The sequence below is a fragment of the Tamandua tetradactyla genome, chromosome 23 (genome assembly GCF_023851605.1).
Source record: "Tamandua tetradactyla isolate mTamTet1 chromosome 23, mTamTet1.pri, whole genome shotgun sequence".
In the NCBI taxonomy this organism is placed as follows: Eukaryota; Metazoa; Chordata; class Mammalia; order Pilosa; family Myrmecophagidae; genus Tamandua; species Tamandua tetradactyla.
In genome coordinates, this window is record NC_135349.1 from 11,795,980 (window position 1) to 11,856,927 (window position 60,948).

General features: G+C 47.7%; 2 protein-coding genes and 1 long non-coding RNA gene across 8 annotated transcripts; 2 read left to right on the forward strand and 1 right to left on the reverse strand.

Moving 5' to 3' along the window:
• The first annotated feature begins 7,630 nt into the window (after window positions 1–7,630).
• LAT2 (linker for activation of T cells family member 2) lies at window positions 7,631–22,205 on the forward strand. Of its 5 annotated transcripts, none has more exons than XM_077140972.1 (14): window positions 7,631–7,782; window positions 11,856–11,941; window positions 12,200–12,312; window positions 12,749–12,788; window positions 15,348–15,391; window positions 15,574–15,634; window positions 15,790–15,827; window positions 16,135–16,170; window positions 16,252–16,282; window positions 16,749–16,804; window positions 17,406–17,468; window positions 17,793–17,864; window positions 18,209–18,332; window positions 21,005–22,200. In XM_077140972.1, exons 3-13 carry the CDS (start codon window positions 12,219–12,221, stop codon window positions 18,316–18,318), a joined length of 645 nt encoding a protein of 214 aa, XP_076997087.1. In that variant the 5' UTR covers window positions 7,631–7,782; window positions 11,856–11,941; window positions 12,200–12,218; the 3' UTR covers window positions 18,319–18,332; window positions 21,005–22,200. The 5 variants fall into 5 exon arrangements, with proteins under 5 accessions (XP_076997087.1, XP_076997086.1, XP_076997089.1 ...); XM_077140971.1 differs by having other exon boundaries at window positions 7,632–7,782; window positions 11,859–11,941; window positions 18,209–18,328; window positions 21,005–22,205; XM_077140970.1 differs by having other exon boundaries at window positions 7,633–7,782; window positions 11,859–11,941.
• A 1,780-nt stretch (window positions 22,206–23,985) lies between these two features.
• On the reverse strand, window positions 23,986–49,561 carry RFC2 (replication factor C subunit 2). 2 transcript variants are annotated; one of them, XM_077140968.1, is made up of 11 exons: window positions 49,413–49,559; window positions 47,029–47,098; window positions 45,246–45,287; window positions 44,840–44,946; window positions 43,152–43,253; window positions 41,667–41,767; window positions 38,118–38,275; window positions 37,811–37,876; window positions 36,247–36,327; window positions 34,841–34,954; window positions 23,986–24,400 (listed from the first exon to the last, which is right to left on the reverse strand). In XM_077140968.1, the coding sequence occupies exons 1-11, from the start codon at window positions 49,517–49,519 to the stop codon at window positions 24,290–24,292; spliced, it is 1,059 nt and encodes a 352-aa protein (XP_076997083.1). In that variant the 5' UTR covers window positions 49,520–49,559; the 3' UTR covers window positions 23,986–24,289. The 2 variants fall into 2 exon arrangements, with proteins under 2 accessions (XP_076997083.1, XP_076997084.1); XM_077140969.1 differs by lacking the exon at window positions 34,841–34,954 and having other exon boundaries at window positions 49,413–49,561.
• Window positions 49,562–49,635: 74 nt separating this feature from the next.
• Window positions 49,636–51,266, forward strand: LOC143667133 (uncharacterized). Its single transcript, XR_013167865.1, has 2 exons — window positions 49,636–50,062; window positions 50,620–51,266. It is a non-coding gene; the product is annotated as an uncharacterized LOC143667133 (long non-coding RNA).
• Window positions 51,267–60,948: the final 9,682 nt, after the last annotated feature.

Below are 60,948 nucleotides of genomic sequence, written 5' to 3' on the forward strand. Positions count from 1 at the left end.
ATCAGGAGATAGAAATAGGGTAGATATTGGGTAATGGGAGCTGAAGGGATACAGATTGTGCAACAGGATTGATTGTAAAAATTCAGAAATGGATAGCACAATACTACCTAACTGTAGTACAATAATGTTAGTACACTGAATGAAGTTGAATGTGAGAATGATAGAGGGAGGAGGGCTGGGGGCACAAATGAAACCAGAAGGAAAGATAGACGATAAAGACTGAGATGGTATAATCTAGGAGTGCCTAGAGAGTACAATGATAGTGGCTAAATGTACAAATTAAAAAATGTTTTTGCATGAGGAAGAACAAAGCAATGTCAATATTGCAGGATATTGAAAATAGATGATAATACATATTTTAAAACCTAAACTTATGTGTGAGACTAAAGCAAAAAATGTTTATTTGGTACAAAATTTATATTTTGAATAGTGCATCTCCTAATATAACTTATATGGATAGTTTAATTGAACACCATAAGTGCATGGAACCTTGAGTAGGGCATGAGATTTGTAGCTTTGTCCAGAGTGATGCCCCAATAAATCCCAGAGTGATTTGAACAGTGAATGAAAAAGTATTTGCAAAGTCCCCTTGGAGGAATGGCAAGAAAGGGGGAAAATTCACCTTCCCTATTTGGAGAATTCCTTATATTCTCACAAGCATTGAGGACAACAAAATCAATAGGCTGAACCCTCAATTTTGGGATTTGTTCATATGAAACTTATCCCTGCAAAGGATAGGCTAAGCCTACTTAAAATTAGGCCTAAGAGTCACCCCCAAGAGAGCCTCTTTTGTTGCTCAGATGTGGCCTCTCTCTCAGCCAACACCACAAGCAAACTCACTGCCCTCCCCCTGTGTACGTGAGACATGACTCCCAAGGGTGTGGACCTTCCTGGCAACATGGAACAGGAATCCTAGAATGGGCTGGGACTCAGCATCAAGGGATTGAGAAAACCTCAACTGAAGGGTGTAGAGAGAAATGAGACAAAATAAAGTGTCAGTGGCTGAAGAGATTTCAGATAAAGTCAAGAGATTATCCTAGAGGTTATTCTTATGCATTGTATAAATAACCCCTTTTTAGTTTAAGGTGTATTAGAGAGGCTAGAGGGAAGTGCCTGAAAATGTGGAGCTGTGTTCCAGTAGCCATGTTTCTTGAAGATGATTGTATAATGATAGAGCTTTCGCAATGTGACTGTGTGATTGTGAAAACCTTGTGTGTGATGCTCCTTTTATCTATGGTATGGACAAATGAGTAAAAAATATGGATTAAGAGAAATAATGGGGGAACAAATGTTAAATAAATTGGGTAGAGGGAAATTCTAGTAGTCAGTGAGAGGGAGGGGTATGGAGTATGGTATGCATGAGTTTTTTCTTTTTTCTTTTTATTTCTTTTTCTGTAGTGATATAAATGTTCTGAGAAATAATCATGGTGATGAGTATACAACTATGTGATGATATTGTGAGCCATTGCTTACACACCAAGTATGGAATGTTCATACATTAGGAATGTTGTGTTGTATGTTGATTGGTTTTATTAAAATAATATTTTAAAAAAAGCAAATGAGAAAGCACACTAATACATCATACTGTTTACCAAACATAAGCAGGAAAAGATTTATATGTATTAGAGGGGGAATGTCTAATAATAAAAGACTAGAGACTGACTTAATTATTAAAAAAATAAAAAAGAATCTATGAAGAATTCCTACAAATGGGTAAAAGAATAAACAACTCAGTAGAAAAATATTAACTGATATTTCACCAAAGAGGAAATAAAGCCAAAAAATGATGTTCAGCCTCATTAATGGGTAAGAAAATTGGAAATCAAAACTTCTAAGAAATGAAATATTTGCACTCAGTAAATGTCAAAAATAAAAAAGGTCTGACAAGCCAGTTGCAAGGTTTGTGGGTCTCTTAAGTGTTAGCTAGGTAGAGGGTAAACAGGCACAGCCACCTTGGAAATTAACTTGAAATTAGCCACTGGTTCCCCTCCCAGCTGTGTACCCAAGAGAACCAAGAATATTCACAGCAGCAAAAATCTGAAACCAATCTGATGTCTGTCAATAGCAGAAAGATATTGTGGGTTCAAATAATAGAATGTTCGGCAGTCTAAAGAGACGTCTGGGCATGCAGCAATCTGGGTGGAGTGTGGCCGTGTAATAAATGGGCACCAAATCCCAAGTGCTTACAGACACCATGATACTTTCTCCTGAACTCACATTGTAGTTTAACCATATGAAAGAGATAGCAGGTCTCTAGTTCTTCAAAGATCTTTAAAGAGAGAGTGACCCTCATTGGGGAACTATATAAAGGAACTACATCCAAGGAAAACAAGCCATACCTAGTTGTTCTAGTTTGCTAGCTGCCGGAATGCAATATACCAGAAACAGAATGGCTTTTAAAAAGGGGAATTTAATAAGATGCTATTTACAGTTCTAAGGCCGAGAAACTGTCCCAGTTAAAACAAGTCTATAGAAATGTCCAATCTAAGGCATCCGAGGAAAGGTTCCTTGGTTCAAGAAGGCCAATGAAGTTCAGGGTTTCTCTCTCAAGTGAGAAGGCACATGGTGAACATAGTCAGTGCTTCTCTCTCGGCTGGAAGGGCACATGGCAAACATGGTGTCATCTGCTAGATTCTCCTCTTGGCTTCCTATTTCATGAAGCTCCCCGGGAGGCATTTTCCTTCTTCATCTCCAAAGGTCGCTGGCTGGTGGACTCTGCTTCGTGGTGCTGCAGCATTCTCTGCTTTCTCTGAATCTGTCTGAATCTCTAAAATGTTCCCTCTTTTATAGGACTTCAGAAACTAATCAAGAACCACCCAAATGGGTGGAGACATGTTGTCACCTAATCCAGTTTAACAACCACTCTTGATTAAATCACATCTCCAGGAAGATGATCTGATTACTGTTTCAAACATACAGTATTGAATAGGGATTATTCTGCCTTTACGAAATGGGATTTTGATTAAAACATGGCTTTTCTAGGGTACATACATCCTTTCAAATCAGCACACTGGTCTAGATTTAGTCTTGAGATCCTGTACTTCAAAGTGATGTTGTTATGGGATGATATCTTGGGAAAGGGATGAGAAATTTTGCACATATGAGGCCTGTGTATTGTGCCCAGAAAGCAAACTGTAACAGATTGTATTTTCTAAAGACAAATACAACAGCATATTCCACTTACGCTCTTCCTAATGTCACTTTACCACTCTACAATCAAGCTATGCAGGTGATTTCTTCACCTTCTGAATCTGGACAAGCTTATGTTTATTTTATCTAATAGAATATGGCAAAAGTGATGATAGGTGAGTTCTGGGATGGCTGCTAACTGGTCTGGTAGCTTTTGCCTACAGAGCCCTGAGCTGCCATTATAGAAATCTGAAAACTTTGTTGGAAAGGCCTCATCTGCATGTCCTTACTTGGAGAGGAAGAAAGACCCAACTGAACCCAGCCTTCTAACCAATCTTGCCGGGTCCTCAGATAATTAGCTGAATACCAGAGTAACCTTAGGTCATGCCACATGAAGCAGAATTTTTCAGTCAAGTTCTGCCGAAACTTCTAACTCAAGGAAATCTTAAGAAATAATGAAATGCTTCTCGTTTCAGCCATTAAGTTTTGGGATAGTTTATTATGCATTAATATAAAACTAAACAGGAGAAATGGGCAAACAGATTCTAAAATTATGTTAAAATGAGTCTTACTACTGCTAAAATAATGTGGAAAAGTTGTAGGATCCTTCCACAAGCTTTTAAGATTCACTATAAAGCTATTCCAAACAATATTTTGTGGTACTATTGTAAGGTTAGACAAGTAAATGAATAAGATAGAATACAGAGTCCAGAAATAGATCCAGGTAAATGTGTAATATTCAGCAAAGTTCCTAATGTGTTTAAATGAGAAAAGGGAAGCCTTCTAAAGAAGTGGTGCTGGAAGTCCCCTTTGGGAAATAGTGAGAACGGGGAGAAATTCAACTTCCCCATGTTGAATTCTTGATATTCTCACAAGCAGTGTGGACAACCAAAGCTATAGGCTGAGCCCCCAGTCTTGGGGTTTGTTCATATGAAACTTAACCCCACAAAGGATAGGTCAAGTCTACTTAAAATTTAGGCCTAAGAGTCACCCCCAAGAGAGCCTCTTTTGTTGCTCAGATGTGGCCTCTCTCTCTCCAGCCAACACAACAAGTAAACTCATCACTCTCCCCCTGTCTACGTGGGACATGACTCCCAGGGGTGTGGACCTTCCTGGCAACGTGGGACAGAAATCCTGGAATGAGCTGAGACTCAGCGCCAAGGGATTGAGAAAATCTTCTCGACCAAAAAGGGGAAGAGTGAAATGAGACAAAGTGTCAATGGCTGAGAGATTCCAAACAGAGTTGAGAGGTTATCCTGGAGGTTATTCTTATGCATTAAGTAGATATCACCTTGTTATTCAAGATGTAATGGAGAGGCTGGAGGGAACTGCCTGAAAATGTAGAGCTGTGTTCCAGTAGCCATGTTTCTTGATGATGATTGTATAATGATATAGCTTTCACAATGTGACTGTGTGATTGTGAAAACCTTGTGTCTGATGCTCCTTTTATCTACCATGTCATGTTTGTTTGTTCTTAATTTTTTTAATTAATAAATAAATAAATTTTTTAAAAAAGAAGGGGTGCTGGTAGAAATCAGTGTTCATATAGAGAAAAAAGAATCATAATCTTAAGTTCACATAACATTTACAAGAAATAATTCAAGAAAAACATGGACCTTAAAATAAAAGCAAAAAGCATGATAAAACTTTCAGAAGAAAGCAAAGAAATACATCTTTATGAACTTGGATTTGAGAAGGATTTCTTAGGAAACAAAAAGAAAGAAATGGTAAATTGGACTTCATCAAAAAAAAAAATTATGTCTCATGAAAGTTAACTGTTAATGATATGAGAAGGCAAGGCACAGCTTGCCCAGATTCAGAAGGTGAAGGCATTGACTGCATAGCTTGATTGTGGCGTGGCAATACGCAATTCATATTCCTAACAAAAGGCTTGTACCCAAAATATATAAAGAATTCTTAAAAATCAAGAGAAGCGGTAGGTTTGATTTAAATGATAAAAAAAATTAAACAGGCAAGTCAAGAATAGCCAAGAGAGTGATGAAAATGTTGTAAAAAATGATCATGGTGATGAATACACAAATATGTGATGATATTGTGAGCCATCAACTGTACACCATATATTGAATGTATGTGTGTGAAAATTTATTGATAAAAATTTTTTTTTAAAATAAGGAAATTAAACACTTCTTTTTTTAAACATGGGCGGACATCGGGAATTGAACCCGGGTCCTCTGACATAGCAGGCAAGAACTCTACATGCTGAGCCATTGTGACCCACCTGAAAATAAACACTTTTTAGGAATACATGGAAATAGCAAAACAAAGAAAGGATAGTTATTTAAGGTAGGGTGAGGAAGAGGATGGCAGCGCAGTCTAGACTGGGGAGTGGGCCCACAATCGTTGTCCTAGCTGGCTGGGGGTGCTGACAGCTCACACACTTTACGAGACTTGTTTTCTAATTCACAGCTCAGCAGTGGATGAGGTTTCTAAAAGAATTTGGGAATGAACTAGAAAGGGGGCAGAGCCATGGTCTGGTCAAGAGCTCCGGGTTTGGCAGCCCCTTTGCTTTGTAGATGAGGAAGACAGGCTCCGGGGTAGGCCGAGATGATTTCTAGGGGCCCCTACGGGGGACCCTCCCAATTTGGCAAGGGTCAAATGTCACTTCTGGGTAGCACCTGCCCCCTCCCAGAGGCCCCACCTTTCTGTCCACCTGCAGATGGGAAGCCAGGCCCACCCAGCCCAGGAGCAGATGGGAACCAGAGCCGACCTGTTCCTGTGCTGCTGGGAGGCACGCACCATCTCCCTCATTCCCGGGGCGGTAGGAGGGCAGCAGGCTATGGAGTCTGGGTTCCAATTCTGCTTAACCTTGAGCCTCCGTTTCCCTGCCTGTGTAAGAAGTTTAACATTCAGCTGGTAAGAGTGACAGTTGGAATTAAATGAAGTCGTGAACACGGCACCCCCAGCTTTGTCCCCCAGGGAGCACGGAGGGGCTGTGTGGCCAGAAGTGTGTGGCAGTTAATTGCACAGGCACAGGCTGTGGAGTCGGCTGGACCTGCTTTGGTCCTGGTCCCCCCAGGCAGGGGGACGGGCTGAGCTCCTGGCGCTGAAGCCCGGCCCGGTGCGCTACCCTTTCCCCCCACCCGGTGGCAGCCCCGGGCCCGCTGGGCCCTTGGTTTCTGTTTCGGTTGCAGTTTGGGCTGCTGGGCATCCGGCTGCGCTTCCACTGCCCTAACCTGGCCCTGCCACCCCAGAGAAGGGTCCAGAGAGAAACGCAGACCTGGCCCAGAGAAGTGGCCAGGGCTGGGAGGCCCTCAGGGCCTTTCTTGGTGCCTCCAGCAGGTGGAGCTGCCACTAACAGTCCCACAGCCTTAGTACCTAGGCAAGTTAGCTGAATGCCATAACATATGGCACTCCACATGTGCTCGTGGGATGTGCACTTATTGAGTTCTCCCTGTGTGCCAGGGACCCTTCTCAGAGCCCCCGCTGGTTATCCCACTGACCCTGGGAGGAGTCACACCCACAAGTCTCAGCTGAGAAGGAGGGGCTGGGCGGACAAGCAGCCAGCTGTCAGGATTGGGAGGGCTGTCGATAGGCTGTGCTCACCCCCCCACCCTGGCCTGCTCCCCCCAGGCTGGTGCGGGACCCAGCATCTCACCCGGCTCGTCTGCCCTGTCCATCCGTCAAATAGTCGTGGGATGGGACCGAGCTCCCGGGGCATGCGGAAGGGATGCTTGTGCTGCCTTCCCCCCGCTTTCAGCTTGTCTGAAAGTCCATCTGTCTGTCTCTCTGGCTGTTATCCCACCTGCTGTGCCCCTGCGTGCATCTGCCATGCATCTGTCTGTCCCTGTCCACTCCTGTTCTTTGAATCTGTGACTCTCTGTGTATATCCACATGAAGTTCTAGAGCTGCGCACACCCATATGTCCGCAGGCATCCGCTGCCTCTCTCTCCTCTCCGACTCTCTCTCTGGTCTCTCCCCATCTCTGTCTTGCTCTCTGTGTGTCTCTGACAGCCTGGGAGTCTCTGTCTCTTGGTCCATCTCAATCACTCTCAGTCTCTGCCTGTCCCTCTGTCCCTGTGTGTCCCTGTGTATGTCTGTGTGTGTCTGTCTCTCTGTTAGTGTCGCTGTGTCTCTCTCACTCTCATTTTCTCCCTGCCTGCGTATCTCTGCCTGTGTGTGTGTCCGTCTCTGGTTCTCTTCCTCACTGGCTGGTGCGTGTTTTCAGCACGTGTGAGAGGGTCCTCTGTCCACGCGTGTTCTCGGCACGTGTCTCTGCGTCTTCCTGCTCTCTCTGCCTGTGTGTCCCCGTGAATACCTGTTTCATTCTTTCTCCCTGTGCCTCTGTGTGTCTCTTCCTCTGTCTTTGTGTTTACGTGTGTATATTTAGTGTATGCGTGTGGGTCTCCACGTCTTTCTGCTCTCAGTCTGCCTGTGCGTTGATTCAGTGTCTCCTTCTCTCTCCTCTCCCCCCTCCTCCCCCTCCCCCTCCCTCCCCCTCCCACCCCTCCCCCTCCTCCGGCTCTCAGGGCGGCCTGTCCAGCAGCAGCGGATGTGTGAGATGAGATGATTCAGTGGCTGACAGGAAGCCCGCCGCCCTCCCTGCCGCCCGCGGGGCTCTGGGCTGTGGGCTGGGCTCAGGCAGGTGTGTGGACCCAGGACGGGGCGGCCGCAGTGAGAGCCCCCGACGCTCAGGTAGGCCTTTCCCGGGGTGCGAGGCAGGGGTCGTCCGGCTGCCCCGACTCACCCCAGGGCGAGGGGTTGGGGGGAACAGGGGCTGGCCCTGGCGGTCTGGAGAGAGAAGTCGGCGCCCTGTTGGGGGGTTGGAAGGCTGCCGGGCCTCCCCCTGGGCCGCATGCCCGCCCTGGGGTGCCCAGAAGGAGGGACTTGGTTTCTGGGGCTCTTGCCACTCCCCTGCCCTGGCCTCCCCCAGCCCGCACACCCTGGGAAGGCCCCCGCGTGGACCCCTCTCCACCAGAGATGAGAGGCCAGGCCCAGCAGCTCCTGGCAGACCTGGGCCCACCAGCCTCAGTTTCTCCATCTGTAAAATGGGGGCTGTGAGCTCGCTGCCACAGGGCTATGGCAGGCTGGGGTAGGGTCCACAGGCAGGAGTGCCGGGTCCTGCCCAGGCCGGGTCTCCCTGCTCTCCCCTCCCGGCTCCCACCCTGCCTTCAGCGCACCCTGCTGGGCACAGAGGCCCAAGGCGGGGCATCGGGCTTGGCCAGGCCCCCAGCAGCCACCTGCCCTGGGGCAAGGGCTGCCCGAGCCCCTCCCCCCACCAGGGTATCCCGGACCTCGTCTGCAGCCCCAGATCGTTTGGGAAAAAAGATCCAGACCCCAGAGCAGAGCCCCCGGCATGAAGCCTTCCCAGGGCTCAGGCCAGAGACGCCTCTCCCTCCGCCCCCACCCTCTGCCTTCACTGGGCCTCAGTCTCCCCATCTGCAGCCTGGGAAGGCTTCCGGCCTGAGGCTCGGGTGCTGCGAGGCCCACAGCAGGCCTCAGCACGGCCCCGAGGACTTCCCCGCAGCCGGCTTGGGTGGCAGCAGTGCTCATCTGAAAACTGCCCACTTCCCTTTATGCTATTTTGGCCGCAGGGCTGTGGGGCTGTGGCAACCTCCCCTGCCCTCCCCTCTGCACCCACCCCTGGGGGCCCTCTTGGGACGAGTCGGGTGTGGGGAGTGCAGCCTCCTTGCCCTGGCACCCTCCACCCAACCCACCTGCTCTGGGAACCCAGACTGGGGAGACAGGGCAGGATTTAGTCAATCTGGGGGCAGTAGGGGAAAGAGGCGGAAGAGTGTTTGTTAAATTAGTCTCTCTCGGTGAAAATAGTGCATGACTTTCCAAAAATTAATGATTAAAAAGGACCAAGGAGCATGGGGTATGGAGCCGGCCCACTTGAGGTTGGCATTCTGACTCTGGAGCTTGCTGTGTGACCTCGGGCCCAGCGCGTGACCTCTCTGAGCCTCCATCTCCTCTCTTGGCAGAGGGGTCGGGGCGGGCGCTGTATGTGTCGGTGACAGATGACGGGCCAGGGCAGACCCCCCAGCATGCACCTGCTCTCCCCTAGGCCCCAGCCACTCCTGGGGCCCTGCACCCACCGTGACCCCGAACGGGACTGTGGAGTTGGCCTCAGGCTGCCAGCCCCCCAGCCCCATTCCTCTGGGACTTAGCAGATACCAGCTGCTCACCCTGGCCACCGCCACGTCACCTGCATCATCGCGTTCCCTGGTCCAGTGACAGTCCTGGGAGATGAGTGTCAGAACTCCCCCCATTTAATGCTGGGCCCGAGGGAGGCTGACCTGTGCGGGCAGCATCTCAGAGCCGCGGTGGGGAGGAGCTGGGCCTGGGTGCTCTGCCACGGTCTCGGGGTGATGGAAGGGGCAGCAGAGGGCAGCAGACCTGGCCCCAGGGCCTCGAACGCCAGACCCAGGGCCACGAACTGACTCCTGGGGTCTCGGCAGAAGCTGAGTCGTGCTCGGTCAGGCCCTGCAGAGACCAATACTGGACACGCAGCTGGCTCTCACGGCCACCATATGGGGGGCCCACCCCTGCCGCAGCACCGGGGTGTCCTTCAAGGGCAGAAACCTCAACGTCCTGCCCGCGAGCCGGGAGGACAAGGGAGTCCCCAAACCAGCCGCCGCCAGTGACCCCCTTAGCAAGTTTCTCCTCGCGGGGCCCCGCAACAACTCTGCGGAAGGCACAAGATCGACCCCACTTTATAGATGAGAAAACTGAGGTTCGGAGACTCGGGCACAGCTGGGAGTTGAGGCCAGGAGTCCTCCCCCCGAGATTGGGGTGCTCCCAACTTCACACACCATGAGATGGACCTGGGTCACGGCTCAGGAGCTCGGGGTGGGGGTGCCGAGCAGGCAGGGGGGCCGGGGACACGTGGACCTTCCTTTTTTCTCACGTGGGTCCTGCTCATTCCCACTGACTCACTTGGGGAGAAGCGAGGGGGCACCTCCACGTGGGGCTCCTGACTGTGTCTCAGCGCTGCCCGGAGATGCGTCACTATCTGTGTCCCAGCCCGGGACCAGCACTATCTCCCCTGGAAGCCGACTCAGGAGCCTAGAGAGGTTCAGGCATTCCCCTAAGGCCACACAGCCAGCGAGTGAGACAGTGCAGGCCTGGGCCCCTTCTTCCCCTAAGTCCTGGAACTTCACCCAGCCTCGCTTTCCCCAGCTGCGAAATGAGGAGAGCCCCCTTCCCAAGAGGAGCCAGCTGAGGCAGGGGGAAAAGCAGATGCATGCACAGACAGTAGGGGGCGTAGTCCCACGAAGGCCCCAACGGGCCCAGTCCCCACTGCCCTCGACTGGGTGCCCAGCAGCTGCAAGGAGACCGGGCAGCTGCCCTTCCCTTCACCGAGCCCCCCACACACCCTGGCCTGTCTCCTGTCCAGTTGGCCCTTTGTCGTCACCCCAGCACATCTCCTCATAAGCCACCACAGGCAGTTGCTGCTCTCAGACTCCCGTGCTATCGCAGGCCGTTCAAGCTCAGAACTCACCTCCTCCTAGAAGCCTTCCCTGACCACCCGAGCCCAGCCTGATCCCCTTCCATGACAGGAGGGATCTGGTCAAGCAGGGGGTTAAGAAATAGACATTGCATTCCTGGGTTCCCCCAGGAGGCCATGAACGGAGGTAGAAAAGAACCCTTAGCCCTAGGATGGGGTAGGGGCCCCTGGGAATTTCTGTGCATGAGGCCTCAGGGAGCAGAGCTGGGTTTACAGGAGGCATTGCCCATGGTGGGTGGAGCCTCAGCCCAGATCTGGGTCCCTGAATGGTGTTTTTTTATTTTTATTGCGGTTGTTTTTTATTTTATGCTGATAAAATATATGCAACATAAGATTTTCCATTTTATCCTTTTTTTTTCTTTATTAGAGCAGATGTAGGTTTACAGAAAAATCATGCAGTGCAGAATTCACATATACACCCCTACTCCCTCACGCATGCAGTTTTCTCTCTCATGAACATCTTTTTTTTTTTTTTACATGGGCAGGCACCGGGAATCAAACCCGGGTCCTCTGGCATGGCAGGTAAGCATTCTTGCCTGCTGAGCCACCGTGGCCCACCCTATCATGAACATTTTGCATTCATCGGGCACATGTGTTACAATATTACAGAAACAATATTACTGTAATTATATTATTAACTATGACCCACGGTTTACATTACATTCATTCTCGGTGCTGTACAGCCCTACAGTTTTTTTTAATTTTTTATAATGGCAACATATATGCAACCTAAAATTTCCCACTTTACCCTCTTTCAGATGTGCAATTCAGGGTCAGTCACCTCACAGTGTTGAGCTGCCGTCACCACAGCCATCAGCAAAGCTCTTCCATCCCCCCAAACAGAAACTCGCTCCCCGTTAAGCAGTAATTCCCCCCTGTCCCCTCCTCCCCTGGTGCCCTGTACTCTACTCTCTGTGTCTCTGCACTTGCTTCTTTAGATATTTCATACACCTGGGACCACACGGTACTCATCTTTTTGTGTCTTTCACTTAGAACAATCGTTTTGAAATTCATCCACGTCGTAGCAGGTATCAGAACTTCATTTCTTTTTCCTTTTCTGGCCCAGTGAGATTCCACTGGTGGACGGACCACATTTCATTTATCCATCATCAGTAGATGGACACTTGTGTACCTTCCCCCTTTGGGCTGCTGCAAGCAGTGCTGACCAAGTTATCTGTCTGAGTCACTCTTCTCAGTTCCTCTGGGTATATAACTAGGAATGGGGATGCCTGAGTTTAAATCCTGTCTTTCCACTTAGCAGCTCTGGGATGTCCAGCCTCAGTTTCTCTGGTTGTGAAACCGGTGCGCCTCTCCCTCCAGGGTGGTCGAACGGGATAACTGTGGGTGAGTGGAGAACTGCACGCACGCCTGTGGTGCTGTCTGGTGGGAACCCAGAACCTTCCAGCACTTACTAAGCCTGGATGATGGGCCCGGGGGCTCGGGGGCTGGTTTGGGGACAGATAGGGGTGGGGAGTGGGGAGGGAAAGTGGGGCTCCCATGGGGCTTGGCCGTTGGGTTGTTAGGGGACAGTGGGCCAAACCTGAGAGCTGGTGCTGGTCCGGGGGACTGAGCCTGCTCACTGGTCTCCCCGCCTCCCTGCAGGAAGGAGCCAGGCGCAGACATGAGTCTGGACGTGGAGCTGCTGTGGGCAGGGGCGTCCCTGCTGCTGCTGCTGGGGGCCGCGGCCGGCCTCTGTGTGCGCTGCTCCCGCCCAGGTAAAGTGGGGGGGCTGGGGGAGCTGCTCGTCCAGAGCTCCCCACATGTAGGTGGCAAGGTTGGCCCTAGATAAGCCGCCTGAGCCAGGGCATGAAATCCTGGGGTTGGGGGGAGTTTTCTGAAGAGCCGCCTGGGGACAAAGGGTCTGGTTCACAGGAGTGGGGTTGGCTTTGATTTTGCTGGGTGGAGGGGACCAGAGGAATTTCTCTGGACAACAGCGGGGAGGCTGAGCTGCTGCGGTCCCCGCCTGCCTCACACTCTCCTCTCTAAATAAACGGGACGAGCAGGTACCTCTGAGCTGTCGGGTGGTCCACTGTGGCCGGGGGCTCGCCCTGCACGTCCGGCCTGAGGCTCGCAGTGGGTACAGGCGGGGCCTCGGGTCTAGGTCACTTTCCCCGCTCCGGGACACTTGGTAACCTGGGTCTGTTCTTGCAGGTGCAACAAGATCCGAGAAAATCTATGAGCAGAGAAGCCTGTAAGTTGCCCCGGCCAGTCCTGGGTGTTTATGCCCTGGGCAAGGAGGGGACTGTGGGTACTTCCTCCATCCCTTCCCGCACCCCTCCGCTGGCGCTTCCTCCATGCCAGATTCTAGCAGGTCCCACACAGTCAGGGAAACGAAGGAGGGAGCCTAGGGCCGCCAGGCTCTGCCCTAGCCTGGGTCTGGGAGGGCTTCTGGGAGGAGGTGGTGCTGGGCTGTTGGAGCAGCCACTACCCAACCTGCCTACCAGAGTGCCCAGAAATCCAGGCAGCCCAAGTCCTCGGCCTCCCCCTGCCCCCAGCCTGGGGCCACTGCCCAGAGCTGGCTCTGTGGTAGGCAGAGGGGTCCGCCCTCACAGTGCAAGGGGGACAGCCACCCGCAGGGACCCTGGGTGCAAAACAGATATGAGCTGTGTCTGGGACTCCCCTGGAAAATGCAAAGGAGCTCAGCAAAGGATGTGGGCTCGTCCCTTGGGGGACCACAGGAGGCTTTCTAGAGGAAGTGGAAGGATTTCAACAGAGAAAGAAGGTGAAGAGGGCATTCCAGGGAGAGGACAGATGGGCAGAGTCATGGACAGAGGACCGACAGGGCAGCCAGCCCCCAAAAATGAGGAGCTGGGTGTGGGCAAGTCTTGAGAGAGATGAGGCTGCTGGTGGAGGGAGAGGCTTTGCCCTCCCCAGGGGAAGGGCCCAGGGGAACCCAGAACCATGGAAGCAGGGCCTGATGTGGGCAGGAAGCAGGATGGCGGGGTGGGGGGGCAGGGGTGGAGGGAAGGCGACAAGACGGGGTCACGACCCCAGGCCAAGTGGAGGGAAGGGGGACGGATCAGGGATCCAGGTACCACTGGACGCTGCAGACCTCGGGGCTCAGGGTCAAGACCACCCAGCCACGTCGGCCCCAGCCATTGGTGCCTTTTGAGTGAGCGAGAGACTAATGGCCAGCCCAGGAGCCTCACATGCACACCCAGACCAAGCCTGCACGCTTGTGCACGCCCACACATTCACCCGCACCCTCGCCCATGCATGCGCTGCTCACACACAAAGCCGTGTGTGCACGCTCAGGCAGGCACTGGCGTACAAACACGGGCACACACGCCCTTTCTCATTTCCTTTTGCAACTGAAAAACCACCATGAGATTTGAAAATAGAATTGTCCCATCCTTACCCCCCTGGGGCCGGGGCTGGACCTTTTGAGACTTTTTTTTTTTTTTTTTGGCTGCTTTGCCCTCTGGGTTATCACCTGACCCTCCGCCAGGGGTGGGCTGGGCTCCCCTGGGTGCTGCTGGGGCTCCCCGTGCCTCTGCCCCAAGGCAGTCCCAGAGCCTGGGCATGGCCGCTCTCCCCTGCCCCTTCAGCCTCTGCCAGCCCCAGGCCCTGGTTGATTTTGAGAATTATGAACTGTCAGGGCCAGAAACTAAACCTCGTCCTGTAGGAGGTGGGATGAGGAGCCCAAGAGAGGGAGGAGTGGGGAAGGGAGCTAAGGCTGTCTCCCCTCACCCCCCACCTAATCCCCTTTTCTGTCTCTCCAACGCCTACCTCAGTTGGATTCAGTCCCACCAACTTGCATGGAGCAGCCACTTTGTATGCCAGGCCCAACTCCTGCCTCACCTCCTCCAGGAAGCCATACCTGATTTTAGGGTATCCCTCCTAAACCAGTTCATCCCCATCCCCAGTCCCCCAGGAGCTCCCTGGGGGAGCTCTGCCCATTCCACTCCAAGGGAGCTGTCCAGGGACCTGCTTTAATGATTTGCTGAATATCCTCAGTGTGTGACCTCCATTCTCAGTGTGTGGCCTCCATTCTCAAGGGTATCTCATAGTCCAAAATGGCCCATGGTGCTCCAGCCCTCATCTCTGCATCCCAGGCAGTAGGAAGAAAGAAGGGGTGGGAGAAGACAAAAAGGGTGCACCCCAGCTTACAGTGCCCCCTTTAACAACCTTGGTTTGCCTTTCGTTGACACGTGGCCACACCAGGAGCCAGGAAGGGTGGGGACTTACCTGGGTGGTAGGTAGGTACCTAGCAGCATCTGCTAAGCCTGAAGTTGTACCCCCAGTTGTGGAGTAAATGGTGTGTTTGCATATCCCGGGAAGGTGGTGCTCTCTTGGAAATGTTGAACACTCCCTGAAGGTGGAGGTGGGGACAGCCTCTCTGTCGCCCCTGGTTGAGGTTATTCTCCCCAAGCTGTGACAGTATCCCTCAGGAGCAGCTGGGCTCAGAGCCTCTTCAGCCACCCCCACCCTCACACCCCTGAATCTCAGAGCCACCTCCCCAGCCCTGCCCATGGACCCCTCCCACCTGTCCCGGGGGCCCTGGTGAGGCCATGTCAGGGGCTGGGTCCAGCCCAGGACCACGGATGAGGAGTGGGCACCCTGGGAGCAGGACAGGGGCAGCCCGAGAGGCCTTTGGTCCTGAGACCCAGAGGGGTGGCAACTCCTCCACCCTCTCGCCCCTCTCCATCCCTCTCTGTTCTTCGTCCCCATCTGTCTGTCTCTCCTGTCCTCTGTCCCTTGGGCTGTGGGCAGCCAGGCCCTGGCTTAGCACCGCCCCATGCGTTTCCAGGCATCAGAACCAACAGAGCTTTGCAGTGGCCCGGACCTACTCCAGTGAGTCTCCAGAAGCGCCAGGGCTGGGCTGGGGTTGGTGGTGCTCGTGGAAGAGAGGCTCCGGGTCAAGGTCCCCTCAGTTCCCATCCCCCCGTGGCCATGCTCCAGGCAGAGCTGGTGGGGTGCAGGGTGGCAGGGACCGCCCTGGCCAGCCCAGCCCATACGCCTCTTGCCCTTTGCAGTGGTCAGGCAGGTGTGGTCAAGGCCCTTGGCAGAACCAGCCTCTGACGTGGCACCCACAAGGTAGGAGTGGGGTCCCTGTCCTGGCCCCATGGGAGGGGAGGAGAAAGGTTGAGGGGGTCTCCCCACTGGCTGAGCTTTGTCCTCAGTTCACCCCCTCCGGAAGCCCTATCCCCCCTGGCTGAGCCTTCAGTCCCTCCTCACCCCCTCCCCTGCAGGAAGGACAAGCTCCTGCAGTTCTCACCCAGCCTCGACGGTAAGTGACCCTGGGGCACAGAGTGGGACAGGGGTGGGCCCAGCTGCCATGGGACTCGGGCAGGTGGACACCTGGGTGACAGGTATTGAGCAGAGGAGGAGGGCAGCCAGCTTTCCCAGAGGAGAGACCTGAGCTGGGGTGGGGAGGGCTGGTGGCATTGGCCTGCCTCGGGGGAGGGGACCGAGTCCACGTGCAAAGGTGTGTGACCACCTGGGCCTCCTGGGCTGTGCAGGCCCTTCCCTGGGCAGCCAGAGCCCTTGGCCACTGGGCAGGGAGAGGGGAGCACTGAGCCTGGCTTGCCTTCCAGACTCTGCAGCCCCCAGGTACCAGAACTTCAGCAAAGGTAGGTCGGCCCCAAGGGGTCGGGGCTGGGGCAGGTGTGGCCCCTCCTCCGGCTCAGCCTAACCCTCACCTCCTCCTTCAGGAAGTAGATGCGGGTCCGATTCAGCCTACATGTGAGTGGCTTTCTCACGGCCCCCATTTCCTGCCTGCCACTGCCCTGTCTCCCCATTCTAGAAGGTTCTGGGTAGCCACCGTGCCTTAGGGGGTCGAGGGATGGGGACATGGGCCGCCTGGGGGAGACTCATCCTGCAGCGTCCAGTCCCAGACGAGCCTCCTGGAGTCCCAGAGGGGAAGGGTCCTTGGGGTTGTCCCCTCATTTCACAGATGAGAAAAGTGAGGCCCGGAGCAGGCTGGGTCTTGTCTAAGGTTTCAAAGCAAAGTCAAGGTGATTAGAGCCAGGCTGCCCAGCCCCAGGGAGGCTCCGGGGACTAAGGAGGCAGGGGTGGAGGGAAGTGAGGGGCGAGCGGCGCCCGGAGAGCCGATGGCCCGAGTGGACCTTGCTTCACTGTCCCCCCAGCCCTGTGATCCCTGTACTGCCCCCACGCTTGACTAGCAACCTGTGCTCTGCTTTCTTGGCAGAGACCCCATTGCCGGGGACTTTCACCAGTGGGGAAGGTTCCAGAAGACCCTGGAAGGTGAGGGGGAGGGGACGAGGCAGGGGAAGCTGGTGGCTGGGGAGGATGAGGGGTTTGGATGCACTGGCCACAGCTGATGGCAGGAGGTTGGCCTTGCAGGCGGGACACCGCCCCACCCCCACCCCGGCAGGAACGAAGGAGCGGGGGAGGGAAGGGTAGTGGGCGTGGCCCGAGTGCCAGGCAGGGATGGGGGTGGGGAGAGAGGAGGGGCCACCGATGGGGTGGTGGCTGCAGGGAGGGGCGGGCAGGAGGCTGAGCAGGGTTGGGGGGCACATCCGGGCCATGGAGAGAGGCCCAGGCAGGGGGTCTTGGCTGATGCAGCTGCCGCAATAGGCTCTTCACGCCTCACCTCTGCTTGCCAGAGGGAGAAATTGAGGCCTGGGGGTGGGAGGTGCCTGCTGAGAGGGCACAGGCTCCCCTGTGTCCGTGTATGATCTCGGAGGACAGGGGAGTCGGGGCCCAGTCCCCGTTAGGGAACCTATCCGGGAGAGTGCTCGCCGCCCTGGGGACCCGGAGGCCGTCTGCAAAGGGAGGGAGGGGGAGGAGCGAGGCGAGAGTGACAGGCCCCCCGCGTCCCCTGCGCCCACCTCCCTCTTGTCAGATGAAGACGATGACAATTCCTACGAGAACGTGCTGATCTGCAAGCAGAGCCACCCGGAGTCCGGTGAGGCTGCCAGCCCGGGTGGGCATGCAGGGGCAGGGGCAGGAGCGGGGGCGGGGGCGGGGGCGGGCTGGGGGCACTGGGATGGGTGGGGGCGGGGAGGATGTAAAGGTCTTGCCGGCCGGAAGGATCGCCCTTGTTCTCGTGCCTTTGGGTAAAGTGCTGGCCCCCGAGTGTCCTGGGGTGTAGGCACCGTCAGCTCCCAGCACCTCCATGGGAGGAGCAGAGGGGGTCCCTTCTGCCACGCAGGGGCTGCCCAGCACTAGGCCCAGGACCCTGGGTGGAGGAGAGGCTGCCCCGCCACCCATGCGTGTGCTCCCCCTGCAGGCGATGAGGAGTCTGCGGATTATCAGAACTCGGCTTCCATCCAGCAGTGGCAGGAGTCCCAGAGGCTGGGGGGTAGGTGCCCCAGAGCCACTGGGCTGGGAGGGTAGAAGAGGGTGGCAGTGGGATGGTAGCCTGGGAGGGGCATGCTGGGGTGGGGGCTCGGGCTGATTCCGTGGCAGACCCTCCAGAGCGTCGGTGGCTGCAGAGACCTGGCACGTGTCAGTCACCTTGGGGCAGGCAGCCTTGGCAGAGACAGGTGACGGGCCCCTGTCCAGTGTCGCTTTTCCTGCAGCTCTGAGCCGGTCCTTGGGGCAGGGCTGTGGACTCAGAGCCTTGGGCCCTGGGGCATGGGCGAGGGCTGTAGTGGGTGCATTTGTGGGAAGCACCCTGACACCCATCTGCTGGCTGGTCCGCAGAGCTGGTCCCCAGGGCAGCACCTCAGTCCCCGGCGGGGAGCCCTGATGATGACGGTGGCGACCCAGATTACGTCAACGGGGCCGTGGCCGGGGCCCTGGGGGAAGCCTAGGAGCCCCAAGGCAGGTAAAGTGGCCCCTTGAGGCCATCCCAGGGGGAAGGCGAGCACCGGGCTGGAGGAGTGGGGCGGGTTTGGCAGGGGCCACGTGGGGGGAGAAAGGGGGCGCCTGTCTGCCATACACCTCCACGGGGCTCAGTCCTGCCTTCCCACCCGACCCAGGCCCCTGCGGGACCAGGTCACCCCACCATGGTGAGGACGGATGCCGGGTCCAGATCTGAGGCCACCGGGGCTGGGGGTGGCACAGGCACAGGGCCAGCCCTGGGTGGGGAGGGGGAGGCGTCAGCGCCGGGTGGGTCCCGCAGCTCCCCTTTGTCCCTGGGCCACCTTGGACCAGTGACTCAACCTCCAGGAACCCATTTCCTCACTGGCAACGTGGAACCAATGGTGCCTCCATCTTCGAGAGGCCACTGCGGGTTACTGTGGGCTGGAAACCCAGGAGGGACAGCGGCTCCAAGGCGCTGAGGGACCCCGCCCCCCCAGTTCCAAGTGCTCACTCACACATTTCGTTTTATTTTTAGCTTTTTATTTTGAAATAATTTCAAGCTTACTGGAAGTTGTAAAAATAATATAAAGCCATTACAGAGAATTCCTATCTACCCCCACCCAGATTTACCAACTTTTAACATTTTGCCACATTTGTTATATCATCCAATCTATATCATCTATCCAGTTATCTAATTTCCAAATATCTGAGAGTAGGTTGCATACTTGAGCACTCAGTACTCCCGTGTACATTTCCTGAGAACAAGGATATTCACTGTGGAACCTCATTACTTACCAAGTTCACACACCGTTGGTAGAAAGCGTGCAGCCTATTCGGGTTTTTTTCCCTTCAGTGCATCCATGCAGCCTGCCTCGGGGCCTCCCCTGGGGGGGCCCAACCTGAGAGCCAAGGTGGCTGTCCAAGGGGACCTGGCACCCCGTTTTAGGCTTTTTCTCCTCCATTATTAGACCCAGCCCAGGATCATGTGTTGCATTTGTTAGTCTTTTTCAGTCTCTTTCTCTTTTTTCTGTGCACACGCATGTATCACATAACCTTTCCCCTCTTACCCCCTCCCAAGCACAGAGAGGCTACACTGCTTGTCCCGGGGGCTCCCTTAGCGAGGAGGGAGGGACAGGGACCCTGACTGGCCCAAACTGCACACAAATAAATCCCAGACATCTGAGAGCCAACACCCCTGTGGTGGCACAGAGAATAAACACACAGAGACCAGTGCAGAGTGCTGGAAGGCAGTAAATGCTATGGAGAGAACTCAGGCAGAAGGTCACATGGGAGAGGCGGTGCTGCAATTTGAAGCCCTTTGCTGAGCTCCCTTGTGGGGAAGGTATTCTAGGCAGATCTTGCCTCCCAGGAAGCATCTTCCCTCTGCGGGGAGGCTGGGAAGGAATTGGTGGCCCCCGTTCAGGCAAAAGGCAACGTCTTGGCCCACAGTACTGGCAGTGGCGCTAGGGAGATGTGAGCAGAGCCTGTGTTTTGGAGGTCGCACCCACAGGAGGTACTGCAGCACCAGATGGATAGAGAGAGGACTTGTGGGTGGACGGCTGCATGTTTTGCCTGAGCAATGAAAGGATGTTGTTGTCAGCATCTAAGGGCGGGAGGGCTACAGGAGGAGCAGGTTTGCAGAGAAGGCCATGAGCTTATTTCTGGACGTGAGTTGGAGATGCCTCCTAGACACCCACTTGGAAGCTTGGAACGGGCAGTTGGGTGGCTGAGCCTGGATTCAAGGGAGGGCTTCCGGTCCTTAGTGCACGCTTGGGTGCTGTCACTGCATAGATGAGATGGAAAGTGAGAAATCAGTTGACTGTAGAGAGAGGAAGACCAAGCACCGAGCGCTGGGCTCCTCCCATGTCCAGAAGTTGGGGAGATGACGAGACAGAAAGAGGAACTGAGAAAAGCAGTCAGAGAGGTAGGAACAATGTAGGAAGAAAATCCAGTGTTGTGTCCTGGCAGCTCATCACAGGAGGGTGTGAGCAGCTGTCAAGTGCGGCGGGGGGAGGTGGGGGCAGCAGAGCCGAGTGGGTGGTCACGGGCGATGCAGTTGGGGTGGGAGGTGTGGCGGAAAGCCAAGGTGTCTCCCTCCCCTCCCGGAGAGGAGTTGAAGAAGGCAAGTAGCGGTAATCCCTCAAGAAGTTTCAGCATGTGGGAGGATGACAGAAATGATCCAGGAGGTGGCAGCTGGGGCGCGGGCTACAGCCAGACAGAACCACTCACCTCCTGGTGAGTGCGCAGAGAAGGGTGCGTTCTAGCGTCATGGATGCCCGAGGGCCAGGTCTTGGGGGTCAGATAACTTCCAGGGCTCTCCATCAATCACAGCTGAAGACAGCTGAGCTCCTGCTAAACAGAACTTGATAGTACTTTCTGTGTATTGGAAGGCCAGACCTCAGGAGGTGTGTGTCCTGTCCCAGGCAGCGTCCAGGTGACGGCCACCAGCCATCTCACAGAGGGAGGGAAGGGTGGAACCACCCAAAAGCCTTGGCTAAGTCCATGGTGCAGTCAGGACCTCAAACTAAAAGCAGAAGCATCTGGAATAAGAAACCTGGGTCAGCGCTGCCTGATGGACGGGCTCTCTTCTCAGCGGAGGGAGGGCAGCTGGACAATCCCGCCCCCCTGCCCCTAGGAGCATGTTAGGAAAGGTAACCTGTTCTTTGTAACAAATCCCTTTTGTCTTCATTGAAGGAGCCAAGGCAGGAGCAGAGGAACTCACCAAGCTCAGAGAACTATTTATTGCTTCCCAAGGATCACTTTTCCAAAACTGCCAACGTTTAAGCCACCGGGACACGGTGGTCGCTGGTGATGCCCACTTGGCTGTGGGGCCATGCTGGGAAGTGGACAGTTACGCGTGGAACAGCCAGCATGGAGCTCGGCCAGCTGAGCCCTGTCCCTGACCTGGGCTTCCACAGGGCCCGGCTGGCACCTGGTGCCAAGGCCGGCGAGTGCAGCTCCCACTGTGAGCTGATTCCCAGGGGATGGGGCAAGTTGCACCCCCCACCCCCCATATCTAAACATCATAAAACAGATATTCGTGTCCTTTTGCTTTGAATTTGGATCCCAAATTGCTTATTAACATTGGTAGCTGGGATTTTTCTTTTTTTGAGGCATAATGGCACGGTAGTTTAATACAACCACCAGCCTTCACAAAATAATTTTACTTTGTGCCTGGGCTCGCAGCATCTTGCACTGTGACATTCCTGTACACACATGAGCATTTCATCCAAGTGCCAATGTTAAAGAAGTAAATTAAGCAACTGACTATGCAAAAGAGACACTGTAGGTTATTTTTCTTCTTGAATGATTTTTTGTGGGATTGTTTTTATGACTGATAAGTTTGTACGGTTAATTTATGTAGGTGGAGCCATATTTAATATTCCAAACTTCAAAGTAGAGACTGTTGTATATTTTATCTCTTACTGAGCATTACACGTACTTGATTTCAGCATACCACTTAGGGGGACCCTGGCCCTCCTGTGATTTTGGTGGCAGCCTCTCCTTTCTTTGGGCCCCAGTTCACTCAGGAAGAAATGAGGCTGCTGCCACTTTTTGCAGCGTGGCAACCCTTCAGTGGAAGTGTTTGCTGTGCTATGTGCATCTGCTCTGGAGAAGTGGCAGTCAGAAAAGAGTGGCCATGGGCCTCTTGGGTCCCCTCAGGTGTCCTCAAAGCCTCCTCTGCTCTGGGACTGGCCTTGGCGGGGCTGAGCCGGCAGGGCAGTGACAAGTTGTCACGTGGGAAGGGCAGGGACCCAGAGGGACCTTCTGAGTCACAAAAGCCACTCACAGGATATGAAATACTTCCTCCAACCTAAACTTTTCAATAAACCATTTCAATTTAAAAGTTGCAATTTTCCCTGTGTCTGCTTTCCCCTGCTTCATGTAAAAAACTGGAATGAAACCCTAGAACGGTCTTTCCAGGTAACCAGGGCCAAGCCTGGAATAGAAAGTGAGAGGCCGGAAGGAGGAAGAGCTAACACAGAAGCTTGGTCCCAGGCCTTGCACTCCTTCCAGGAGGCCACATGGATTCTCTCCGAGAGAAGAAATCCACACATTTAAAAAATGGAAGGAAAAAAACAGAGAACCAACTGCTCACCACTTTTCCCTTCACATGCTGAAGTCCTGCCTCGGCTCACAGGCAACACTAACGTTGAGTACAGGCCAGTGGAGGTTAAGTGCTGGGCTGTCTGAGGACGCCAGCTCTGCAGAGAAAATACCTGGGAGGAGTCTCACCTGTGCTGTTACCAGCTGCGGAAACTGAGACACCCATCTGGACCCAGTGTCCAGTGTCCTTACCTGCAAAATGGGGGCTATGGTTCCCTTACCTCACAGGGACTGAGACACAATGATAAAAGGGTTGAGAATGTATGCAAAGGTATCCTGTAAAGCTTCACCTTGCACTGTCTAAGGCTTTAATTATTTTTTCCCCTCTTAATCAAAACCCTACCCCAAGAGCCAGTGATCCTGGAACTTCCCTGGGTCCATACGGTATCTGGTATCCCTTTTCAATGACAGGCTCTGGATAAGTGACTGGCAGGTTCCCCTCCCTGCTTCCTCCCTGCTGCAAAAGTTCAGGGCTAGAATATTTCTTGAAGATGACTGTATAGTGATAGAGCATTCACAATGTGACTGTGAGATTGTGAAAACCTTGTGTCTGATGCTCCTTTTATCTACCTTGTCAACAGACAAGTAGAACATATGGAATAGAAATAAATAATGGGGGAACAAATGTTAAAATAAATTTAGTTTGAAATGCTAGTGATCAATGAAAGGGAGGGAGGATAAGGGGTATGGTATATATAATCTTTTCTGTTTTCATTTTATTTCTTTTTCTGAATTGATGCAAATGTTCTAAGAAATGATGAATATGCAACTATGTGATGATATCGTGAATTACTGATTATATATGTAGAACGGAATGATCATGTGTTAATGTTTTAGTTCGTTTGTTGCTAAATTTTTAATTAAAAAAAAAAGTTCCGGGCTAGAACCCTAGAACCCTCTATGTACCAAACTGAAGCTAGGGGCTAATTTAAAAGACAGAAGAAAAGCATGGAGGCCAGGCTGCTGTTCCCAGCACCACAGGTGCCTGTAAGCACCACTCTGGGACCCCACAGGATGGGAGAAGCCCACATGACACACAGGTACACTCTCAACAGGAGCTTTCTGCATTATCACCTCCTTCTCCTTAACATCATTCTAACATCAGGTCTGGGATTTGCTTGAAAATAACGTAGGAATGGGGTAGAGTTGTGGGTAAGAGCACAGAGGAAAGTCTGGCTGGGTGCTGAGAAAACTGGTGAAGGTGGATGAACAAATGAAGGTTCACAGTATCAACTGCTCATCACTTAAAAAAAACAGTATTGTGCAAAAAAGGCAATACTGCAAAGTCATATTAAAGTCACTGGGGAGTTCTAAAGTTGGGGGTGCATATGGCCACATAGAAAAGTGACATATTCAAAACCTTTCCAAGGGTGTTACTCTAATCAGCCCTTCCAAAGCGCCCATCCCCAAGGCTATCCTGAGCAGTCCATATGAACAGATTACAGAGAACCCTGCCCTCGCCCCGGGCACATGGCCCCTTCGCGCTTCTGCACAGCTGATGATGGTCTTCTCTTACCCTTGTGCGTTTGTAGGATGCTTGGGGGCTGCACAGAGACAGGAAGCTGGTGTTCTTGAAGGCCTCGTGTTGTCACTTTATTGGGGACTCCAAATTGTTAGGATTATTAGCTAAAATGCCTCCCCCTATACACACACACAGAGGGGTCAGGTGCCAGTCCCCCAAGGTTCTCCGGGCACTCCCAAGTTTGAGGCTGAATGGGGACACTCGCAACGCAGTGAGCGATGTGCCAGAAGCAATGGAAAACCCATGGAAGTTCTACAGGAAGGTGTTTTCCAGCACCTGGCTGAGGCAGCGTGGTTCCCAACTGGAAGGCTGTGCTGCCCTGCCTCGCAGGAACCGACAAGGACTCCCCTCTAACTGGCCAGAGGGGCCATTGTCTTTTGACACAGCCTGGCCAGGAGTCCTGCCATCTGCAGAAGGGAGTTCACGCCTTCAGCTATCTTCATGTGAGTGTATCCAATTTCCTGAAAAACAGACCAGGGTTAAACCTGGTTAACAAGTATGGGAAGTTTGTTTTTTAAATTTGATCAACTGGTTGATTCGAGATTAAAGCAATGAACTCAAATTCCAGCTGGAAAATGAATTCTCAAATGTAATGGATTAGTTTAACCGAAGTTCAATTTATTTCCTAAAAGGATGCTCATATTGTATGACAAAGCAGGACGTTCTTAACCTCGGACCTCAGAGGGCCCAAGAATCGGCGTCAGGGAGGTTGTCGGAGAAGCCCCTGAAGAGACAGGTGAGGTTCAGTGCTCCAGCTTTCCTGGGGAAAGGCACATGGCTCGGCCAGTCTCAAAAAGGTCAGGGCCCAGAACAAAGTAAGAACTCCTCAAACCAAGGAGGCTGTGACCTTCGAAGGCAGAAGCCACACGTGGCAGGAGGAAGTTCAGGCTGAGCAAACCAAGTGAGGCCTCCTTGCTCCGAACTCCGCAGTGTCCAGGAATCACCAAGTTGGGCTACAGTGATTCTGCAACTCTCTTAGTGAGGAAAGATGAGAGAAGAGCTGTGCTGTGGTGCAGAGAGCTCTACTTCCCTGGGGAGGATGAGGCCTCGGAGTGTGTCCCTCTAACAACAAGAAAAAGCTGGACAGTCCACAAAATTTTAGCTGTTCCTGAATCATCAGAGAGCGGAATCTGAAATTCAAGACAGGCACCCCAAAAGAGCTGGGAGCCAAGCTCAGGTTCACCTGAGGCAGCGGCCACACAAGTAGAAGAATTCGGCTACAATTTTTAACAGGTTGCTGAAGGCCAAGAGTGGACAAGGGAGCCCCAGATGTAACAGGAAGCCACAGCCCCTCACACTCTTCCCTACAGACCTATCCTTAGTTCAGCACACCCAGAGGGACTGAGGCAGGGCAGGAGACGGGAGAAAGACGCCTCCAGAAGAGGAAGGGAGTGGCCGTGGCTATGGTGAAGGGGAGAAACCCTGCGGCTGTGAGAGCACAGCTGAAGACCCCCTCGAGTCCCCCACTGCTAGGCTACCAAGAGCTGGTAACAACCCACAGCAGTCTGCTGCTAGGGAAGGCACGAGGGCAGAGAGGAACTGTCTTGGAGGAATGGTGCACATTGAAGGCCTGGAGTTCAGAGTGGAACAGGGAGACTGAGGAAAGAACACAAGGCCACACTAAAGAAACCCGAAGCTGGTGGTGCAATGGAGATAACCATGGCAGCTCCAAACCCAAACCCATCCAACCTCTTCCCTAAAGTAACTCAATTCCCACTTTAGAGGCCCAGCAGAAGAGGGGGTCCAATTCCCATGTACAAATACTATTTACTGAAAAAAAAAGACAGCGTACCCCATCCTGGAATGGCTGGCTGGCTGAGAGAAGCCGCTCGGGTGAGATCGCCGAGGGGCGCGGGCTTCACCGGGCGGGGCGGCAAGCGGCCGGAGTCACTCCCTTCCCCCTTCCCGGGCCGGCTGGGAGAATTGGACAGGCGGTCCCCTCAAACTGCAGTGGCTGGCGCCCACACCACGCACAGCCCCCCGGACTAACTGAGAGAATTGGATCGGAAATCCCCAGGCCGCGGAGAACGGTGACGGGTGGGGGAGGCCCCTTCCAAACCCGTGACTCCCCGGGAAGTGCACTCTCCCGGCGGGCCGCTGCCGCTGGCGCCCTCCCGCCACGCTTGTCGCCCCAGGCCGACTAGGAAATTTGGACGGGCGCTTTCCCGGGCTGCGGCAGCCAGCGACCCTCCCCGCGTTCGGACCCCGGGCCGGCTCGCACTCTTCCAAGCCGCTTCGGCTAGCGAACCTCCCGGACGGCGAGAGTTTTCCAAAGTTAAAGGTCCCACAGCACCTTTTACTGGTGGGACCCGCAGACAAACGTGTGCCACGAGCGCCACCTACTGGGCAGGATAAGAAAAACAGAACCCAGAGATTTCACAGAAAAATCTTCCAAACTTTTGGATCCAATACCCAGGGAAATCTGTCTAAATGCGCAGACGCCAACAGAAGATAACGGATCACGCTCAAATAATTGAAAATATGGCCCAGTCAAAGGAACAAACCAATAGTTCAAATGAGATACAGGAGCTGAGACAACTAATGCTGAATATACGAACAGAAATGGAAAACCTCTTCAAAAATGAAATCGATAAATTGAGGGAGGACATGAAGAAGACATGGGCTGAACATAAAGAAGAAATAGAAAAACTGAAAAAAACAAATACTATTTACTGTCCTATATAATGTCCAGCATTTATTAAAAATTATGAAACACATGTGAAAATACCAGAAATAAAAGAATAAAATTTAACAAAAAGACACATAACCTAATTAATAAATGGGCAAAGGATTTGTGAAAAGAAGCTCAATGTCATTAGTCATTAGGGAAATGCAAGTCAAAACCATAAAGAGATGGCACATGTACATGAAAGAATCACTAAAGGTTTAACATGGCATTTCATATGACCCAGCAATACCTCTCATAGGTACATAACCAGGGAAACTGAAATATATGTTCATACCAAGACTTGTTTATGAATGCTCATAGCAGCATGGCCAAAAAATGGGAACAATCAAATACCCATCAACTTATGGATGGGTAAACAAATGTGATACATCCATATGATGGAGCATTACTTGGTCAAAAAAAGAAGTTCTTTTACATGCTACATAGATGAATCTTGAAAACATTATGCTAAGTGAAAGAAGCCAGACACAAAAGTAAATTAGTGGTTGCCAGGGATTTGAGAGGGGAACGGAAAGTGACTGCTAAAGAGTCTGAGGTTTCCCTTTGGGTTGATGAAAACATTCTAAAATTAAAGGGTGGTGATGTTGCACAATTCTATATACTTGAAAAGGATGAATTTTATGGTATGTGATTTATATCTCAATAAAGCTGTTTAAAAAAAGTAAAGATGGAGAATTATTTCAACAGGACTTATCTATAGACTTGACACAGCTGAAGAGTCAGTAAGCATGAAGGGAAGTCACCGGTAATTATCCAGATTGAAATACAAAGAGGGGAAAAAGGTGTAAAACAAGACAAAGCATTTATTTAAGAGCTGTGGGACAATATGCATGTAACTGGAATCCCAGAAGAAGAAAGAGAAAAAGGGACAGGAGAAATATTATAGAGAATAGGTGAAAGTTTTTCAATAATTAAAGACATCATACACGGATCAAGGAAGTTCAAAGAATCCCAAGGATTAAAATAATATCCCCCTAGGTTTAAATATATACACATACCCTCCTAGATACATCATATGGAATCTGCTAAAATCAAAGATTAAGAAAAACATTCTTGAAGGCAGCCACAGAAAAGAAACACTACCCTACAAAGGTAATACATACAACAGACTCCACATGCAAAACTATGCAGGCAAAAGGACAATGGAGCCACATCTTTAAAGTGCTGAAGAGGAAACTATCAATGTATAATTCTATACCCAGCAAAAATCTTTCAAAAACAAAGAGGCACACTTATCCACTGTTGGTGGGAATGGTAAATGGTATAACCACTGTGGAAGGCAGTTTGGAGGTTCCTCAAAAAGCTAAATATAGAATTGTCATATGACCCGGCAATACCATTGTTAGGTACCTACTCAGAGGACATGAGGGCAAGGACACAAACGGACATTTGCACACCAATGTTTATAGCAGCATTATTTACAATTGTGAAGAGATGGAAACACCCAAAATGTCCATCAACAGACGAGTGGCTAAACAAGCTGTGGTATATACATACGATGGAATATTATGCAGCTGTAAGACAGAATAAAGTCATGAAGCATGTAACAACATGGATAGACCTTAAGGACATTATGCTGAGTGAGATTAGACAAAAACAAAAGGACAAATACTGTGTAGTCTCACTGATATGAACTGACATTAGTGAATGAACTTGGAGAATTTTGTTGGTAACAGAGACCACCAGGAGATAGAAATAGGGTAAGATACTGGGTAACTGGAGCTGAAGGGATACAGATTGTGCAACAGGACTGAATGTAAAAACTCAGAAATGGACAGCATAATACTACCTAACTATAATACAGTTATGTTAAAACACTGAATGAAGCTGAATGTGAGAATGATAGAGGGAGGAGGGCTGGGGCACAAATGAATTCAGGAAGACAGACGATAAAGATTGAGATGGTATAATCTAGGAATGCCTAGAGTGTAGAATAATAGTGACTAAATATACAAATTTTAAAAATGTTTTTGCATGAGGAAGAACAAAGGAATGTCATTACTGCAGGGTGCTAAAAATAGATGGTAAATAATATTTTAAAATTTCACCTTATGTGTGAGACTAAAGCAAAAAATGTTTATTTGGTACAAAATTTATATTTTGACTAGTGCATTTCCTAATATAACTTATGTAGATTGCTTGACTGAACACCATAAGTACTTGGAATCTTGGGTAGGACATGAGATTTTGTTGGTTTGTCCAGAGTGATGCCCCGATGAATCCCAGAGTGATTCAATCAGTGGGTGGAAAAGTATTTGCAAAGTCCCCTTTGGGGAATGGTGAGAAAGGGGGAAAATTCAACTTCCCCATGTTGAATTCTTGATATTCTCACAAGCAGTGTGGACAACCAAAGCTATAGGCTGAGCCCCCAGTCTTGGGGTTTGTTCATATGAAACTTAACCCCACAAAGGATAGGTCAAGTCTACTTAAAATAAGGCCTAAGAGTCACCCCCAAGAGAACCTCTTTTGTTGCTCAGATGTGGCCTCTCTCACCAGCCAACACAACAAGCAAACTCACCACCTTCCCCCTGTCTACGTGGGACATGACTCCCAGGGGTGTGGACCTTCCTGGCAACGTGGGACAGAAATCCTAGAATGAGCTGAGACTCAGCATCAAGGGACTGAGAAAACCTTCTCGACCAAAAGGGGGAAGAGTGAAATGAGACAAAGTGTCAATGGCTGAGAGATTCCAAACAGAGTTGAGAGATTATCCTAGAGGTTATTCTTATGCATTAAGTAGATATCACCTTGTTGTTCAAGATGTAATGGAGAGGCTGGAGGGAACTGCCTGAAATGTAGAGCTGTGTTCCAGTAGCCATGTTTCTTGATGATGACTGAATAATGGTGTAGCTTACACAATGTGACTGTGTGATTGTGAAAACCTTGTGTCTGATGCTCCTTTTATCAACCTTGTCAACAGACAAGTAGAACATATGGAATAAAAATAAACAATAGGGGGAACAAATGTTAAAATAAATTTAGTTTGAAATGCTAGTGATCAATGAAAGGGAGGGGTAAGAGGTATGGAATGTATAATTTTTTTTTCTGTTTTCGTTTTATTTCTTTTTCTGAATAGATGCAAAAGTTCTAAGAAATGATCATGATGATGAATATGCAACTATGGGATAATATTGTGAATTACTGATTATATATGTAGAATGGAATGATCAAAATAGTAATGTTTGCATTTATTTGGTATTTAAAAAACTAAAATAAAAAATTATTTTAAAAAATCTTTCAAAAACAAAGGAGAACCTTCTAGCCTCCTATATTCTAGAGCCAGCAGAAGGAAAAATCTGTGAGGATGGTGTGGTAGCTCATGACAAACTCTGGGATCTGTCCTATAACTACTTAATGAAGAGTGCTTTGAAAACTATTGCTTTTTTATGTCTTTGCTTTGTATATTTGTTATACTATACAATAAAGAAGTTAAAAAACAAAGGAGAGCAATACATCAGCCCTTACAGGCTACAGGTGTGATGCGTCATAATAGTCTCTTTGCTGTATCTACTGTGACTGTGACCCATTTCAGCAGCCACATTGCTGACATTCTAGGAAATGTTGACATCAAGCTGATGGGACGCATTGACCATGAAGGGCCCAAGAGGAAACTGAGGAGGGACTTCAATCATGTGTACATCTCAGTCTCTTTGGGAGGAAAAAGTGGTTTTGGGTGGGGAAACAAAAACGAACTGGCTACAGTCCCGCTACTTGTCATCACATACAGGATGTGACCAGGGGTGTGACAGTGGCTCTGTTACAGGACAAGACTTATGTCTGCTCACTTCCCCACAGACATCGTTATTCAAGAGAGCAGGTCTCTTGGTGAAATTCAATATTTCTTGGGTGAAAACATATCCTGCGGGGTTCAGATGAGGCCAGGCATTGCTTGTTCAATATCTCAAGCCAAGAAAGATGAAGTAATTTTTGAAGGAAATGATATTGAACTTGTTTCAAATTCAGTTGCTTTGATTTGGCAAGGCACGACCATTAAAAACAAGGATATCAAAAAAATTTTGGATGGAATCTATGTCTCTGAAAAAGGAACAGTTCAGCAGGCTAATGAGTAAACTTTAAGAGTTGTCCAGCTGTGGAAACAACAAGATGCCAGGTGATTCCTAAGATGTACGTTTGATTTTTAAAGATGCAATAAAATTCATCTGCTAAAAAAAAGAAAAAGGAGGAGAAATAAACTCTTATCCAGAAAAACAAAACTAAGAATTCATTATCAGCAGACCTGTACTACAAGAAATATCAAAGAAAGTACTTTAGGCAGAAGGAATATGTCCAGACAGATAATTGGCTCTATGCAAAAAAATGAAGATCTCTGGAAGTTATCAAAATGAAGGCTAATACAAAACACATTTTCTCCTTATTTTAATCATTCTAAAAGGTAACTGTCTAAAGAAAAACTAGTAGCAAAGGCGTTTATAAGTATGTGTGAAAGTAAAATGTACACTAATGCCACAAAGACATTACAAAGAAAGTACAGATCAATATTCTTCATGAATACAGATACAAAAATCTTCAACAAAATATTAAATTCAGCAACATATAAAAAGATAATTTATCATGACCAAGAAGGGTTAATCCTATGAATGTAACATAAGGTTGGTTCAACAGGTGAAAATCCATGTAATTCACCAAATCAGCAGATTAAAGAAGAAAAACTTCATCACTTCAATAGGATTTTTTAAATTTCAATATCCATTCATGATAAAAATTCTCAGCAAACAGGAATAGAAGGGAACTTCCTTATCCTGACAAATATCTTTTTAAAAACCTACAGCTAACATCATACTTACTGCTGAAAGACTATTTAATGCTTTTCCTGTGAAGGAGGAAACAAAGCAAGGATGTCCGCTGAAATCAATCCTATTTAACACTGTGCTGGAGGTACTAGCCAACACAATAAGGCAAGAAAAATAAATAGAAGGCATACAGATTTGTAGGGAGAAATAAAACTGACTATATTCAATCGACATGATTGTAAAAAATCCCACAGAATTTACAAAAAAGTGCCTAGGATTAGTAAGTATGTCACAAAATCACAGAAAACAAACAAGGTCAATTTATAAAAATAAATTGTGTTTCTATGTACTAGCAATAAATAACTGAAAATAGAAATCTTAGAAACAACATCAACAATAGCACCAAAAAACATGAAACACTTAAACACTAATGAAATATTTAAGTATTAATCTGTAAGGTGGAAACCACAAAACACAGAAACCAAAGAAGACATTTATAAATGGAGAGATAACATATTCATGGCCTGGCAAACTCATTACTGTTAAGGTATTAATTATCTCAAAATTGATCTAAAAACTCAATATATCCCCAATCAAAATCCCAAAAGGATTTCTTCTAAATAGAAATCAACAAGCTGATTCAAAATTTATATGGAAAAGCAATGGAACTACAACAACCAAAACAATTCTGATAAAGAACAAAATTGGAAGACTCATACTAGCTGATTCTAAGACTTTCTATAAAGTTATAGTAAACGTAGGGTAAACAAATACGATGTTGGTGAAAGAAGAAGTACAAAAATCAGTGGAATAAAAAAGAATCCTGAAACAGATCTACAAAAATATGGTCAACTGGTTTTGGTAAACATGCAAATGCAAGTCTTTTCAGCAAATTGTGCTTGTATTAGTCAGGACTCTCCAGAAAAACAGAACTGACAGAAGAGAATCAGTGGGAGGGGCAAGGGGGAGAGATGTATATATGAGATTTATTATAGGAATCGGCTCGTATCACTGTGGGGATCAGTTAAGTCAGAACTCCGTAGGGCAGGCTGCAAATTGGGAGCCTGATGAAGACTTCAATGAACTCCCCAAGAAAGCTGGCTGGCTGAAGCCAAGATAAAATTTTTCTTTCTGACTGCTGAAATCATCAGTTTTCCTTTTAAGGACTTCAACTGATTGGATGAGACTCCTCTCATTGTTGAAGGCAAACTCATTTTTGTTGACTGTAGATGTAATCAGCCACAAATGCAATCAACTGACTGATTTAAATCCACAACATCTCCTCACAGTAACAATCAGGCCAGGGCTTGCTTGACCAAACAAGCAGATACATAGCCAAGTTGATATATGAACTTAACTGTCACCCTCACGGCAAAAAAAGGAATTTTAACCCATAAAAATTAACTCAAAATGGATCATAGCCCTAAATGTAAAACCTAAAACTATAAACCGTTTAAAGGAAAACTTAAGATAAACTCTTTGTGACGTTGGATTACACAAGAATTTATTAGATATGAACCCAAAAGCATGATCCATAAAGGAAAAAACTGATAAACTGGACTTCAAAATTAAGAACTTGTTCTTCAAAAGACAGTTAAGAAAAGAAAAAAGAAAAAAAAAGCAAAAGAAAACAGGAAAAAAAAAAAGCTAGACTGGAGGGAAATATTTACAAAATACCTTTCTGATAAAAGACTTGCATCCAGAATATATAACGGACCCTCAAAAACTCATTCAGACAAAAACAAACAACCCAATTAAAAATGAGCAAAGGATGTGAACAGACACTTCATTAAAGAAGATTTTAAGTTAGCAAATAAACCTGTGAAAAGACATTCAATGTTATTTAATTATTAGGAAAAATCAAATTACAACTATAATGAGATACTACCATATTCTTATTAGAAAGGTTTACAAACAACAACAACCGACCATTCCAAGTTGCTAGGATGCAAAGAATCCACAATGCACACATACTGCTGGCAGAAATGCCAAACAGTACAACACTCTGGAAAACAGGTTGGCTTCTTACAATGTTAAGCATATACTTACCATTTGACCAAGCAATCTCACTCCTGGAAAGTTACCAAAGAAAATGAAATTTATGTTTACACTAAGACCTGTAAGTGACTGTTTATAGTGGCTTTATTCATAAACACCAAAACTTGGACACTCAAATGTCCTTCAGCTGGTGAAGAGACAAGCAAACTGTGGTACATCCATACAATGGAATTCTACTCAGCTGTAAAAAGGAACGAACTACCAATACATGCAACCACACAAACATATCTGAAATGCTGTAAGCTAAATGAAAGAGGTCAGAATCAAAAGGCTATGCTCTATCAGCTAATTTCATCTCCCTACCCTACATTATTGACAGCGCCTTCCAACACGAAAAAGTGAGACTGGGCATAGCTCAAATACCCCTAAAGAGTTGGGATAGAAAGATCAAAGGTGATGGTGGAGTTATACAGAGAAGGTACGGCTTAACAAACAAGTATGAGTGCTGAATCATTAAACTGATATTTCTTTTAGTTTCCAGTATCTTAGGGCAGCTAGAAGTAAAAATTCAAAATTGTGGAACTGTAACCCCTACCAAATTCTGAAATCTGTTCTACAACTAATTGTTGTACTGTGCATTGAAAATTTTTTTATATGTACAATGAAATTTATTGCTTTTTTGTATGTTATTTTTCACAAAGAAAGAAAAAAGTCAAATTGTGATGATAAAAAAATATTTATTCCTTCTAGCTTCCAATGTTTTGAAGCAGCTAAAAGGAAAAATCTGAGATGATGGTATGGTAGCACATGACAAACTCTGGGATACGTCCTATATTTTGAAAACCATTGCTTTTCTCTTTCTTAGCTTTGTACATAGGTTATATTATACAATAAAAAAAGTTAAAAAAAAAAAGCTAAGTTCTACATAATTCCATTTGTATGATATTCTGGTAAAAGCAAAACTACAGACAGAAAACAGATTAGTGGTTGCTAGGGGCAAGGGAGAGGGGTTGACTACAAAAGGGCACAATGAATTTTGGGGGGTGATAGAACCATTTTAAGTCCATTTGATTGTGGTGGTGGTTACACAACTAAACGGATCTGTTAACGAGATGTATACTAACAGGGTAAATTTCAACTCTATGTAAATTATACCCCCGCTAACCTTGTAAATACTACATATAAACATAATAATGCATATAAAAAAGTAAGAATTTTACAACCCTCTAATAAATCCAGGTATCCTAAGGAACAGTTAGCTCACTGACTATCAGAACTAGATGGGACACCTCCCCCTCCCCCTGAGGAGAGTCAGCCAACACCCTCACCCCAGCCCACTCCCTGCAGCCTGGGAACACTCACTGAGCATTTTCCAGGTGTCAGGCCCATGAACAAAATAAAGAAAAACACATCACAATGCACATCCTTGAGGAGAAGGATGACCTTTCTATACTTTCACTGACCTTAATAAACTCCAGTTTCAAATATTCTGCCATTTGGAAGGTTTTACACACTCGAAAAATGTTGCCAATGACATCTTCTGGTGAATAGCCCAGATGCCACAGGTGAGCAAGAATCTAGACAAAGGAAGACACAGGGGTACTGGCGGATGCTGTGAACTGCAGAGATATTAGGGTGAAATGAAGCTAAACCCACACCCACCTCAGACCTGTCGGCTGCCATGCAGAGGTCCTAATGGGAGCCGAGAATCAACGGAACTCCAGAGAGCTGCAGATGGGCACTGGGTGCCTGAGTTTCCAGACCCTTTAGATCATGTGGGGTAATTTAACCTGGTTTCCCCGGCAGAGGGCTAACACTGCAAATGGTTTCAACTATATTGCCAGATGCCCTCCCTCCACTCCCATGCAATGTCTTTATCCAAGGCTCTTAAAATGTTTCATCCATCATCCCTCTAAATACCCTAGAGTGGAAGAAACAGATCCACGTATCTGCTCTGCCTTCCCAGCCACTGGCCTCAGAATGCAGCATTAGCCCTCAACAAATCCTGACCAGAGTGGGAATACTGCAGCACCTTCAGCCTCTCCAGTTCCTGGTTCAACTTCCCCCCATGCACTATCCAGACTGCGGGGTCTGAGTCCCTCTTTTGTGCCCTTACTTTGGCATCTTCAGTGAATTTGGGGGTATAGAAGATCTGCGGCCATCAATGTGAGGTATTCCTTTAGGGCCATCCAGTGACTCCGTTTCTATGCCTGGGTCTCTGCTTGTTTCCCTGCCTTGCACTCTACCCTCATGTTAGGTTTCGCTCTGCCCTGAATATAGCCAACTTCTAGCTGGGTTTGGTGAGGGGATAGGAAAGGGGAGGCTATAACCTGCTGTGATCAGACAACGGCTTTAAAATCCCACCACTGCCACCCATGTGACATGAGTCACCTGAATCCAAATCACCACCCTAGAATCTGCTCACAGAACCAGGTTCTATAATTGTCTGTCCTCTCCTGGTTAGTCAGGGATTTCTTAGGTCCCAGAATAACTGTTTCCACGTCCCTCGGGAAGATGGAGGAGCAAGTCTCCCCCAACCAGAGAGAACGGTGGCTGCCCTGGAAAGGAAGGAGTTGAGTTGGTCTTTCCTCACGTCTTAGGTTGACAACTTCTCTTGTAAAAGACATGACTATAGTAGAAGAACACAATTTTTGAATTGCAAGTCTACTACTTTTAAACTGCAATTTAGGGAGAGGAACTTAACCATTCTGGGTTGCAGCCTTCTCATCTATGAAGCGCACCCAACTCCTAGCACGGGTAAAGAATTAAGGGCACAGTGTCCATAGGGACCGCTGCACAGTTGGAATTTCCTGCCCTACTCAAGGAATGAGAGGGTTTCCAGAACCAGGTAACAGGAAAGGAAGCAAACCTTGTAGGCTTCATCAATATTGGCGGTCACGCAATGCTGGATCATCTCCTTCACAAGTAAGGGATGGGGCTCGTCACAGACCTGACCAAAGCGGAAAGAAAGCCACATCAGGGGCTAAGAGAAACCAGTTGAGGCAGAGGCTCTGGCAGAATGACTTCTGGGCAATATGTAAACCCAACTTCTCAATGTGCTGTTTTCACTGAACTTTCCATGAAACAGGACAGCTGTGGGAATGCCCCTCTCACCACCAAAGAAGTCAACCATACAGAAACAGTACAAGTCAACCTACTGCAGTGGGGAAAGCTTACTAAATCATAATTACAAAGTTCTCAACCTGAAAACAAATAAGTGACAACACTAAGAGCCAAAGAAGAATCTTCAACCAGAGGCAGCTTGAAAGGCAACAATCTCCTGTCTCGATTCACTTGGGGGGATGACTTGCCCAGAACCACTTTAAATCCTGGTAGCTTCAGAATTGGGAAATCCTCTGGGCCAGTCTCCCACTGGCACAGGAATTTGCTTTCCCTGAAAAGGGCCTTCCAGTCTCAGCGTGAAGACCCCAAGTGTGGGGATCCCACCACCCCCACAGGCAGCCTGTCCGTGGTGGTCCACCGCTCCCTGAGCCCAAAGGCCACCTCCCTGGAGCCCCCTCCACTGGATCCTTATGTTCTCTCCTCTAGTGCAACAGCAAAATTAAAATCCAAGGAGAGCCTCCTGCTACCTCAAGATACACTTGTGCCTGCCCATGGTCTTCTCTCAATTCAATCACCTTCCCTCTGAAACCAGGGTTTCCAAGGCCCTCGATGCTATGCTCTCAATAGCAAGCAAGCTTCCCTCTCATGAGTTTCCTTGATAATAAATTCACTATAAGGACTAAACAGATGCTTGTGCCATGGCTTTCTTTACCCACAAGCTCAGTAAGAAAGAACTACAGGTTGAAAGCATGGCAGCCTCCCTCAATTCTCACCCCTCCAAAAGGGGGAAATTAATCTCCAAAACCGCATTTAGCTGTCAAGTTGTCAAGATTCAAAAGAATTGCCCCCTACACCCAAAAAATCTTCTACCAATGTGGGAAAGTAAGAAGTTTCCTCCTAGGCTTGGCTTTGAAAAGGGAGGGCTCAGAAGGCCGCCACAGGGAAAGGCAGGGCTCCTCCTGCACTTAGCAGCCGAGTGGTCTTGGGCAAGACCCCTAGCCGACCTCTACTGAGCCTGTTTCCTCATCTACAAAATGTGGATAAGGACTCTGTGGCACAGGGATGCATGAAGCATCATGCTGAAAGTATCCCACACTGGGCCTGCTACTTTCATTTATTCACTCGCTGGTGACAGCCCAGAGTCCTCCCAACTCTCTAGAATGTGAAAGTAAACACAGTGACACGGAAGACCAGATGAAGACAGAAAGACAAAACCAAACAAATGGAAGCATGGCCAACTCCCTAAGCAGCCCCCCACCCCACCCAAAGAAGCCTCTGCCACCGACAGTGTCTGTCCCAGCTTCTACTCCACCGGCCCCACAGACGACCACTGCTTTTACAGACTGTGACATCCAAAGCAGCTTCCGTACCTTGAACACATTCTCACTGTTAATAAAGCCAAATCCTGAGAAGGTAGACTGCAAGTTGTTCAATGCCTGTTGAGGAACAAAAATGCATCAAGACTAGTTTTTAAATCTCGGCCCTCCCCTGCCCTTCTCCCTGGTTCTGAGCTAAGCCGCCCTCCTCTAGGCCTGCTCTGGGCCAGCCACAGCTCCAGCAGGCTGTTGGCTCCCATGGCTCCCATTGCACCTCGCAGGAATCATGTACCTCGTCCCCCAAGTCAGGGGCACAGCAAGCCCAGGAGGCCCAGGCCCAAGGGGCGGCGACTGCACGCACCTGCCGCATGTCTCCCTGGGCGGTGAAGATGATGGCCTCCAGGCCATCGTCCGTGTGCTGCACTTTCTCCTTCTCGATAACATTCATCAGCCTTGCAAGAATCTGCGCATCCGTCAGCTTTGTGTAGCGGAGGACTGCACACCGCGACTGAATTGGCTCTGGATGGAGACAGGCAAAGAGTGAGACAGCCCCAGCAAATGACGGCACAGCCCTTTCAGTTCTTCAGCGCCTATGGAGCAGCTATACAACTCACACGGCCCAGCAATGCCGGCCCCTCTTTCCACCCAGCAAGCGTTCAATAAGCATTTGTGCAAGAGTGAGGGCAGGGCTCAATTTCAAAATATCAATCAATGTGAAATGATAGCAGCCGTAGCCAGCCCTGTCAAGGACGTTAACTAGCCACAGCTTCTGGAAGGGGAAAGAACCTCTAGGACAGGGACACTGTATTCATGACCTGGCCTCGGCGGGCTCCACCGGGACCACACCCCAAATCCCCTGTGTGTACTGACATCAGGACCCTTTTGGGCAGATCGTGCTTCAGCCAGTTTGGGGGGAGGCCAGGCACCAGCACGGCTTCTCTGAAGCTCCACGGGAGAGTGTGATGCACACAGTGAGGGTGGAGGGCCACCAGAATGACAAGTGTGGAGTTCTGGAGGCGCAGCTTCACCTTCGCCTTAGACACAGCAGCTTCTCCATCACCTCTAAGCCCCAACCGATCTCTCCCTGACCCAGCCTCTGTACCACCCAGGCCTTTCTAAAAACACTCCAATCCACACCTCTTCCTGCCAAGGGGGCTTCGACAGTCCCCTAATGCTAGGGAATGCAGTCTCACCTCTTGTCCTTAATGGTAAAATCTTCTGCCTCCCCTTTCTCTACTCTCTAAATAGGTCTCTGGTCCCTTGTCTCCACTGGAACAAACCGACCCTGTTCCTTTCCCACCTGCCATGTCCTCTCTCCAAACTCCTTCCCATGTAACTCACAACCATCTTTGAAAGCTCCTCTCAAACCCTTGCCATGGAGCCGGCCCAGATCACCTCCATATTAACTGCTAACTTATTTGTAGGAGATTAACCAGTCACCTCCCTAGGGGTTGGGGATGCAGCAGATGAATGTTATGACAAGGCTGTGGCCCCCCCTAAAGCCTCGGTTTGCCAGGAGAGGAGGAGGCAAAAGCAGACAGGTTATGGCACAAGGGGACAGGGCCGTGGAGGCTATAGGAGGGTGGACCACAGCACAACCAACCCAGCCTCCAGGTGGGTTTCCTGGGGGAGGAGAGTTTGGAGCTGCATCTTTGAGGAAGTTTTCCAGGCTGGAAAGGCAGAAGGAATGGCATGTTTCAAGGCAAGAGTGACGACCCTGGGGAACAGCAAGGTGCTGTGACAGCACAGGGGAGTGAGACGAGACAAGGCTCTCAGCAAGCTGAGGAGGAGGCACGCTGCAGAGGCAAAGGGAAAGTCCCAGAGGCCTCGGCAGGGAGGGGTGGGGCCAAGTGTTCTTAGAAAACTGCCCTCGCTGCCACTTGGGGACTGAAGGTACGAGAGAAGCCAGGGGATACCGTGCCCTTCCGGGTGAGAAACAGTGAGGGCACAGATTCACAGAGAGGAAAGGAAGTGTAGGGGTTCAACGAATACTGCTAAGGTGAGAAGCCTCAGATCGGGTTTGGTGGAGGGCTGACTAAGGTGGTGAGCAGATGAAAGAGGATGTGAGATGGTGTTTCCGGACTTGCGGGTTTGGGAATTCCCCTCTCCTACGTGAGTGTGAGCTCCTGGGGACAGGTACTGAGCCTCGTAGAGATTTGTACCTTCTATAGGGCCAGGAATGTAATATATGCTTTATACACAAAACCTGCTCAGTATCTGCCAAACGAATAAGACTTTTAAAAGGTAGCTTTCCTGAAAGTTAGCCCATTTCAGTTTATATGAAATCAGGAAGCTTCACAATATAACCTTATTTACATATATAGGATTATCTGTGCAGACAAGAGAAAGATTTAGAATGTGATTCCTAAATATTACAATAATTACAACAAAATAATATCTAAAAGCAACTAATACTCAAATGACATGAGAAGTTTCCTTCAGATATATCTCTTTTCAGAAATACCACAAGTTTAATTTGCAGAATTTATACACATTTCTGGATAAAGTTCCATGGCCTTCCTCATAGAAAGTAAGATTCACTCTTAACTTGCTCAACTCGAGGAGCCAAGGTGAGGTTCAGTTTCTAACACTTTGAGAAATCAAATATGCAACCATCTGATCTAAAACCACTTCCTGTAAAGCTAAGAAATAAACTTTAAGTATTTCATTTACATGTTTATTTTCTCCTTTTAGAAAATAAAAATTATCAGAATGCTGTATGTATTAGAAAAATTAATTTCTTTTAAAGGGAAAGTCAGAGCTTTCTTTGCCAACAGCTGCAGTTTCAAATCAGTAAAAAATTTATGCAAGGCCAGCCCTCTGTACTGAGAGGGAGCTCTGTAAGTATAAACACTGCTCCTGCCCTCAAAGATTTGTTTTGCTGCTTTTTAAGGCAACACAGCCATAAACCAAGAATTTTCAATATAGTTTCTCCACTACAGCACTAGTGTCTTGAGGGTGGAGAGCATTTTTCATTCAGCTCTGCACGTGCAGCACTATCACAGTGCCTGGCACCTAAGATCAGAGTAAATGTTTACTGAATGAAGGCTTAAATGAACGAGTGAATGATAAGCTGGGAACATAAAAGGGCTTAAAGATTCTTGGCACTACTGAGAATGTGGCCGAGGCTGGAACCCAGGACTTTGTGTGTCTTGGGCCTTCTGGTAGTGATGCGCCTGTGGGCAGCAGCACACAACAGACGGGGAGGGGCAGGAGGAGGGCAGGTGGCTGAGCTCCTACAGGGCAGGGGTGGGGCAAGGATGCTGGGATGAGAGCAGTGAGAAATGATAAGAGGGAAAGAGAGAAACTGGACCGTGTCTGCAATCTCAGTCGAATGGGGGGATGTGAAGCCAGCGGGAAACTGATGAACTGTGAAGCACTCTTGGGATAGAGGGCTCCCAGCAGTGCGGAAGGAGCTAGACAGCTGCTGGGAGGAAGGGAGGGAGCTGAAAGCAGAAAACACTGAGGTCAGAGAGAAGACTAACGTTTAAGATTTCAAAGGTGAGGCAATTCCTGGTAATAAAGCCCCATGTGCAGATACAGTAGATGCAAAGAGCTCAGAGCAGACAAAATACCCAAGGGTCCATGCGGAGAGGAGCAGTGACTAAGACACTGGACATGGGACATCAAAAATGTCACATGTGCCTGAGACAGTGCAAGAGCGTGAGACTGACCTGGAGTTCCAATTCCAGCTCTTCCGCCTACTGTGTGACTTTGGGCAAATGACTCAATCTGTCTGAGTTCTAAAGTAAAACCAATACCTCCTCAGAGAACTGGAAGAAGACTAGATGAAAAAGATGATTCTATGGGGCTTGGCCCATGGCGAGCCACCAGAGGCTCCACCCTTTTGCTGCTAAAGAGGCAACATGAACACCATGTGAACCCCAAGGTGTCCAGAGCTCACACTCACCTATGATTTTATCCGAAGCATTACATGCAAGAGCAAAGCGAGTTGTTTTGGAGTAGATCTCCATAGTTCTCCTCAAGGCTTGCTGGGCTCCATCAGTCATGCTGAAAAGATAAACAAAGGGAGGCAGTTTGCAACAACGGCCCAGGGCCCCATGGACACACATCCCTCCATACGAACAAAAACCTGGGTCGCAGAGCATGTCCAGTGTCTCAGACAGGGCCTCAGAACTAAGCATGTCACCCACTAATGCCAAAACCCACAAATCACCCTCTCAAAGACCATCCATCCAAACGATTATTACCACCTAAGCATCCAGAAACAACCCTTCGGTGAAATTCATAGAATCACCATCTATAGTGGCTGCCATACATTTTTGCAGAAATCAGCCCTCCCTTCAGCCAATTTTGTGATATAAAATCCAAGGGAACTGATATCTTAAAATCACATACCACAGAGTCATCCAAAGTTTGTACCCAATTTTTTGAGGCCCTGAATTTGCTGGGCTAATAAAGCAGTTAAACAATAGATATCTTTATGCAAAAAACAAAAAACAAAAAAATCCAAGAGAATAGCAACTGCCAACTTTTCAAAGAAAACTCTGAGAACCTTGTACTCCTCACTGAACATGTTCAGGCTCCCCGTTTGAGTCTCACCCAGGCAGGTTGCTTGGGCTCAACTCATGGCCCCATCATTTACTAATTGTGTGACCTCAGATAAATTATTAGGGACTCACTGTCATCACCTGTAAGACAGAGATAATAAAACTACCTACTTTGGAGGGTTGTTATGACAACTAAATGAGATAACTGTCATTTGACAATTTGACATTTGGGAATTTAACTGACAGGTAAATGAGATAACATGTAAAATTTTTAGCAGAGTGCCTGGCATACTGGAAATGCTTATATGTAAATGTTCAATAAACATTAGCTGCCAATATTACTATATATAACATTAAGGCAAAAACATTAAGGTATATCCATACTCTGGAAATACCAGTATAGCTATTAAAAGCTACATTCATAAGACTATCAATAATACGGAATACCACTTATGAAATTAAAAGAAAAAACCAGGATACAAAAATTCTCTATATTAGGATCTCAACTATGTAAAAATATATATACATTTATATATATGTAATAATACATAGTGTGGAAAAAGAGGAAAAGAAATAAAGCAAGGTATTGTTTTCTAAATTTTCTTCAAATATTAATTACTTTCACATTTTTTAAAATGTCATTTAAATCATTCATGTAAGCGATTTTAGAACAAACAGATTAACCTACTGACTTTGGTAGATATTTTTAAGTTACCTCATAAAGCCAAGGTTTAAGGTACAGACCCCAATTAAATTGCTTTTCAAACATGTGATAAGCAAACCCCACCACAAGGATGAAAGGTGAGAGCTTTTTCTCCTACTTTAACGAAGCCCTACGAGAAATGTAGAGATCAGGGAAAAAAGCATTTGGCAAAGCACTCTACCTGTCTGCTTCATCCAGGATGATGATCTTATGTCGCCCTCTGGGAAGGGTGACCTTCTGCTGAGCAAACATTTTTATTTTATTCCTCACCACGTCAATGCCCCTGAAACAACAAGCCACAACTGTGCTGTCACCTTCCGAGACAACGCCAGGTACCCTCGTGGGCACCTGTCGTCGCTGCACCACCAGGACTCCTGGGCCCAGTTTTAGCTTCTGAGTTTCATTTTTGAGGAATTCTAGCTATTTGTAAAGATTGCTATCTCATGACTTGTATTTTTTCTTAGAGGTCTTCCAAAGACTGAAGAAAAAAATTCCTATTTTTTTTAATAGAATAAAACTCATTTAACCTCACAAACCATCCAAGATACTTTTTAGGGATTTAGTGATCTTTTCCTTCCAATATCTTGAAATAGTTCACTATTTCATCATCCTAGTAATTATTTCATCTTTACTCATCAATTATTTCCAATTCTCCTAAAAAACACTGAGATAGTAAGAAAGGGAGAGAATGATGGAATTCAGCCTAGAAAAATGGTGTAATCGTGGGGAAAAAATTGTCACTATTGCATCATCCTTCAAGAAGATATAAAAGCAGTCCCGGGACACCAGCTTTGTTGTCTTTCTTTAAGCTTTCATCAAACACAGCTGAGAGTTCAGAATTTTTCACTTCCCATCCACAAAGGCAAAGAGAAGATTAGCGAAGGAAGACTCTTCATAATTATCAGACAAATCAGAAAATGATTAAGAGGCAAACAGCAGCACTGTAGACTCTAATGACGAAGGTGAAATCAATCATATAAGCAAAATCTCTAACTGCGAATCTTCAGATGCCAGTATCCTTTATGAATTTTCTCAAATACAAGAAATGAGAAGTGACCAATATATTTCTAAGGACAAAAAGCAAATATATTTTCATCCAAGAGGTTGGACTTCATTCCACAGCATCTTGGGGCAAGAATCTGTGTCATCCCACTTTGATAAAAGGACATGTGACAGTATTCATTCATCTTTTAAGATGTTTGTAAACCAAAATTTATGTGGTATAGTTTGTACGTGATCAAAACCTGAAGGCTGGCATATATACTGAGGTGATTAGAAAGAAAGAGATGATACAGAAACGGAAAAAAAAAATCACTGAATTGATTATTCTTAATTGGTGTTTATAAACCTAAAATTGAAAATATTTCATAATAACATGTCACTGTGTCCTCAACCAAACTGAGTCACCACAGTTTCCAAAAGTAGAGTTTTGATGCTGCACATTAAGAACAAGTAATGATAGCCTAGAACCTATTTGTACTTGAAATCTGGAATCAGTATTTGCAAACTGGATATATCACAATTCATGCCTGTCAGTTAGTTGCATTCAAAGGATGTTGTCTATTTCAGATATATATTGCTCTTCACAACCAGGAAAACATTAAAGAGCTGACAACAACATCCTCAAGGAATAACCAAAGGCAAACTCGGGAAACGTTTTATTCAACAGGTCCTTATTTCATAATCCTCTATTATCTAATACACAAAAGGTAAACCAGTGCTTATGATACCACACCGACAGGCATTCTCATCCTCTTTCACTGGGAAGACAACCTCCAAGTACAATACAGAAATGAAAAGAAAGCCGTTTCTATAACAACTCAACGTGTGGGATGCTTGGTACCCTTTGCTCCTAACCCCCAGGAATACCTGTCATTTGAAGCGTTGAGCTCTAGCACAGCATCCTTGAGTGCCGGGCCCAGCAAGGCTCGTGCCAAACACAGGATGCTGGTAGTTTTGCCGGTTCCTGGGGGGCCCTAGGGAACAAGATCTCCAGTAAGTGCTCCAGCCCTTCAAATAAACTCAACCGATCTCAGGCTTTACTGCTCCCCACTGTTTGCATTTGCCTCTCCACTAATCCAGCTCCACCCCAACCCACAGCCCACGCAAATCAACACAGCACCAGTCACAGGCCTTCTGACTAACTTGACTGAACTGTAGCCATTGGCCAAGGGGAAAGATAAGGGCTTTGGCGATAACACTAAAACACTTAAGTGAGCAGTGGAAATGAGACTTCCAGACAAACAAAAGCACCAGGACAGGAGCAAGTACTTACTGCGATAATAATATTGGGCACATTCCCTTCTCTTGCAAAGACCTGTGGAAAAGAGTGTTAATAAAACAGGTTAATTGCCAAGTCACCCCAGCCACCCAGGCCCGTGCAGTCGACAGTTCTCCAAATGGACACCCCATGAAAGTGTCACCTCTGCATAGTCAGTACTGAAGTCATCATCCTCCCCTACAAACAGGAGACCCTGCCCATGTTCCCTCTTTCACGCACTATCGGTGCCATCAGCCACCCAAGCCCACACCAGGAATCTGGAGGGCAACCTCCATTCGGCCTCAATTACCAAGGCCTGTCTGTCTCTTCTCTCTCCTCAGCCCCACTGCCACTTTCTTAGCCCATTATCTTTTACCCACATTGCTTTCAACACACTGTTAACTGGTCCCCTTGCCTCTAATCTTGTCCCATCCTAATCCATTTCCCATCTATAACCACAACCATCTTTCTAAAAGAGCAAACCTGTTAAAAACAAACGCCTACCTAAGGGAAACCCCTGGATAACTTCTCAATGCCCTCAATAAGGAAGCCCAAACTCTTAAAATGTGGTTCACTGGGCCCTGCCCACCTTTCCAGGCTCGTTTCTCACCACATCCTAATATATATACTCTATTTAGTACTCAAAGTGTGAGTCCTGGACCTGCAGAATCCACTCTGCCTGGGAGCTTGTTAGAAATGCAGAATCTTAGGCCCCACTCCAGAACTACTAGATCAAAACTCACATTTTAACACACTCTCTAAGGGATTCATTTGCACATTAATGCTTGAAAGCACTACTCTGTAACCCAATTAGATGGCCCTTCACCCTAGAACAAGTAAGCTCTTCCCTCCCCACTCCACCCCACCCAGCCTTTGCACATGATATTTCTTCTGTCTTCTCTCCCTCCATCTACCCCAATCTGGATAATTTCCAGGCATCCTTTGGCTTTGATGTTATGTTTTCTCTGTGTTAATTAAAATACTGTAAGCAGGTTAACTCTTGCTCCTTCTCCCATGTATTCTCTAGCACCCTGTACTTCCCTTAGAAGGTGCTTTTCAGATTAACTGTTGACTTAAATGTAGTCTCATTAGATTGTAAATCCCACATGGGCAGAGATCACATATATTTTGTTCACCATTATATCAACTGCTCCAAACTTAGTATCTGGCCCAGAGAAGATACTGAAATATTTGTTAAATGATAAACCCAAAGTCTTAGACCCTACTTACTGCAGGGATCTCCTTTGTCAGGAATCAAATGGCCGTGTGTTTAGGTTCCATTTAAAGATGTCTAGGGCGAGGAATTCAAAGCCTTCTGGTGCAACCCTATTTGTTCTGCTGCTAGAAAATCCCTCTTCGTGTCACTCTGAAGTCTGCTACCTGCCACTTAGCCACACTGTTTTAGTTTGTGTTCTAGAAAGGGTTCAGCATCCAGGGCCAAATCCAGTCTGAGACCTGTTGTTGTGAGCCCCTGACCTTACAATGGCTTTACCATTTTGAAAGAGTTGCAGAACCTAAGGTATTTATTATCTGGCCCTTTCCAGAAAAAACTGGCCAACCCCTGCTTTGAGGAACACAGAACCAGTCTGGTAACTCCTTCCTAATAAGAAAGCTCTGCAAACATCTCAAGTTCTCGACCACGGCTTCCAGGCTTCTTCAAGCCTGTCGTTCAAGCCCTCTGTTCTTTGGAATTCGCAGCTTGCCTCCCCCTCACTATCTTGGTTGTCTTACTCCAGATGTACTCCAGCTTTCAAAGACACGATAACAACATAAGGTCATCCTTGAAAAAGCTACTTACCTCCAGTCTACTCACAGTATCTTCATTCCCAACAATTTCATTCAACTTTACTGGCCTGTATTTTTCAACCCTGTTTTTTTAAAAAAACAATGGACAAAAATGTTGGCATGGCAATTTTCACACTACTCAAAGCACTAAAGGGCAAGCCTCAAGGGCTTTGTCAGAAGATTCTTTACATTCCACAGAAATATGCCAAATGGCTGCAGGTTTTAAAGTTAATGAGGTGCCCAAGTGCTGTTTGAAAGTGCTGTCTGAAAAGCTAAGTGCATGAAAATTGGACACCCAGAGGAAAAGTTAAGTGCATGAGAACTGGACACCAAAGGCTTCAAAAACCTGCCAAAAGCAGAGAAGCAACTGTTGTTGCTGAAGAAGGACCAGAGCCGGCTGTGGAAGGCGACGCCGTCTGTGGAATGTGACACTGTATCCGCCACAGTCTGTCCAGCACACACAGCTCTGGCATCATGTGGTCTAAAGGGAATGGGTGCCAGAGCCCTGTTCTCAGCCCTCACTTGCCAGTCTCAGGAGATGTGACAAAGGGCGCAGCAGGGCTGTCCAGACGGAAAACACATGCTTCCTGGGATCCTATGAGGCTGTGTGGAGGGGTCGGGCGGGTGGCCCGAGCAGACAATAGGGAGCAAGCGATGTGATGAAAAAGAAAATTACTTTGTCCAGCTCTGATAAGACAGGAAGCAGCAATCGATTTGCAATGATTTTACTAACAGGACTTCCAGTACCCTTTACTAAACTCTGATTTACCATCAGCATGCACCCTGAACTGGTACTGGCTCAACTCCAGGAGTCAGCACATGCAAAGAAGCTTGTTTTGCTGCCTACTACAAGAAATAGAGAAACAGGGTTCCTCCAAGACTAGCAGGCAGAACATGCTTGTTCCTACCCATCAATTCGTCACATAAACTCTATGTGCAAGGAGTTAAAGATCACAAGGGGAGGAAAGTAAAAGGTAGTACAGCTATGAGCAAGACATGGTTTATGCTCTCCGGGCCTTCCCACTGGCTGGGAGATCCAGCATAGCAAATCCTACAATAGTGCTAACCTGCCTATATAAGCCCAGGATGGTGGAAGCCTAGAGGAGAGAGAGAATTACCAGCTGGGTATGTCAGGAGCTGAAGTTTGAGCTGGACTTTGAAAAAGGCAAGCATACTTCTCTGGGCCTTGGCACTAGTTTGTTCTCTTGCTGGAAAGTTCTTCCTCCAGATAGCCACATGGCTTGTTCCCTGAATTCAGCCTTTGTTCAAATAACATCTTATCAGAGGCCTACCCTGAGCTCCATAGCTATTTATTTGGCTTTATTTTTCTCTAGGGCACTTGCCACTACCAAATATTTACTTGCTTATTATTATTATTTTTAAACTTATCTTCCTGTATAAAAGGTAAGCTTGGTGTGAACAGAGAATGTGTTTTGTTTGCTGAACCACCCACTACCCCAAGTATTTAGAGCAGTGCTGTCTAACAGAAATAATGCAAGTCATATACGTAATTTAAAACTGTTTGGTAGCCACATTAAAAATGGTCAAAGAAACTGGTCAAAGAAAAAAGAATCTTTTAAGACACTTTACTGAACCTGATATACTCAAAATATTTCCATTTCAACATGTAATCAATATAAAAATTACTAACACGTTATTTTCTCTTTTTCTTTACTAAGCCCTGGAGACCTGGTCTATACTGTACACATAGCACCCATCTCAAATCAGACCAGTTCCATTCCAAGGGCTCAATGTGGCTAAGGGCTAGTGTACGGAACAGCGCAGCTGTAGATATCCCAATCAGCTACCGTGCATTCCATTTGGAGAAATGCTCAGTCCAGAGGAGAGGAGGAGAGGAGGGCAGGAGGGCAGGAGGGCAGGAGGGCAGGAGGGGGGTGGAGGGGTGGGAATACGCAGAGGGCAGGGAGTAAACAATTACCACGTGCCGCGGAAGCGTGCGTGCCCGGCAGCTCTTCCCAGGTCATCACATTCCCCCCAGCTACCCAAGATGCCATTATTTAAAATGAGCAAGCAACAGAAACGAGGCCCACGTCTTCTCCACCCGACCCCGAGTTCCAAACAGTGCTCGGATCAGATGCGCCTTTGGCACTGGGGTAGGCCGTAGAGGCGGGGGGCACACCCGGTAGCTGTTACTTTAATTAGCATCGTTCTGACCGCGACCCCGCTTTCAGAGTTCAGATCTGCCACTCTCGACCCCAAGTGGGCTCAGTGAACCGAAGTCCCTCGCCTGCTCCAATAATAATAATCGCGACGCCTCCCCGAGGCCTCCGCTTCTCAGGATCCCTCCCACCCTTTGGGTTCCCCCGGAATAAGACCCGCCACTCGCCCCACCCTCACGTCGAGATGCACCCTCTCTGTAAGGCCTCGCGCCCTCACCAAGGCAGCTCGTAGTGGCCGGCGCTGCCGGGGGTTTTGCTGGGGGCCGGGGAAGGGTCCCGGGTCGCGCGCTCGTCGGCGGCTGCTGAGCTCGCCGGGGCCTCCATTCTCCCGCCGTCCGAGGGCCCGCCCCGTGACGTCAGGACGCAAGTCCTGCCCCCTAGTCACCGCAGGACGCCGAGCGCCGGCGGAAGCCGTCTTCCCGCCTCTTTCTGCGCCTGCGCAAAGAGCACCGGCCTGGCGGAGCGCGCGTTGCTAGGCGCCGCGGTTGCTGTGGGAGGCTTGGAGTCCCGCCTAGGAATGAGGGAAGCGAAGCCGGCCCGCGTCGCCTTCCGGAGAAAGCTGGTCTGTCCCGGGACGCCCGTTTGGCGGTTTTCGTCTTTTTGTGGTTTGTCTGGACGACCGTCTCCGCGCGGCCGGTCCGGGGCTGCTCGGTAGTGGGAGCTGCGCGCCCGGGGCAGGCCGGGACGGGCGGGAGCATCGTGGGTACTGCGGACCAAATTGCAAGACCCAGGCGCACGGGCCCTGCCAGTACAGACGTCCAGGTGTTCCTGGGCGGCCCTGGGCCGGGGCTGACGTCTGGAACCTGCCCGGGGCCAATTTTCTGGATTGCTCAGAATACCCCAGGGAGTAACGCCTGCTTCCGTTTGGTGAGCTCCTACGCCGAGAGCCAAGTTTGGTACTTGACGTTTAACGTCAGGGACTTCTCACAGGGCTGCACAATGGGAATTAGCCCCTTTTTGCAGAGGAGGAGACTGTTCCTCTGTCAGATGTGACCCAATTTTTATTCCAGAAAAGTAGGTGCTTCATATTCACAAGTGCCTTCAGCTTTCTTTTGGGCTTTCTACCTAGTGAACTAATCTTTCCTACCCTAGCTCAAATATAATAGTAACGAAAAAATAAAATATTAATGACTGTCATTTTACCACGCCCTTACTATGCATCAGAGCCGGGGAGGTACTAATGTTATTCTCAGTTTGCAGTCTGGGGAAACAGACTCGGGAATGATTAATGTGTCCTATAGGTTGCAAGTGGTACAGCCAGGAGTCCATCCCCACCATGTAGGCCAAGCACTTAGTATAAAATTCTATTTTGTTGCAAAAGAAGAAAAATTATTTTATTGCACTTTCAATATTGCATTATAATTTCGAGGTAAAAACTACCTTTAACACCTGAATTGAAAGGACCTATTTATCTCCATCCCCAGGGGTTAGCAGAGGACTTGGTGCTCTGTAAATACTCAATTCAAGTGTCTTGATGAACAATGGGGATCCGTGTTTCCAGAACAGTTTGGCTCATCTATGAGAAGCTGAGTTTCTTTCACCAGAGGACCGAGAAAGCCCAGTGACTGTTTTCCTTCCATCATCAGTTAAATTCAAGGAGATTGATCAGTCAAATAAATACGGGCTGGAGAGTCTGTCATAGCAGAAAATTGCTTTCTGTTTTTATCCTTACCTTTTCTTTTTCCCCCCACCCCATCCTCACTCCAAAGAAACCCTGCCCATTAGGGAAGTTAATATTGTTATGTTAATTTTTCATGTGTAAATTTGTGCTTCATCTCTCCAACCTGAGTGTTTAGCACCTTGAGGACACAGAATCTGTTTCCTAGTTTCTTCCCATTTACAAAAGCTATGAGTTGATGTCTGCCAGTTGCTCATGACGCTCATGCAGCCAAGCTGGCAAGTGCTAAGCAGTGGATTGACTATTTACAATTGTATTCTTTGAGATGGGATGAAAACATGTGCTTCTGCATTCTTTTCAAGTTTTAGCCAGTTGCTTGGGAGCCTCAGACCACTCTAATTCTGAAGCCATTTGTTTTAGTGATAGTAATTATTAAAGTGTCCAGGTTCAGAACTTATTCAGTGTTTTTCTTCTCTCCTTTTGGATGATTTGGAAAACATGCTTGAAATTGACTGTTTCCCTTCCGATCCCCCTTCAAAATGATGGTGCCATCTTGTATATCTAAAAAACTGCCATCCACAAGCCCTTTATTTCTCAGGATAAGAAAATATAAGCATTTCTTGAAATACAAACTTTTCTTAAAGTGTCTGGATTTCCCTTGTGATTTTTTCACATGTGGGAATATTCATTTTTTTCTGATAATCAACTATCACACACACACACACACACCTCCCACCACATACATAGTTTAGAAATGGAACATTTTCAATAAATGTAGAAAACAGTGGGTAATTCTTTCTTCTTTCATGGTTCTTCTCCAAAAACACCCATTTTACAAGGGGCCCCTTTGGTTCTCTGGGGATTGCTCTTGCTGGTGTGCTCGCAGTGCCGGGAGAGCCAGAGAAGGAGGTGACCTTTGGGACAGAAACACAACCTCAGGACATTTTTTACTCAACTGAGCCTTCTATGATTTGTTGGATTTGGGCCCAGACAGAGCTGAGAGCTTAAGAACTCCAGCCATTCCCCCAGGGCCAAATAGTGCCAAAGTTGGGGGCCAGAGAGGACGGGGGAAACTATGGGCTCTTGTGAAGCTATCAAGAGATAGCCACAGTGAATGCCTCCTCTTCTCCCCCAAAAGATCTATGAAATTGCAGGAAACAGTAAGCTCCCAGACTGTTTAATCACCATAAGGCAAGGCAGTAATACAAAAGAGAAGAACATGGAATGATAAAATTAGAAACAAACTGCATTTACCCAAAGCCAGAGCCTTCCAATCAAATTATCTATAGGACAGGCAACAGATCTTGGTTAAAATGACAGCTTGATTTTTACCATTAGAGTATAGCCAACTTCCTGTGTGATGTTTCAGAACGTGGAGCTGAAAATCTGTGGCATCCCAAAACCAGACTACTGGATATGCCATCTCTCACCACTCGCAGCCTTCTTTATTTCAGAATGTGGAACATACTTAATGCTGTTTGCCATGTATCTTAGTTTGTTAATGCCGGGGGAAATGTAATATACCAGAAATGGAATAGCTTTTAAAAAGGGAATTTATTAAGTTATATATTTACAGTTCTAAGGCCATAAAAATGTCCAAACTAAGGTATTCAGAGAAAGATACCTTGACTCAAGAAAGGCCAATGTCTGTCTCATGAGAAGGCACGTGGCTGGCATCTGATGGTCCTTGTTCCCTGTTCCATTGCTTCCCGCTTCTGATTCCAGTGACTTCCTCTTTAAACATCTGTGAGCCTTCACTTAGCTCCTCTGGACACAACTCTGGGTTCTGACTTACTTGGCTTCTCGTGGGAAGGCACGTGGCAATGTCTGCTGGGCTCTGCATCTCCAAACGTCCCTGTCTAGGCATCAGCTCTCTGTTAGCACTCCAGGCATCTCCAAATGTCTGCATCTCTGTCAGCTCTGAAACAACTATGTTTTCTCCAAAATCTCTCCCCTTTTAAAGGACCCCAGTAAACTAATCAGGACACACCGGCATGGACAGACTCACATCTCCATCTAATCAAAAGGCCACACCCACAATTCGGTGTGCCACATCTCCATGGAAGTAATCTAATCAAAAGGTCACACCAAGAGTTGGATGGTTCAATCTCCATGGAAACAATCTAACCAAAGGTTTCCATCCTACAGTATTGAATCAGGATTAAAGGACGTGGCTTTTCTGGGGTACACAACACTTTCAGACCAGCACACCTTACTTACATAGAATTTTTTTACTTCATTTTTCATGTTTGATTTTAAGCTTTTTTTAAATAGAAAATATGGTGATGCTGTCACTAAAATAATTGTTTCAGATGTTGCTGTGTTCCATCAGGTTTAGAGTTTTTCTAACATCCTCATTAAAATTTTCGATATTAAAAGGCTCATTATGGAGTGAAAATGCATATTTCCTAAATATATCTACAGTGCAAGGATTTCTCATCTGAATAACATCTGCCCGCAGGTACTGCTCTGATTGGGTTAATGGACTTTGGAAGCTGGTAGAAATCATCTTTGGGTCAGTCTTTAACGAACATTGACCGAGTGCCTTGAGGCGCTGTGGCAGGTGCAGGATGCCTGAATAAGGCAAGCTTCTGGCTCTCCAGGAGCTTCCAGTGTAGGCAAGGAAAGGAACAGACATCAAGCAACTGATCTACATTTATAATTATGATAGCTATTAGAAAAGGAACTTACTGGGAGTTAGGAGATCAGCAACGGGGTATCCGTCCACCAGGGACGGCTTTGCTCAGGAGGAGCATTTGACCTGCAAACTGGACCCTGAATCTGACCTCTGTTACCTGTTCATTTTTCCTGGAGGGGACCTCCCTCCCTTCTCCTGTCTCCCATTACTCTTTCCAGTCATCCTGTTTATTTCTTTATTGTAAGGATCAGCTTTCTATAATGATATAGATTTATAGCTTCATCTGTGGCTCGCTCCCCACTTAGGATGACAGCTCTATGAGGACAGGAACCTTCTCTGTCCAGCTCACCTGTTGCCTGTATGGGTGGTCCATGGGAGGGTCTCCATGTTTTCTGAGAGGGTGAATGAATGGCTGAATGACAGCACAAAGTGGCTGGAGCATTTGGGATGTGGGGGTTGCAGAGAGCTGAGGCCTGCAGGGACCAGATGACACAGGAGGCTGGGGCTGTCTCAGGAGCCATGGGGGTCACCTTGGAGGACGCGAGGGAACAGGCCACCTGTCTGCCATTTAGATCTCTCCAGCAGCCCCACTGTGGGGGAGAGTTGTCTGGAAGGAGCCAAGGATGGCGTGGAGAAGATAGGTGCAAAAATGTTTTTGTTTTGTGATCTTTTTATCTCTAATTTGAAAATGACAAACCATTTCAAACGTATCGAAAATATCGACAGTCTTGTACCCACCACCAAGACAGATGGTAAAATTTTGCCATATTTGCTTCAGCACTCCCTCCTTTTTTGGGGAAAAAAAAAGAAAGAAAGAAAACTATAGGTATTGCCAAAGCTCTCCACCCCTGTTCTTTCTTATTCCCTTCTCCACCCCACTTTACAGAAGCGGAAACTGAGGCACAGCTGTGGTACCCAGGGACTTTAGGTGAGTAGGAGGTACAGTCTGACTTTAGGCTGGGTAGTCCAATCCCAGAGCCTATTTACTCTGGGTTCTATCCCAAAGTAAATTTACAAGATATAGATTATCTATTAATACAATGTACTGTTGTTTGGTGGGTTTAAAAAATTACCATGTGGAATCATTTTGTGTCTAACTTTGCAATTTTCTTTTTTTCACTTAATAAGCATTATGCTTTTGAGCTTGATCCCTAGAGTTGTATTTCATCTACTAGAATGTAAATTTCATCCAAGTAAGAATTGTTATTTCTTTTGCTCAACTGCCTGGCACAGAGTAGGTGCTCATTAAATACTTGCTGAATTAATTAATGAATCTGTTTTTACTGCCATAGTACTCCATGGTATAAATGCAGTTCAGTTTATTTGTCCATTTCCCTATTGATGAACAAAGACTTTAGCTCATTTTCCCCTTTCCCTTTGCAGTGATCGCCCTTGTATATTTTAACCTGTGTCTGTTTATAGTTTTTCTAAGGCAGATACCTAGAAATGAAAATCCTCACAAAATATCCGAAGTCAAGATCATTGTAATAAAAGCCCAAGCCCTACAAAGCAGGTATCTTATCTCCATGCACCCATCTCCCAGACCTCCCCTCCTATCACCCTCTTCCTCATTCACTCCACTCCAGCCACATGGGCCTTCTCGCTCTCACTGAAAAGTTCCAAGCATGTCCTGTCTCAGGGCCTTTGCACTTGCTTTTTCCCTTGGATGTCCCCGTGCCTTGCTCCCTCACCTCATTTGGGACTCTGCTCACTCTCACCTCCTCCTTGACGCCTTCCTGCCTTCCTCTCGTTTCCTCCAAGCAACTGCTTTCCTCCTTATCCTGTCATATGCATCTCTAGCTGGCAAATCTGTTTGTACTTATTTATTTACTGCATGTGCATTACTCATTAAAATATAAGTTCCATGATGGCAAGGATTTTCTCCATCTTCATTTTGCTGTTGCCAGGACCTTAAATAGTGCTTGGCCCTGAGCACATATTGATGAATGTTTGTTGAATAAATGAAACTAGGGAGTTTCAGAGGTGCAGATATGATTAAGTCAATCAAAATTTTGTATTAGTGTTTTTAGGCAGCATTCATACATACTCCCTACATATTTGAGATTTTGAGGATTTGAAATGCTTAAGAAAAGTTGGCATATTAGTATGTAACAGAGGAACTTTATGTTTCTCATTTAAAATGCAAAATTGAATTAAGTTAAACTTGTGATTTTAGGCTGAAATCTTACTAAATTTATGAATGGTATTAGGATATTTAAGAGAATTTCACCTCCATCATTGACAAGTTTATTAGATTTATCAGACAAATTTAAGTACTTGTTGGGTAACTGAGCTATTTAGAATGGAAACCAAATATATTAAATTTGTAAATATGTAATATAAGATGCTTAAATGGATTTAACTATATTATATCTGAGGAAAAATCTTAAAAGTTATAAAAATTTGCTAGACTTATACAGTGAACTTGAAAACTGGAAGAAGAAGGTGTTTTAAATTTGTAACTTTAATAAATCAAATATTATCTTTTTTTGTAACTGTTCAAATAAACTTTTCCATGCACAAAAGTTGTCCTAGGACACACCCAAAATCCGACATTTCCATCAGTGTCTCTCTGTTAAACTCTGGAGAGCTGTGCTCACCAGCCATTTGGGGGAGGAAATTTTTTGAAGTGCTCTTTAAATGGCCAAGTACAATGATGACAGATGTACCTGTTGTCATTTCCTCCCTCTGAGTCTTTCCCTCAATCTGGTGAGTTTCTGTCTCGCTGTCTCTGAGCATGTGACTTTCTCCCATCATCTCAGTTTACCAGGTCACAGGATGACCTCTGGGCCATCCAAGGGAAGTTGGCTCATTTGTGAAGGGCATTCCTCAGTATAGAGAGGGCAGGGCACAGAGATTCAGTGAGGCCGGGACGCAAATGCACACAGAGCCAGCTGGGAACACAAGCCCCTAGCTCCCAACTTGTGCCTGCCCCTTCACCTTACACAGCTGCCTTCCTGCCTGTGTCCCTGGCGTCCCCTTAGTGAGCCTGAAACTGGCAGCTGAGGATTAGTAATAGTAACTAGTAATTGGCCAGGGTTAAAGGACACTACCTGATTCCTTGCAGTCACCCTGCCTGCTTACTATTATCCTGTAGCAAATGTGGAAACTGAGGCACATGGCTCCTAAGGCCTCTTGGTGGGTGGGAAGTGGAGCCTGGACCCAGCCTAGGGATCTGACACAGGTTTGTGCCCCTCACTGCGTCTCACCACCCATTTGCACTGTCTGCTTCTCTGGGGACTTCCTGGCCTGGGGAGGAGCTCCTGGGAGCCTTGGTGGTTGAGGAGGTGCACCTGCCACCCCAAGACCCTCTGTCCTGCTGTCATCTCCTCCCTCTGAGTCTTTCCCTCAGTCTGGTGAGTTTCTGTCTCGCTGTCTCTTTCTCCTATCATCTCAGTTTACCAGGTCACAGGGTGACCTCTGGGCCATCCAAGGGAAGTTGGCTCATTTGACAAGGGCAGTCCTCAGTATAGAGAGGGCAGGCCGGTGGGCTGGGACTTGTCTCCCACTTGGCCAGCCTACAAAGGGACAGCCCTGGTAAGAGGAGGCCTGGGCTGATCATGGTGGGAAGTGCAAAGGTGAGTTAGATGAGAAGTTCACGGTCCTAGCATCCCGCAGGTACACGTGTCCACCACCTCATCGCTGGGTGAGAGCTGGAGAGCAGAGGGAGGGAAGGGTCACCTATGGCTGGAGTGGCCCAGACTTCACAGGGAGATGGTATGGGAGCTAGGCCTTAAAAGGGAGCAAAGCTCACATTCAAATCCAGTGCCCTGAGCAAATGGGTCCCAAGAGGACTCTTGCTGTTTTTTTTTTAATTTTCTACATCCCTCAGCAGAACAGCTCCGGCCCTGTACCCTGTGGAGACCTCCATTTGGGGGTGGGGGTGGGGAAGATGTTTCAGCACGACTCTAAGAAGCACCTTTTAAAAGATGGGTTTTTTTTCTCACAAGGTGGTGGTTTAAAATACTTAGGACTTGTGGTTTCAAAGTGAAACCTGCCCTACTTCAAGCAACCCTGAATACTAATATTCTAATAACCCTCCCAAGAACGAACCATTCCACATAATACATATTCTGGTTATGTGCCCTCTGTATGCAAAGTTTTTCAGTTTAACTATTTTATTAAACTTTAACACACTGAGTTGCGGCAGAGAGCATGGGACTTGACAGCTGAGTGTGGCTGCTGCATCACTATGGGATGTTTCTTTTAGCCTCCAGTGTTTTGGAGCAGCTGGAGGGGGTGACCTGGGACTGTGGAATGGTGGCCCAGAACAGGTGTGAGATCTGTACTGTAGCTGTTTGTTGGAGGGTACTTTGAAAATTACTATTTCTTCTTTTTTTTTTTTTTTTGTATATATGTTATGTTTCACAGTGAAAAACTTTTTTTTTTTAAGTGTTTAACGATTTGGAGACTTTGAAAGTTGTTTTACACACTTCCTTGCCTTCTTAAAAAAGAGTACAGAATTTTTCCTGAGACCTTAGGCCCATCCCTGCAGACGCTGTGGCCCTGGGTTTCATGTTCATGATACAGAGCTGATCCCAGATGCTCTGGATGGGTGATGGATGGACACTTTGCCCCACATTCACTAGCCCAGGTCTCTAGGCTGTGTGTATTCTTTGCTCTACTTCTAATTTTGTTCTCTTTGTTTACTCATCCAAGCTACCCTTTCCTGTTCACAGGGAGCCTGTCTGTCCTGCCTTTCCTGTGGCCACTTCTAAACCCACTGCTGAATGGGGAACCAGAGCACCCAACTCATCCGGATTATGTTGCATTTATCTCTCCATCAACAGTGAATGAGAGGGCACACTTTTGTTCATTTGTCCATCTGGTGTGCAATATATATATATGCACACACATATATTACATATAATATGCATATATGTATATACACATAATTGTGTATTTTAGTTTTCCTTTCCTCTCTAAGTGTATTTTAATATGTGCTTTGATCTTTTGTATTTCCTTCTCTGTGACTTGCTCATTTGCCCATTTTTCTATTCTGTACAGATCGTAAAGCCCTTTTAGAGAGCAATTTCTCAGTTTCTTAACAGTTCTTTAGAAGTTGTTGTAGTTTGCTAGCTGCTGGAATGCAACACACCACACACGGATTGGCTTTTAATAAAAAGGGATTTATTTCATTAGTTCTTCAGAGGAAAGGCAGCTAACTTTCAACTGAGATTCTTTCTTAATGTGGGAAGGCACAGGGTGATCTCTGCTGGCCTTCTCTCCAGGCCTCTGGGTTCCCACAGCTTTCCCTGGGGTGATTTCTTTCTGCATCTCCAAAGACCTGGACTGAGCTGCGAGTGCTGAGATGATGTAGGCTGAGCTGCTTGAGCTGTGCTACCTTGAGCTCTCTCATTTAAGCACCAGCCAATTAAGTCAAACATCATTCATTGCAGCAGGCATGCCTCCTAGCCGACTGCAGATGTAATCAGGAACGGATGAGTTCGCATACCATTGGCTCATGTCCTCAGCAACACAACTAGGTGCCTTCACCTGGCCAAGTTGACAACTGAATCTAACTACCACAGAAGTGTATACCCTTTGACCTGAAATTCTGCTTCTAGAAACTTGCCTTCCAGAAGTGCTTACACATGTGCACAAAGATATAGATTCTGGGATATGTGCTAGGATATTGCAGCAGTTTAAAAACGATATAAATGTCTGCCAGGAATGGAGTGGGCAGGTAAAATTACGGTACATTCATACAGTCACTGGGGGAAAAAAAACCGAAGTCTTCTTACAAAAAAATTCACAGAAGTCCACATCTAATCCTATTTATTTAAAAGGACACTGTATCTCTGCCCATTGCACCCAATAATAGCTGCATTTCCTTCAGAGGAGGACAGTAACTGGAGGGGGAGCTGGTAAAGAGGAGAAAGGAAGCTTCCGCAGTTCACTCTTATATTTCTATTCCTTTGAATCTCGGACAATCAGAATGATTTGCAAACAACCTCTGTCCTGAGACAAGTAGAAAATATTCTGCCTAAGGTCTTGTTACTTGGGGTATGGTCAGGGCCGGTAGCCTCAGTATCACCTGGAGCTCGCTGGGGACCCAGGTGCTCAGGCTGGGGGTGCTGCTTTTCCAACCTGGCCACATGTTACAGCCTCTGGGGAGTTCACAAGCCTCCTGAGGCCCGGGTGCCACCCCAGAAATTCTGATTTATCAGGTTTGGGTGGGCCTAGGCATAGGGAATTCCTATGGGCAGCCAGTATTGAGAGCTTCCACTTTAAAGTTTTAATATGTGCAGGGACCACGGGCTGTGCATGGAGGGCTGGGCTCTACCAGCAGGTACTTGAGTGCCAGGACCTGCGGTTTGGGCCAGCCCACTTTTTCAGCTAGGCATCTTTTGGGGGGGGGGAGCGGGTGGAGGGGGAGCATGGGCCGGGACTCAAACCTGGGTCTCTATATGGCAGGCGAACATTCTACCACTGAACCACCCATGCACCCAAACTATGCATTTCTATAGTGAAAAACAGGCACAAATTTAAGGTCCACATAGGATCAATTAGCAGTTGCACTGAAGAGGTTGCAGTTGCATATTAGCAACGTATAGTTGCATTGAAAACAGCTGCACCCCACCTGAGTAATTAGACACGTTTCCTTTCCACAGCAACCTCCCAGGACATTACATCTCAGTGTCCCTCTATTTCAGCACCACGCCACTGTAATTAGGAGGGGTTCACCCTTGTCCAGTCTCACCAGCTAGTACTCCAAATTTTGGGGTGTATTTTATGTTTTCCCTATTCGCAGAAATATCCGAGCATGGGTCTTTTTATCTGAAGAAAATGTTGTAGGCATTTTAAAGGAAGCCGAGTCCTAGCAGGGCCACCTGTGCACAGCATCTCCCCACATTCTTTGGAAAGCTCTGAGGGTGTCAGCGCTAAGGTTGAGTCTCACAGATAGAAATGTTTTCCTTTTATACCTAAGGCCGTTGGGAGCAGAGTGTAATCTTGAAAATCCTAGATATCCTGCGAGATTCCCCGAACACTGCGACTGACATTTACTTAGCACTTATTATGCGCCAGGAGCTGCATCAGGGGCAGTGAGGCAGGGCACAGGCTGTGGGTGAATGATTGGGAGGGAGACACATAAGAAACAAATGTGTGGCACAGAGCTGGTGTAAGGGCACCAAAAGCACAGGGTCTACTGTACAGGGATGTGTGCGGGAGCGAATGCTTCCATCCAGGAGGGACTGCAGGGGTAAATCAGGGAGGGCCACGGACACAAGGTGACAACTGAACTGCATCTCCAACAATCCATCCATCCTCCCTCCACCCATTCAACAAGTGAACAGCCAGGCCCCTCTAGAGTGTGGGATACAAGGATGGACTTCAGCTCAGCAGTGAAAGTGCTTAAAAAGGGGAATCCCAGAGCGATGGTGGGTGAAGGAGGAGGCCCTGACCCAGTGTCAGAGGGAGGTATCAGGGAGAGCTTCCTGGAGGAAGTGACATTCAGGCCAGGGCCTGATACCCGAGCAAGGGTTATTTCCCTGT

Bases quoted from the DNA above. Each gene is read 5' to 3' on its own strand.
- LAT2 (XM_077140972.1), top strand. From the start codon at position 12,219: ATGAGTCTGGACGTGGAGCTGCTGTGGGCAGGGGCGTCCCTGCTGCTG. The intron at 15,392-15,573 runs GTGAGTCTCCAG...TGCCCTTTGCAG, and splicing joins AGTGGCCCGGACCTACTCCA to TGGTCAGGCAGGTGTGGTCA. The intron at 17,469-17,792 runs GTGAGGCTGCCA...CTCCCCCTGCAG, and splicing joins GCAGAGCCACCCGGAGTCCG to GCGATGAGGAGTCTGCGGAT.
- RFC2 (XM_077140968.1), bottom strand. From the start codon at position 49,519: ATGGAGGCCCCGGCGAGCTCAGCAGCCGCCGACGAGCGCGCGACCCGG. The intron at 47,099-49,412 runs GTGAGGGCGCGA...TTAAAAAAACAG, and splicing joins GGCCACTACGAGCTGCCTTG to GGTTGAAAAATACAGGCCAG. The intron at 36,328-37,810 runs GTACGGAAGCTG...CGCTTTGGTCAG, and splicing joins ACAGTGAGAATGTGTTCAAG to GTCTGTGACGAGCCCCATCC.